General features: G+C 34.9%; 3 protein-coding genes, 1 long non-coding RNA gene and 1 pseudogene across 7 annotated transcripts; 2 read left to right on the top strand and 3 right to left on the bottom strand.

The window, feature by feature from the left end:
- Positions 1-12,915: 12,915 nt before the first annotated feature.
- LOC143590196 (protein TRAUCO-like) lies at positions 12,916-15,403 on the bottom strand. Its single transcript, XM_077070753.1, has 3 exons — positions 14,299-15,403; positions 13,579-13,818; positions 12,916-13,242 (listed from the first exon to the last, which is right to left on the bottom strand). Exons 1-3 carry the CDS (start codon positions 15,368-15,370, stop codon positions 13,178-13,180), a joined length of 1,377 nt encoding a protein of 458 aa, XP_076926868.1. The 5' UTR covers positions 15,371-15,403; the 3' UTR covers positions 12,916-13,177.
- A 1,482-nt stretch (positions 15,404-16,885) lies between these two features.
- On the bottom strand, positions 16,886-22,830 carry LOC143590195 (uncharacterized). Of its 3 annotated transcripts, XM_077070752.1 has the most exons (7): positions 22,638-22,830; positions 21,673-21,740; positions 20,518-21,085; positions 20,275-20,424; positions 17,363-19,141; positions 17,234-17,288; positions 16,886-17,122 (listed from the first exon to the last, which is right to left on the bottom strand). In XM_077070752.1, exons 1-7 carry the CDS (start codon positions 22,759-22,761, stop codon positions 16,984-16,986), a joined length of 2,883 nt encoding a protein of 960 aa, XP_076926867.1. In that variant the 5' UTR covers positions 22,762-22,830; the 3' UTR covers positions 16,886-16,983. The 3 variants fall into 3 exon arrangements, with proteins under 3 accessions (XP_076926867.1, XP_076926865.1, XP_076926866.1); XM_077070750.1 differs by having other exon boundaries at positions 20,275-21,085; XM_077070751.1 differs by having other exon boundaries at positions 17,369-19,141; positions 20,275-21,085.
- Positions 22,831-32,384: 9,554 nt separating this feature from the next.
- LOC143590194 (guanosine nucleotide diphosphate dissociation inhibitor 2-like) lies at positions 32,385-38,419 on the top strand. Its single transcript, XM_077070749.1, has 13 exons — positions 32,385-32,605; positions 35,203-35,265; positions 35,359-35,442; positions 35,539-35,646; positions 35,747-35,919; positions 36,299-36,410; positions 36,511-36,591; positions 36,693-36,755; positions 36,826-36,927; positions 37,007-37,131; positions 37,254-37,464; positions 37,548-37,622; positions 38,266-38,419. Exons 1-13 carry the CDS (start codon positions 32,519-32,521, stop codon positions 38,314-38,316), a joined length of 1,335 nt encoding a protein of 444 aa, XP_076926864.1. The 5' UTR covers positions 32,385-32,518; the 3' UTR covers positions 38,317-38,419.
- Positions 38,420-39,337: 918 nt separating this feature from the next.
- Positions 39,338-42,434, top strand: LOC143590193 (ankyrin repeat protein SKIP35-like; annotated as a pseudogene). Its single transcript, XR_013145426.1, has 3 exons — positions 39,338-40,033; positions 40,102-40,533; positions 41,335-42,434. The product of XR_013145426.1 is annotated as an ankyrin repeat protein SKIP35-like (transcript).
- Positions 42,435-43,638: 1,204 nt separating this feature from the next.
- On the bottom strand, positions 43,639-45,596 carry LOC143590203 (uncharacterized). Its single transcript, XR_013145429.1, has 2 exons — positions 45,492-45,596; positions 43,639-44,318 (listed from the first exon to the last, which is right to left on the bottom strand). It is a non-coding gene; the product is annotated as an uncharacterized LOC143590203 (long non-coding RNA).
- Positions 45,597-72,089: the final 26,493 nt, after the last annotated feature.

The following is a 72,089-nucleotide window of genomic DNA, read 5'->3' as shown; positions in this document are numbered from 1 at the left end:
ACAAAATGATGAGATACAAACTACAAATAAAAATAAAAAACATGAAGGGCTTCTCAAGTCTCCACGTCGACGTCAGCCTCTTCATAGTCCTCATCACCGCCCTCAGCATCTGGCGCAGCCCGCTCCTCGTCATCTCCAAACTGACCATAGTCAAGTTGTTCGTCCTGAATGGATTCTTCTATCACAATAGTGTCAGGAGCGGATCCTTTGGCCACGCCAGAGCCGCTAGCAGGGGCAGCATGCCCCGCGCCATCATCGCCGCCACCAGCCCCTTCGCACTCGTCAAGTAATTTCTTTAGCGCGCCGAGATCGGGCTGGTCAGCAAGCGCGGATATCTGCAAATCATAAGGAAAAATATGAGTACAAAAAGACTTGGAAAATAAGTCAAGGTTATCTCATTAAGGTTAAAATACCTGCGCAAGGATGGGAATGGGAGTATTCAAATACTTCTCCCCCATCGCGGCCATGTCCGCGCAGGCAACGTCGCTCTGATAAGGGTACTCGGATGGGTTCTTCTTCAACATGCCATATTCATAGCCATCCGTAAACCCTTCAGCTCGACCCACCAAGCGCGCGGCAGCGTTGCAATCCATCACAAGGGCCTGAACTTCGTCTGAGTATTTCATCGCGTAAGCGCAATGAGTCATACCCTGTGAGATTAGCCATTGGCGATCCTGCGCGAGGGAAGCAACAGACGTCTCAAGAGCAGGAATCTGAGAGTTTAACAACTCAACAGTTTCCTTAGTCTGTTTCAGCTCCTCTTTGTCGGACGCTGCTGCCGCCAGGACTTCTTCTTTTTCCGCTCGCGCAAGCTCGAGTGCTTCCTGGCTAGACGCTGCCGTCGCCAAGGCTTCATCTTTCTCGGCCTGCGCGGCCGCCAGCTCCTTCTTCAGGCGCGCAACCTCACTCTCCAGTGATGATTTGTCAGTTATAGACTGGACGAGAGCTTGGTCACGCGCCTCCGCATCAAGCTCCAAGTCGCGCACTCTACGCGCGTACTTGGCCGCGTCCGCCTCGGCCGCCTGCAGCTTCTCCCGCGCAGCCTGTAGCTCATGACCGCGCTTCACGAAGGCGGTGTTGGCACTTGCCCTGTTCTCACTGAGCTCTGCTTGGAGCTTCTCAGCTCTCTCTCGAGCATCAGAAAGATGCCAAGCAGATACTTTAGCCTCATGCTTGGCTTCCGCAAGAGCATCACGTACCTTTACGTAATCATAGCGAAGCTCTTGGGAGGCAGCAAAGAAAGCCGACCCAGCAAACAGATGATCTTTGAGCAAGTCATCGCGAGCGCGGCCCTCCTGAAACCTCCTTTCAGCTGGAGGCACAGAATGAGCCCAGAAGTCCTCACACACACCCATGGACTGAAATGAGCTGTCCTCAGTAACGTTCCATCTCGGGCGGTAAATGTGATCGGCTTCCTGCAAACACAAAGTAATGATCTAAGTCATCAAAACACTAATATGGAAGTCCGCGCAGCGGAGCAAAAACGAACTTATACCTGCGGGGATGAAGCAGAAAAGTCAGCGCCGGGCCCACTAGAAGACGGCGCCGCGAAACCTCGTGGCGCGACAGGGCTGGCGCGGCCGCTGTCGGGACCTTCAGCTTGAACCTCCTCATCCTCCTCTGAAACAGGCCTTTTCTCCTGCGACCGAGAACCAAAATCAGTCTCGCGGGGAGGGCTGCGCGCAGGAGGAGGTGTGGGAGGTCTCGACGCCGCCAGATCGGCGCGTAAAACGGCCTCCTGCTCCTTAGTAATCCCGATGAAGGGAGATTCAGCGCTTGCAGGAGCAGGAGCAGAACCAACGGCGCTGGCACCGGCGCCAGGAGTGCCGCCAGCAGCTTGTACGCCAGCTACGACTCCTATGAAAAAATCAACAAAAAGAAATGGTTCATGACTTGATCTAAAAGAAAAAAGTCAGAAAATATAAGCACAATACGTACCTTGGCGCAACTCCGTTCGCGAGGCGAACATCGCCATGAAGTCCATTCTACCCTTTTTCGAGGGTAAAACAGGGAACTTCGAAGCGACCTCCGGCGCAGCCTCGGCATCTTGTTGCGCTTGAGGTTGATCCATCAAGGTCGCCGGCTCTACAAACATTTGAGTGAGCAAAGATTCATTAGTAATTCTATCAGAATCGCGCTCATAGAACCATAAAAGATAACCAAAGGATAAGCAAAGTATACCTGTCGAAGGCGCAACGCCGCTTCCCTTTTCCGCCGCGCGAAGGGAGGAGGTAGCCGCACCATACCTCGTGTGGACAGGAGGTCTGCCCACTTTTTGAGGCAGGGAAGACAAGGAAAACTTGGTGGTAAACACCTGGGTGGTTTTCTCAAGTCCCTTCGCCTGAGTAGGAGGATCCTGAACAACAGGGGCATCATCTTTCTTCTGTTTCTTACTGGCCCCTGCGCCAGTTTTTCCTTTAGCCTTACGCTTTAGTTGGGGCGCCTCCTCCTCCTCCTCCTCTTCCGCGAGCTCCAGCTCGTAGTTCTCAAGCGCGTCTACAATACACGCAACAGAAAGGTTAGCCAAATCTGGTATTATAAAGGCATAAGCATAAGTACAAAGGCTTACCAGGCGCGTCGCTGTCAAAGAGAAATCCCAGATCAACAGGGATGAACATGTCATCGAAGCGATCGGGGAAGCCAACCTCCCCAGCGCCCAGCGCGACGGAGCCACCCTCCATATGCTCATCATAGGCGGCGTGGACATACTCCTTGCTGACTGCACAAAACAAGTCAAATGATATCAGCAAAACGAATTATATTCGCGCAGAAGTAAGGAAATGAGAATAACTTACACAAGCCGTCAACTTGGATAACGGGCTCAGTCGCGCTGTCGGCCCACCTCCTGCTCATACCAACCCCCACTAGCGCCTCCTCGCAAATGTTCTTGGCGGGGGATGGTTCGGCAGTCAACTTTTTAACCCAGGCGCCAGTTGGGTTCTTGAAGACACCCACATCCGCAGGCGCAGAAGAGATCGCGCGCATGGTCATGCGGATGGGGATCACACCAGCCTTAATGTAAAAAAATCTCTCAGACCAGTCATGAAGGCTCTTGAATGAAACAGTGCAGCACTTGACCTTCTGACTGCGAGGAATAAATGAGAACCAATAATCTTGGATCTTGGGCTTATAAAAAAACTGAAAGCGCCGAGGGGTGGGCTCCTCGCGCTGAGATTTGCACATGAACTCAAAATGAGTCATGCGCACGAGTCCAAACGGATGGACTTGGGATATATGAATCCCATAAAACCTAAGCACCGCACCCACAAACCTTGTCATCGGGAGACGAAGGTTGCAGTGGGTGAAAAAATGGCAGTAAAGGGATATATAGCCGGTAGGCGGGTCCGCCGCCGTTTGCCCGGCCGCCGGCAGCATGCAGCCATACTCAGGGAGAAAACCCTGAGAGGCGATAAGGCTGTCAAAATCGGCCTGCCTCAGTTTGCAGGGGATCTCATCCCACTTCTTCACTGCCTTAGTCCTCCCTACCTCCTCCGATGAGGCCTCAGCAGCCCTCTTCCCCTTGCCGGTCTTCTTCAACGTAGACATTACTAACGATTTAACACGGCGATGGATAAGGGAGATTGTGTTGTCTGAGCTATCAGACATACAACTGTAAAAACGGACAAAGGATGATCTGAAGAACAGAGATCTGGAAGCAGAAGACAGCTAATCGGAATAGAATGAAAGAAAGGAAAGCTTCGAATAAACAACAAAGAAGATGAAGAATAAAAACTCTAAGGGCTTGCTTTTATAGGCCCAGGAGAGAGAAAATTTGGTACTAATCGAACTTCACGCGCCCCCACTCGCAGGTGTAAACCAACGCGAGCGCGACACGTGTCCCTGACACTGTGTGAGGGGACACGAAAAGAAACTATACAGGTGCTGCCAGAGTTCACGCGCCACCACTCGCATGAACGGACCAACGCGAGCGCGACACGTGTCCCTGACACTATGTGAGGGGACACGAAAGGCAACTGTAGCACCTCGAGCACACGAAAGGTCTGACACGTCTCCATCACTGACGCATGTCAGCAACGACCAACCACGTACAGGGACGATTCGTTTTCAACCAAAAGGATAGAATTTCGCGCAACGATGATTAATAAGAAGAAAAAGACAAACCCCTACTAAAAGAGCAAACTATTAAGTCTAATATCTATCTTATCTCGCTCGCGCGAGACAAGACACACATTAGACTGGGGAGGCTTGAAGAGGTATGTACCCGCCTCAACACCGAGCGAGGCGGGTCAACCCACAAGATATAGACAAGAGGCTTGAAATCAAGACATTATGAAGGCACAAAGCCAAAACCTATGCGCATGGCGCATATCACATATGCTCATGCATCACATGCTCAGGCATCACATGCTCAGGCATCACATATGCTCAGGCATCACATGCTCAGGCACCATATGCTCACGCATCACATATGCTCACGCATCACATATGCTCACGCATATCACATATGCGCGTGGCGCATCCGCGCGTGGCGCATATCACATGCTCGTGCATATCACATTTGCGCATGAAACATCTGCGCGTGAGAATAAAGAGAAGACCTCGCGCATCCTCAGGATAGGCGCATATCACACATGCACATAATCAACCTCGTCCTTATCCAAATCAGGATTAGGGCAACCTTGATTGTGCACGTCAGACAACCTTCCAGAAGGTATCTTTTTAAGGAATAAGAATATGCTGATGTTGACAGCTGCCAATGAAAGGTGGACAACTCAGCAAAACCCATGTGCTACCACGTGATTATAACCAATGAAAAAGCACCAGGTGTCCCAAGGACACGTGGCGCAAAGCAATTGGAGGAGGCCAACAAGGCCCTAATTAGGTCTAAGCCCAATCATGGAAAACCCTAGCACTATAAATACCACATCAACTCCACAAGGAGAAAGACACACAATTACACAGTATTCAGCTATATTAAGCAATACACTCCAAATTCCTTACTCTCATATTATTATCTTCTCCTACAAACACTTATTCTCACACCGGAGGGTTACCCCAAAGAGGACCCCTCTGTCCCTTTCTGAGGGGTAAGTTTACGGTGCTGTTCATTTTGTAGGTGGAAGAATCCAGATCCCAGAGAACCATCGGTGAAATAGCATAATCACACCCGAGGAAAGTAGATCGTCTACCAGTGAGTCGATCCACGTTTCTTCAATATTAAAAGCTGAAGGATTTTAGAGCATCTCCATTCTCCAATAGGAGTACAGCAAGCCGTCCAATCTCACTTGGAGCCTCGCTCGAAGGAAGAGAGAGGGGTTTGGTAGTGGAATGGTCTAGCTATTTGAAAGATAAAAGTTCAAATAGTTATTTTAGTAATTCAAAATAGCAAAGGTAATTATTTATTTGATAATAACTTCAAGTAACTGTCTTGGTGAATCTCACAAAAATTAACAAATTATAACATATACGTCTTATTCTTGAGTTTTTTAACAAAGGAAAGGAGAGGGAATGATAACAAAGGGAAGAGAATTGAAGGAAATTTTTTTTAATTAGGTGTGTCCTTAAGTTGGAAGGAAATTAGATGAATGGAAATAATATCTATGTTATCCTTAGTAATCAGCCCATTTTTTGAAGGATCATTTATTAGGAAAAAACATCAATTTAATCACTCCTAACTCATCCTACTCCTTTCCTTTTCATCCTAAAAAAAACTCAAAAACACTCATTTTTTAACTATCCTTAATTTTTCTTGGTAACTTGGTTCACTGAACTAACTGTTTAAACCGGAAAACTATCAATTCTATTGGCCCGATATCCAACTCAAATGGACGATGCAATGTCACCCCTAAATTACATTTTTTTACAATCTTGCGACTTAAACTCCCAACATCTGGAAATGCCAAGTTTTATCTAACATCATGGTATCTAAATTACGTATTTAATACTTGAATAAATAAACTTATATTCGTTGTGTTTACTATCTGAACATATATCGAACCAGGGTTTATTTCTAAACATAAAATTTGAACTCCTTTCCAATCTTGTTGAAGTCAGTGGCGGATCTAGCATTGTTTTCCAGTGGGTTCACTATCAGGTCGGTTTGACGATTTGGGTAGATTTGACAGTTCGGGTCGGTTCTACGGTTCGGGTCAGTTAAGGTGTATCACCTAACAAAAATACAATACAATAACCAAGCGTCGTCATTAGAAACTAAATATGATGGTCGTTTTGAATTAAAAACAAATGCGGTTTGGATCGTTCCGATGGTTCGGTTCAGTTAAGATTTATCACATAAATATGGTGGTGTTCTTGAATTTAGAAAAACAGTATTAACTGTTCTGTACAATGACCCTCTAAAGACTACAAAGAAAACATAAGGCATTCCCTTGGTGATCTGCACCAATTTTCCCACACCATCGGATTGTAATGTCAAAACAGTATTAGCTGTTCTTCAACCTTGATCTCCTTTGAATCCATATGCAAGCTCTTGTAAAACATTTTGTCATCTTCAACCTTTTTAAATTGTTCAATGACCTCCTAAAAGCTAATTAGTTAAAAAATTGTTCAATGACCTAAAAGCTAATTGATTAAAAGAAATTTAAAAAACAAAGAAGAAAACAAAACCCTCAAAACACTGAGTTAAAAGAATTTAAAAAACAAAGAAAACAAAACCCTCAAACACTAAGAATCAAACCTGGGTAGTCACTTAGAAAGGTCCGGGAGTTTACCACTAAACCAACGTTTCACTTTGCTTATGGGTTCACTCACAATTTATATGTGGGTTCACTTTCATTTTTTATAAAGGCGTTTTACATAAAATCCGAAACTCAGTGGGTTCCCGTGAACCCACACTCGTATACATAGATCCCCCACTTGAAGATACAGGCTATTAAAAATAAACCATCTCCCACCCTCACTCGAACATCTGCACGCCACCTTTGTTACCGTAACATCAAAACACACACATAAAGGTCATTCGGTGGTGGATGGGTTTCGTGTTTCCAAAATGTAAACAAGCAGGAGAGGTTGATTTCTACCAGTCAATCATACATAAATTGCTTTAGATAAACATGTAGAACGGTCTGCTCAATATCACCCACCCTAACTGTTTGCTGCCATTACATATTGACATCGATATGATGTTTTCCACAAGTCAATCAACTTAAGGACAAGGGCAAGTGGAAGCACCAATGTCATCATATATGCACCACTTGCAATTAAAAAAATAGCAAAACATGAAAATTATATAAGGATCATTAATTTACTTGAAGCCATAAATTTAAGGGTATTAGTTGGGAGCCCGCACGATGCAGCAGGGCGTGAGCGCAACTTTTCATTGAATACATAGTCTGTGTTGATACATACGTCACCTGATGACAGTGTGCACGTAGCCTAAAATTGGACGCGTAACTCGTGCAAAGCCTCAAGTCCCGAATCGATAATCAAACTCGAGGTAAGCAAATAACTCTTGTTTATTAATCAGAAAATCCAACTCAAAAAACTGATTACAAACTATCAAACCCTAACTCGGTTTGACTCTAGATGAACCCTAACTCGGTTACATCTTGTTCACCCTATATAATGTCTAACCATAACTCTGTTTATGTAGACTAACCTAACTTGCTAGCCAAGACATTACCAAATATAATTACAATACAATTAGGAAACATAACGTAATTAGTAAACATAACCAACTATGACCGACTTGTCAACATTGGTCCCTCAAGTTCACCGACTTGTGACTTGGATTCTGAAATTACGTCCAACAAAGCCAGTTACGTGTAATCGAAGATTAAACACGCGTAACCAGACGGGAATGCACGTTACCGACATTAAAACATGCTTAACCAACGCGTGTAATTCATGCCAACCAACGGTGTAGGGCTCTGGGTTGAGCGCTTACCAAGATTGGGTTATGTGTGTTATGTGGTGTTGGACAAGTGTTTATCGGCCCCGGTACATGTAAATAACAGCATCTGCGTAACTTGTAACGAAAATCAAAAGGCAAACCTGAAATATACAGAATAAATCATTTTTTAAACCAACCTGTTCTGACTCGACAGTGTTCTGACCTGGCCCCATTCTACTCGAATACGAACCAAATTAACCATATTTTTGTATCTATTCATTTCGACCTTAATGTACTTTTACAAATGATCCAAGCTCGCCCGACTCGATCTGTTACCGGTTCAAAATGGTAAGCGCGTAATATGCTAACTTTTTAAAACTAAAAACTATAGCAATATCATACTCAAATTAAAGAGAATACAATGCTCGTTTTTATGATTTATTTATTTTTTAAAATATTAACATGTGAAAAGTTATGGCCATTAAAAAGTCGTGGGGTAGTTGGTTTTGAATAAGGAGGCATATGTGTAACTATTATTAAACTTTACAAAAAAGGTAATGAAGTTGAGGGACCAAAGTTGTAAGTATATTTTGAAAGAATGAAATTACGTAACATTTGTGAGTATAGACTTAATTACCCCTAATTTCTATATTTTTTATGCATTATGTGTTGTATATAAAGCAATGAGTTTGGTACCTCTTGAAATTTAAGAGGTCCCTAACTCATGCTTTATATATAGTATAGATATACAGGAAAATGAAAATTATATGATATATAGAATACGCTAGAAGGCTAAATTAAATTTACTAAGAGTAATTTTTTGTCGTCAAAAAACCGAACCAAAGCAAACTATTGTCAACGGTTAGATTCCGGTTTGGTTTGTTCTTCGATAATAAATTGAGTTTAAAATACTATTATTCCATCTATATATTCACTTCTAACTAAGCATCAACCGAACACATTAGTAACTTGAGAGGAACATAATAATGAAAATGATAAATTTGGTCACGTAATGATAAACCTTGATGGAAGAAATAGAAGAAATCATAAAGAAAGCAAAGACTAAAAAAAATCTTACTGAAACTTGGACTAGTTTAAAATGCACTCAACATTTACGATCCGGTTTCATATAGCCGATTTTCAGTATAAACTGCAAACCAAACCGTTCCAGTTCGGTTTGAAAGTTTGAAACTGAACGGCCAAAAGTTAAAAAAAAAAAAAGTAACCGTGAAACCAAACCAATGACGGGTTTGAATGTTTCACAGTTTCAAACAATGAATGCTTGTAAATTACCAAGATCAGCGTTTCCCGTCACATCACGCGAACACTCCTCTAGTTTAGTAGTTTAGTACTATACAAGCAAATACTGAGTGAAGAATCCACAAAGACTTGACCTTAAAATTCCACAGGTCAATAGAAAGTGGAAACACCAAACTAAAAAGCGAAGGAATGAAAAATCTAAATCCTCAATGGAAAGTGGAAGCACCAATATCCTAAACATAAAGTACATATATTGTATCAAATATTATTTATATATATAGATATACATAAACATACACATATTCATAGGGGTAGATATATCTAGTATATGTAGCATACAACAGTATCTATACTACATATATGCTTATATACCAAGTGTACACGCTACATATATGCAATATACTGCATACGTGCTAGTATAGTTTTTTTTTTCTCACGAAGAATGAGTTATATCATGATCATGTCTCTACATTTCATAAACATATAGATACATACATAAATGTACACGTTACACATATTTGCTCTGAGCACCCAAGGCATTCTAAAAGACGCGTTAGTCAAGATGATTTTTTTTCTCAAATAGACTGCTAACAGAAATATGTAATCATTCTAAAAAATTAGTGATCATTCCACCACGTTAAAATTAATCTGTTGTAGAAATATCAGCAGTAAATCTTAAACTCATATAGCACTAGAATACGTCATCTACTTATACTGGCTTATTCCATTTCAGGAGTGATGGATAGAATACAAAATTGAGCTAACTTGATTGTAACTATTTAGTTTAAAATATAATATCTTTCTAAGGTAAACTTCAAAGTGTCTTTGATATGGTGATGTGATAGGGGTACTAAAGGGCCAGCTTTGCAACTTGTATCAGTGAACAATTTTCACTCATGACTTTAAAAGGGTTCGACCGATCAGATGAGTGAACTAGCAGCTAGCGAGGGCTGTTCAATAACTTATTACAGAAGCAAACAGCTGTCGAGGGGTGTAGTATTTTCTGAGCAAGTACTATGCCATCTTGGAAGCTTAATTGTTTAGGTGCTTATGTTACAACTTGAGAAAGATGATAAAATGTAAGTGGGTATATTTCTAAAGCTAATTTGAGTTTGAGCATACCAAAATGAACTCAAATTAAAGCGGATCACTATTGTATGAATTAGAACATTCACCACCAAACAATTTTATGTTAATGTAACTAATCTGAATCGGTCAGCATTAAGTGTGTTTGGTTCACCGGAAAACCTCTGAATGAAAATTTTACCCCTTCGTCCCTTCACATGTGTTCATAACCCTCCACACACCTCCTCCTCGACCCACCACCACATCTGTGTACTCAACACTGACTCGGTACTTACCGGCTCAGAGTCTCGTAACCACCATTCATGTCTCTTACATTTAATGATGCAGAGGTTGCCAAACAGCCCCTTACATACAATAATAATCTAAGTTTAGAAAGTAAAAGGACTTAAGAGTTGGTGTACGCTGAAAGTGTAATTTAGACGACTCAGTTTGTTTAGACCTCATAAGTTTCACATAAACGAAAGTCAAATCGACTCGTTTATAAGTTAATAGATTGAAACACTAGCCTCTAGTATTCACACACTATTCTTTAAAAGTTGCCATAACCCGTCCCCAAACAAACTATCCATTTGTTTATGCGTAAACTTGATTATAAGAAACAAGATTATCCTTAATATATCTACATCCATTCATCCTTGGTACTAAAAAACAAGGAACAGTGGAACACACTGAGGATGCTGAGACGCTAGCCTCAAACCGCAAAAAGCACACCACTTTTACAAAATATACCACATACATGATATGTCCGAGCATAATACCTGTACGTATACGTATAGGTGGACACCCATATATATTGATGGCTATAGGTGCGTATATATACGGCTAAATTAATGTCTATGTACACATAACAAATAGGTATACTAATGTAGTGTGTACACAAATAGGAAATTGTTATACATATAAACAGATATATCTATGATAGCCTGATAGGTTCATATGCATCTACATGTGTCTGAATCAGGATCAATTAAATTATTAAAAATGGCAAGAGCAACCAAATTTTGTTACTTGACTCGTGCAAGTCATCAATTCACACTTTTATATCTTTATTGAAGCATTTGTAATATTTTAAGCATTCGAGACAAATAAATTCTCAGTATTGCTTTTGGGCATCAAGATGCACAAAAATGAAAATGTGAATTTGAGAAAGACTTCCAATGAACAAAGTTTCAAAAATATTGCAAACACTTCAATGAAGATGCATAATTGTGAATTGGTTTGATGTGTATGAGAATATCAAATTCCTGTTTACCAATATTTTAGTTCTTATCAGAACCCTTCCCTGTATAAATCTATATATACACACCTACATGTATACATAATTACATACATGGTTGTTGTATGTAGGGTATATATGTATATGTGTGCGCGCGTGTGTGTGAGCACGCGCATATTTGTGTGTGTTTATAGAAGTGCTTGTCTAGCTGTCTCTCTGTGTACAAGGTAATTATGTATATCTACATAGATAAACATGTGTAAACTGATACATGCACACATACTTTTTTTTCAAAAAAGCACAATAATATATATAAATATACACACACACACTTGTCTAGTTTTCTGTGTGTACAAGTTATACTTCAAGACCCCAGAACGAAACTAAGCAGATCTATACATTGCCCTAAAAGTACATAACCTTAATCTGGCATATCCAAGAGCTCCTATCACTTATCATGTTCTCACAAACGTTCAAGTGAAGATTAAAAAAAATAAAGTTACTAAATTAGCCAACTAACCTTTGATAGTTTACGAGTCTTTAGCATATACATGATACATGTTCGTGTGTGTGTTTGCAAATGTCTTATGCGCATACGTGTAAGTGCGTATACACATGTTAATGTTGAACTTCAAGCACGAGTTTGAGGTTTTCATGACTCCTGACGATGAGGTTCAATAATCCCATTCAGTGTTGTAGAACTCGCTAGTCAGGCGGTGGGGTGGGGACCAGCGATTAATCGAGATTTATTTTCAATTTTCTATATCAAGATTAGTAGGGATTAATAGGATTATAATTTTTTTTTATAATTTTCAATTTCTATATATACAAGATTTTTATATGTAATATATACACGCACACACTTTTATATGTAATTTTTATATATGACACACATTTTTATATTTAATTTATATACACACACACAATTTTATGCATATAGGTATATATGCAATCAACATAGATTGGCCGAAAACTGTTTAGGCCCGAAACTGCCATAAATTTCTGGAAATCGGCCTGAATTAAAGCCGAAGTTAAAGTCCGACAAGGTCCGACTACCGATCTTTTGGCCGATTACCCAAAAACTATTAAGTCACCGGCTAACCAGCAATTTATTGTCAACTTGGCGCTGACTAGTCCCAATTATTACAACACTTATCACATTGGCTATTTCCTAACCTCACACAGTTTAAAATGTTCTTCAAATAGCCCTTGCTTGTTCACTTGTTCAGTGAGTTAATATCATGTATTATCTAAGTAAAAATTTAACACATACCTTAACACCTCTTGGTTACCAAAAATCTCAAAGCCACACTAATGTTTGGGCAAAAGAGTTGCAAAACAAGTTGCTCGTTTCCTAAACCATAATAAGTCATTCCAAGATTTGTAAATCTTGCCATGTTGTGAATGGTTGATAAGTTAAGAGACAGGCAATCTCTCCTTCCAAACAAAGTCCTACAACTTGAAAGTCCCTCGGATTTCATCAACCCATTAACTAAAAACTAACCATTAACTCAATTTAACCAACCCAACATGCCACACACACAAAGGCAAACATATGGGCCTAATAAGATGACATATCTTAGAACATAGACTTAGATTTAATTATACAAGGGATAATACATACATAGAGCTAACATAGAGCTAGTTGCACCCCTTAAAAGTCCGTCACCAAGAGAAGGCGATAATGAAGGATACAAGATTGTGTACCTTTTTTTACAGATCTTTTTCATTGATTAAAGTAACCAACCTGAAACTCTTGCTTAAGGATCAATTGACACTTCATCTACTTCAGTTTAGATGTCTTGTCAAGATTCATTCTCTTGAACCACTTTCAGCATAGGGCACAATCTAGTCAGACCCGAAGGATTTCCTGCAATAAGAAAACGACCTTTATCACAAAAACTAATGCGAGAAGCCGTGCTGCCCAGTCAGATTACAATAAAAATGACACATATATAAAATAAATAAAGTTAAATTATCTAAATGAACATTGCACAAAAAGAGTTACGAACCAGCATTTAAAAAGTCAAAAACATGACAACAAATGAAAGGTCAATTAAATGAGTTATGTAAGTCTGCAGTTCAAAAATTTGCTAATCATACACCAACAAAAGAAACGACACTACAACTAAAAAGAAACTCAAATGAACCCCAATTGTAAACTTGGTGGTTATTGTTATTGCCTATTGCTTTTCACTGGACACACCATTTTGAACAGTGCCATCAAAGCCATGATATGGAACTTCAATCATCGGTTTGGGGATCGAGCGTTGACCAAAGTCTTGTGGAAAGGCTTCAAAATCAGGACCAAAGTTGAATTTTACAACACAGTTACTCTGATGAGGTAGCGTATACATTGAAGCAGCAGGGTAATAACGCCCACCATGGAGATCCTTAAAAGCAGACCCTTGACATAGTCCATTTTTGAAAAAACATATTTCACTTCCTGCACAACGATAATAATATATAAATCAGAATAATCGTAATAAAGAATAATACTTATTTGCTTTAAATTCAACTATTGTGGCAACTAGAGAAGCAACTAATTGTCTAATTTGCTGGTTCACATTTATAGAAATTCATATGTAAGCCATACAATGATCAAAATCGTACTAAACAAACAGTAGCTTACATGTGCGACTGTGCGTTTACATTAAGTTTCAATCATCATGAAAACATGAAAAAACCTAGTTGAATATACAATGTTAGTTCACATTCACAACCAAAGTAAAAAGCTTTAAACTTTATACATACATGGATTGGTTAAGTACTTAAGTAACACGTCTGCCTTTAAAATTATAATGATCCTAAGTCCTAACGTTCGCGAATCTTATTCGATAGTTTTGTATGTTACAAAATGTATCACAATAGTATCCATACACTAAACATGTATCATTAATAAACAAACAAATAAACAGCAACAAACCTGGAACAACTTTTGGCGGGTCTTCTTTCGCATCGGTAGCATACGCATACTTCTGCCCCTTATACAAAACCAACTGCGGCGCCTTCGGAGCATACAAATTCCCATCCGGCAGATTAATATAAAACCCGATAACATCACCTTCAACATACCCTTCTTCCCCATACTTCTCCCTTAAAGCCTTATGCACCTTACTCCCGTCAACATCCCGGTACCCATAACTATTCCCATCATACCCAACCGGCGCCTGCAAATCCCCTTTTTCCGTCGACCACCCGAGTCTCGTATGCCCCGTCTCCCCTAAATTCACAACCTTAATTTCGTAATACCAAGCTCCGTCCGTCACGCCTCGAGTCGCCCGAACCATTCTATACCCTTTACAACTTCCCGCACTCAACCGGTCCTCACTTAACTCAACTTTCTCCGCCTTGTACACCTTTGAAAGACAAATGGTCATATCGGGAGTATCGTCGATTTTTTCGGGGTATCGGTGAATGGGAGTGATTAAAACCGAGTCTTCGGGTTGGGCGGTGGCGGCGGTGGTGCTTTTCGTGCGTTTTTTGCCCTTTCGGGAAGTGGGTTTGGTCCACACATTGTTTCCTTTGGTTTTCTTCTTCTTCAAGCTGTTGGTTGACTTCTTGCCGCTCGGTTTTTCGGTCGGCGGTGGCATCGGTGTGACGGGTGTCGATTCGACGGCTTGAATTGGGGATTCTTCGATTGAGGTGATGTTTTTAAGCTTCTTGGATGGGGGTTGTGGGTTATCTTCCATCTCGATGTCTTCGTCTGAGGATATGACTTTGGTGAAATTGGGTGAGTTTTTAGGGTTTGGTTCGATGTCGTCTGAGAGTTCTTCGGAGGGAATAAGGTTGCCGGAGTCTGTGTCGGGAGTTGCCGAGGTTGTTGATGTCGTGGTGATGGTTGGGATGGTTAGGGTTTCGTCCATGGTGGTGGTGATGGGTTCGGGTTGTGGATCCGACATGTCGGGTTGAATGGGGGTTGTGATGTTATTATTAATATTATTATTATCTTCGTCTTGATCTTGATCTTCTTTGTAGGTTGCTTGAAGGTCGTCCATGGCGGATTTGGTGAGTAAAGAGGAAAAGGGTTTTTGGGGATAAAGTAGCAGTGGAGGAGATCAATAAATTTTCAAAATAGGACGCTAGTTAAAATTGGTTGAAACGAGGGTGGACCCGTGTCTTCTTGTTAGATTGTTGGCACGAGAGGGAACATTGGCGTCACTGGGATGTAACGGTGAATTAATTGAAGTGTGTTGAAATGACGTTGTCGTATTATGATAACTGTATGCTTCTAAAAATTCATGAAAGACTAAAAATATGAACTCTTTCTAATGCAAGCTTGACAACATCATGGCTCCAAAAAACCATATAGCTAAGAAGCCATTACGGTGAATTGATTGAAGTGTGTTGAGATAGCAGGTGAGTGACATTTGGTTAAACTAACTGGAATTATTTTTAAAGTGGGACTTGGTTAAACCAATTTTGTTTGATATTAGTGTCAAAATTCTTTTTAATGGACATTTCAACATGGTAATAGACCTATGTGCCATGGACTTGTAAGCGTCTTGTAATATCTTTGTGTACCCTGAGAGCCACTCTCCATACTTATGATAATGGATAATTGTTTCGCCTTCCATGAATCATAGGGAGTGGATCAAACTCTTGAAGAATGGGATAGAAGGAAGTGCAACTGTGCAAGCATTTCTTTGCGCACATTTTTAGTAGTTCAAAAGATATGAAGTATTGGTAGGAAATCACACATTTAAACACGTATTAATAGATATGATCTTAAAACACTTGATGTATCACGTCTTGCTCAAACAGAACATAAATGTCTTTTGTGTGTTGTTGCTCTTACATGGCAACACCCCCAAAAAATTGACGAGGGGTGCTTAACAAACATATGATCCAATGTGCAAGGTCCATTTTTTATGGATTTGTCCCTTGCTCTTCTCATCGATACCCCCATTGACCTTAGAATTCGATCGTGATTTGTGCCTTTTGTTGGTCAGAGAGTGATCTTGTGAATCTCCAACATTCATAACAAAGCAAGATCTAAGGTTTTGGATCATGTTAACATTCATAACAAAGCAAGATCTAAGGTTTCATGTTAACCTTAGTCCGTCTTTTTTTATATTTTTTGGATCATGGACTTCACATTCTCCATATATGGTTTATTACCTGACTTTTCATCTCTTAATATACACGTACTCAAGGAATTTTAGATTTAGGATCTTCATGAGTGGAGATTGACGACAAAATCCATTTTGCTGTGTGTTCAGAAAAATAGATGATTATCAAATCAGAAGTAGATTTGTACACTAAATATTTTGAAACGTTGATGATTCAAGAGAAAGCGTATGTGAAGAATTACCATTGTCTTTTGTAAGCATTGAAAACAAATGTAAATATTTTTTATGTTCTTAGGGAAAGTTATATAACTTACCGCAGAAAAACCATTGATATTACTTAAATAAGCCGAAACAAGATTGAAATTCAACATATCTCAAGATAGCATCCCTATGTAGGTGGGAGGATAACGAGCAAAAACCACACAACTCAAAATAACCCCCTAACGTTAACCGCAAAAATATATTTCAGTTTTAAGATATTATTTCCAGCACTTGAGGGGAGCAAAACTTTTAAACAGAATCATAGTTAAACTTATCCCTTAAAGTTGACTTTCTGGAACAACGTCAACGGGTTGGCTTTCAGAATCTTCCACTTGTGATGATGCAGTGACCTTAGCTTTCTTGAATGCACTTGAACTTCTTAAAAGGTTTCCGATTGATGTGTTCTTCAATTTGCTCCTATGAATAGTTGTGCAGTAAAGTCAAGAATTATAAGTCAAAACAGCAGCAAAAAAGTTTTATTTTCATATATTAAATTCACGATTAAAGCTTGTATATCACCAAACTTACTGTGAGTTTATATTGTTCTTTCCAGCGCCTTCATTACCTTTCTTTGCATAAGACCCTGAGACAATGAAATTAACGTTATTACGTTAAGATTATAATAAAACATTAAAAAATAAAACTAAGTGCAATTACTGTTACTTCTTGAGATTATTTCTCCTGATGATGATGATGACGACGATGACGGTGATTGTGTTGATGATGATGATTTTCTAGATGTAGCGTATTTATTCAAATATGCATTTATATCATCACTATCATTGCCAAAGATTGTTCCCGATAACCTCTTCCTCTTTTTCTGTGAACGGGGTGAACTTCTCTTCTCCACAGTATTAGCAAGAGTCTGAACTAAATTCGGTTGTTGTTTGTTGGTCTTTTGAGCATAAATCTTTCTGGTCCTTTTTGGAGTTTTCATTTTATCAATATTAGTCATATTTGGATCTTTGAACACATTAACAGAAACTTGTGTTTTCTTCATGTCTTTCTTATTGTCAATAGAGGCAATTTTCTTCAGTTGAGGGCTAGGGGCAAGATTGTCCTTGGACTCAAGCTTATGAGATCCATCTTCTGGGATATCAACTTCGTTATTAACCTTAGAAACTTCAGACTCAGTCGCAATTTTTTCAGGAAGATGATGGTGGTCAACACTTTGACTTTTCTTTGACTCCAGCTCCACTTCAGTAGATTGATGTTTACTTGGCAGATCTCGAAGTTCAATGTGTGCCTCTTTTTCTTTCTCTTTATCACCATCTTTTATGTCAGCATTTTCAATAATATCACCATCGACACGCTTTGTTATTAACTCGTCCTCGTTTCTTCCAGAAGATTTTTTGGTTTTCCTTTTCTTTTTCCTCTTCGTTGTATCATCCGTCTTCTCTTTCGATTTTGCTAAGTCATCTAGTACACCTTGTGCATTTACCGGACTTGTGTTTTTCTCAGTTATGGACACATCAGCATCATTGTTCATCAGACTTGCAGAATGAGGGATACGGTTATCCTCATTTGTTACAGTTATAGCTACAACATCACTAGTGTCTGTGAATTCTTTCCTTGATTTTTCTTCCACGTTTTCTACTGAAACTTCCACCTCTTTCATAATCACATCATCACCTTTCTTAGCTTCTATTAATGTGTTCTCTGACACTTCATTTATTTCTCCTTCTACAACCGAAGCAATGACTGTTGAAAGAATATCACCCACGAGATTCTCAGCATGTTTAAATACTTTCTTGGTTCTCCTTTTTTTACCTTCACTAATATTCTCAGAACCCTTAGCTCCCTTTTTCCTCTCGGGAAGCTTCAGTTCAGGTTTTTGCTTCAGTGAGGTTTCTGAATCATCTTTGTGTTTATCAATCTGATCACCTGCACGTTCTTGACCGTTGGATCCTACATCTTGTTGTGCAGAAGATTCAGTAACTGTTTTTAGGACGAGTTCATTGTCTTTCTCCTTCTGAGGCATCCCAACAGACTTATCTTCCTGCATGTTTTCAACTACCATTGCTACATCACCAACAGTTTCACTTCCAACACCTTCAGTAATGACATCAGTGGCTGCTTGATCAATAGCAGAACAATTTTCACCTTTGCTTATCCTGTTATTTTCATTCCAAGAATCTTTACCCTCTGTTCTGTCTTTAAAGGTATTCTCATTGTTTGCCATATCACTATCATGTGTTAAAGCTAACTTTTCTTCTAAAGGCTTTACATTGTTTTTTACCCTTTGACTCTTACGTCTCTTTTTCACAGACGGTCCGGGCCCAAGACCGTCTTTTGGTGAACTCTCATTTGAGTTATGAAGCTTTTCGATGACAGATGTAGAAGACACTTCCTTTTCTGCGACTTTGGGTTCCGTTAAATGTTTCATATGGCCCGCGACAGTCACTTCAGCAGCATCATGTTCACAATCAGGAGTCCCTAAACAAGTTTCAAATCAATGTTTGAAAACCATTCAGTAATATAGATATGAGTAGGAGAAAACAAGAAAGACATGTATAAAGACTCAACGAAGAGGCTTTTGGCTTAAAAGAACACCAACCATATGTTGAAATGAATGGTCATAGAAAAAAGGTATCATGTAATGCCCTTGAAACATTTACACATTAAGAAATTTACTAGGGGTGTAAACAAGCCAAGCTGCTTGTGAGCTAGTCAAGACCGTCTCACTAGAAGCTCGAATTGAGCCAAGCTTAAACGAGCTCTAATCCCGACCATAAAGATAAGTGAAGCTGAGCACGAAAATTAACTTGTTTGGCTAAATAAATTCAACCATGAACCGATCCAAACCCGCAAAGTTTGTGTTTGGTTTGTGTTGTGTTTTCGTGCGGTGTCAAATATTCACACCCCTAATTATTGAGCTCAAGTCGGCTGGCAAGCCTAAACGAGCCTCTTATTTATATAATTTTTATTTAATATATTACACATATATTATATAATAAAATGACAAAAAAATGCTAAAAAATATATATTATGCTGTATATAGAAATTATAATCAAAATAAATAAATAAATAAATAAATAAATATAATTATTTAATAAAAAAATAAACCAAACTCAAGCTTGAAGAACTAGTCACAAGCCTAGATCAAGCCTAATAGAGCTCAGGCTTGGCCCATTTCGTTTACACCCCTAAGTTTACTAGCAAACCCATCCTTTACGATAAATAATCCCTTTAGTACTAATGATATCAACTAATGTACCCATATTTCTAAACTTATTGTACCCATATTTCTAAACTTATTTTCCAGATGTAATGTAAACAGGTCCAAAAATAGCATCAAATTTGCAACTCCTAGTATTCATCATGTAATTACATAGATAGTAAAGCCCTATCATAAAAAAACTAGCTTAATTGTATATATCTTTGTATTTTCTTGAGTAGTTACAAACGAATCCAGTCTTCTCAAGGTTGTATTTTATTATGAAATGGTTATTAGTTTAATAAAAAAACAAGTAAACTATGTATATAACACATTTGTTTAACTTGGTGAATATATAGAAACATATAATTAAAAAAAATTAACTCTGCACAAAGGTATTCTATGTACTTACTCATCAATGAAGAATGCATTTCATCCTCCATAGCTGGTTTTCGGACGAGTTCATTGTCTTTCTCCTTCTGAGACATCCCAGCAGACATCTCTTGCTGGATGTTCTTTCCAACTACCATTGCCACATCACCAACAGTTTCACTTCCAGCACCTTCAGTAGTAACAACATTAGTGGCTACTTGATCATTAGGAGAACAACTTTCACCTTTGTTTATTATGGTATTTTCATCCCTCAAATCTTTACCTTCTGTTTTGTTTTCAAAGGTACTCTCATGGTTAACCTTATCATTAACATGTGTTAAAGCTAAGTTTTCTTCTAAAGCTTTTACATCACTTTTTCCCCGAGTCTTGCGTTTCTTTTTCGCAGATGATCCAGGCGCAATACCATCTTTTGGTGAACTCTCATTGTGCACATCACGTGTTCTTTTCTTCAATTTTTTATCTGCATTCACAGTATCCAGCTTCGGTTGTAGTTCAGAATCCAACTGCTTATCACTGCATATTCTATCTTCTTCGACATTCTTTGAGACGTCTTTACAAGAATCGCCAGATGTCAGTTGATCAACATTAAGAGCCTTTTGGTTCACCAATGGTGCCATTTTAGAATGATCTGATGATGACCCGTGACTATGTGTCACCCACGGTAAGGCTAGTTGATCCCCAGCCTTGTGGTTAGCCGTATGTTGAACACCATCATTTTGCTCTACACGAGAAGCATCTACTGACACAAACCAGTTTCTTTTTGCAGCATTAAATGCACTCTTAACAAGCATAGAGTCTGACAAGTGATAGAAGATTCCTCTTTGTTTTACCTGTCACATTAATAAAAGTTGGATTAAAAGAAAAAAAAGAGTTGTTTGGTTCATTCAGATCTGAATGAGCCTCTATCCCATTCAGCAACAACAACAAGTCTGACTGATTCAGACATAATTTTAACCATTCAGATGTTTTTCTGTTTGGAACCAAACAGTCTGAAGTAATGAATCAGATGTTTACATCTGACTGGTTCCATTCAGATGTAAACAAACAGCCCCAACCATTCAGATGTTTTTCTGTTTGGAACCAAACAGTCTGAAGTCTGAATGAATCAGATGTTTACATTCAGATCTGAATGAGCCTCTATCCCATTCAGCAACAACAACAAGTCTGACTGATTCAGACATAATTTTAACCATTCAGATGTTTTTCTGTTTGGAACCAAACAGTCTGAAGTAATGAATCAGATGTTTACATCTGACTGGTTCCATTCAGATGTAAACAAACAGCCCCAACCATTCAGATGTTTTTCTGTTTGGAACCAAACAGTCTGAAGTCTGAATGAATCAGATGTTTACATCTAACTGGTTCCATTCAGATGTAAACAAACAGCCCCTTACATTTTTAACCAAGAAAAAAGTACCTTCAAGGATTCGACTGTAATATCTCCAATAGCAGGAAATAACTGACTATGCTCCAACATTACTTTCCCTGCATAAAAAATAAATAGATAAAAAACATGATGATATATTTTTTTTAAAATGTACTTGTGGATGCATATCAGAACACAATTACTTCAAATCCACTCAAGACAGCTGAAATTGTTCCATGAATATGATGTTGGAAAACAAAACCGCTACAACAAATACATTTCGCGCTAGATATACATTTGCTTTTAAGAAAAAGTATCTTCCGTAAAGAGATAGGTTCCAACACATCAACAGATATCATACACAACGAGCTTAGATCTACTATGCTTGATTATAAAATGTGTGCACTAGGAGCGCATAATTCGCGATGCGCATGATCACCCATGATGCACTGATAAGATCGCATCAAGTGGAGCAATGCGCTCTAAAATGTCTGCATTTGTGAATTAAAGTGAGTTTCTGCATAGATTACGTGTGCCTTATGCATAGACATAAATTACTTGTACGCGTAGAGTTAAAAAACTTAATGGTTATACAATAAAACTTATTTGGTGGTACTATAGGATTTTATAACTATTCACATTAATCTCTTATTTGCTTTATCGTTTAAAAGTTAAGTTAAAATATTATCTAAAAACAATTTTGTAGTTCTTTCTAATAACAAACGTCTCGCATACTTAACCTCGCATACTCTTTGAATCAAAACGCATCCGCGCATTTTAAAACCAAGCTATGAACTAAAACACATAAGCAAGTCTAATATGAAGTTTCGCATTTACGCACGTATAATTTCCTGATAGAATATAACAAAAGCCCTATGGTTGCAGGCTTAATGTTTGATGTGAAATTTAGGCATTATAAACTCATTCGAATCGCAGAATATTAAGCGTAAGGCACGTTAAAGCTAAAATCGGTAATAGAGCTATTATAAAAGGTGTGTTAGGATTGAGAGTATTACTTTTGAAATCGAATACAGTGTCAGAGTGTGAGACGATCATAGCCAGATGAGTGTCGAGGCTCGTGGTGATGAATATCATGTTATTATTGGTTAATCCGTCATCATCTGCAGTCGCCGGAGCCATTTCCGGCTGGAATTTAGGGTTTGGGAATAGGAAGGTGGAGATGGAGGGTTTGTGGTTTAGTGAGGTGAAATCACCATGTTTGTTTGTTCCAAGGGTTTAAGTTTCTTTTTTTTTTTCTAAATAAATTAATGTGGGATATTTTCCATGTAATAAGATTTGCATTTCATGAATTTGAGTTTTTTTTATCGTTTACAATGTGGTGTATGTGGTTTAATGATAGAAAGTATACCCGTAATAATTTGAAGGGCTTGGGTGGCTTAATGTAAGAAAACTGAGATTTGTGATTCATGGTTTAATATTGCGGGCGTTCGGGTTTTACTTCTAGTTAGGGGTGAGCATAAAACTGAATTAACCGAAAAACCAAACCGAAAAAAATCGAACCGAAGCATCAACCTGCGGTTAAATTTTTAGTTTTTCGAAAAACCGATTTTTGGGTTTAGGTTAGGTTATCCATTTTAAAAAAACCGAAAAAAACCGAACCGAACCAAATCGAACATATGTTTTCTACGTGTTTTTTAAAGATGTTATGACCAGAAACATAACACCAAAAGAATCTACCATTGATGGTGATGAAGATGATCAAGATTGGGTCTAAACTTTGAAGATAAATAAGACAATGAATGAAGATTCGGGAAACCTTTAATTTTTTTTATTAAGAACGTTATTGAATTTTAAACTCTACTACTCAAACAACTTTGTATTTGTTTGGTTCTACATAACACGTGCCTATTTTTGTATTTTGAATTCAATATGTATGAGGTACTCTATATTTTTTTTTAATTCATTTTTTTATTGTAATGTCTACTCACAATAAAAAAACTGAAAATAACCTAAACCGAAAATAACGGAAAACCGAATAACTAAATAATCGAATAACTGAAAACCGATTGGTTGGTATTCTAAAATAACCGATAGCTTAGGTTTAGGTTTGGGTTTTACCCAATAACCGAACCGAACCGTGCTCACCCCTACTTCCGGTGGGTCTTCGGGCGAGTGAGTTTTCTTAAGAACTGGAGATAACTTGGAGACGCTTAAAGGCTCCGTTCGGCTAGGCAGGACTAGCTAGCGGTGACACTTTGCCTTTGAGTCACCCCTTACGGACTACCTAGTTAATTCTCTGTTTATTGATCGTTAAAAAATTAATTGAGTTTTTGACCCGTCTACAACTGGAGTTAATTTTCTATTTGTTGATCATTTAAAAATAAATATATAAAAATAACCAAAGATAAAAATAAAAATGATAATCTCTCACTTGTGGCCTGGTGGTTCTCCATTGGAGACTCAAGGTCGAATCCTACTTGTCCCTTTTGGTGGATATTGGCAATGAAGGATTTTAGCTAAACCTTGTGCAAAGGTTGTCAGTTCAAACTCTGAGCCCACCCGGGTTTTCGTCCCACTGTATGCTACGCCAGAGAGTTATGCTCTTGTAGTGGCACAACGACTGTCAACTGGCAGTCGGCGGTATGGTTACCCGGGGGAACGCCCAAGCCAAACTCTAAAGCAAGCGTGGGCCCGGTTAAGATAACATAGTCTGGCCAGAGTGGGTCATCGGGGCTCTCCAAATTTGAAGAGTGAGATAACCTAAATACATAAAAGTCGACGTTCTAAATAAATGATAACTCCAATAACTTTCTAACAAAATATATAAGTCAAATAAATATATTTTTATACAACTTTTGCAAATCAAACTTATGAGTTGAATTTATGAATTCCAATAAATACAACTTATAGCTTGGTATAGTAATAAAGATATACGATCTTCAACCAAATCATTGCAAGTTTTAATATAACTTGAGACATCGAGTAAAATAGAAATAACAAAAATGATATTACTTGTAAAAAAATACTTTTATAAGTTCAACTCAAACCATTACATGTTACCATCTTTCATGATTGAACTCGTAAAACAATTTTATTATACACTTAATTGGGTCCGACCCAAAATGGTGACACATGAAAAATCTAGCCTATTTATTCCTTACGTGAGAGGACTTCATCTTCATTGTAGGGGGAGTATTCGAGTACTTGATGGAAGAATAGTGTGGCCGCGCTAGTTTGTCAAAGTCGGCTACCAAAACTGGAGTTATACTACCTGTTGTACAATAATCGTTGAGTTTGGAAAAAGTTTCAGGAAAAAAAGAAATAAAAAAATCCTATTTAAACCTTTTTTTTATCATTTTACACACAAATAAAAAGCAACACAACATACAATCTGTTAGGCCCCGGTTCTGGTGCCATACATTGGTGTTGAATTTACCCATAAACATAATTCTAAATATCAGAATGAATTAAATTTTTCACAAATAAATAAAGTCAACCATTCAATACAAAAGTCTTAAAAGTTAAACAAACATTCAAACATGTCTTTAAGTTCAACATCACAAAATATCATAATTTCCATTATTCAGACGACAGCTTCTTTATTCTTTTGTCATGTATCCTTCTTCAAGCCAAATGTTTCATCTTACTCACATACGTGCATATTATAAGTCAGCTATGTTGAATGAGTTATAGATAATCAGACAACATACATAACATTCACATACTTATATATATACATACCCGAAGGTAATATTACGTACTTAACATGTTTACATTTTATTCATACATACATATATACATTCGTTCTTTCATACTTTCCTACTTTAACTTTCATAATTCATACATAACTAACCATACGTTTTAAAGGTCTTTCGCCCTGTTAAGGTCTACAACCATTAAACCTTCGCATATATTATTAGGGTATGCGACCCTTCAATCTTCGCATATATTATTAGAGTGTGCGACCCTTCAACCTTCGCATACGTTATTAGGGTCCGTGACCCTTCAACATTCGCAAATATTATTAGGGTCTGCAATCCCTTTAACCTTCGCATATATTATTATGGTCTGCAACCCTTCATAACCATAAAACCATACATACATTTAGTTATATATACTCCTATTCGTCTAAACACATACCGAAAATCATTTCCATATCATTCATATGTCATCATTAAACACACATATAGCATACACATACCACTTATGATAAGTGTGTTAACTAATCACATTGAGTATGCACATAACCCCGAAAACATAACAAAAAATTGGGCTAGAAACTCGCATATGTCATGTTCCTCTCTGAGTTAACTGTAACACCCATCATTAGTTGTGTACGGCTAGCTGTGTAATAATTATAAGTATCAATAAACTATCTCTAACTAGTTACATTCTAAGTAAGTGAAACCCCTAACGAACATAAGTCTTGGGGCAGCGCCTCTGGCATTGGGGTTCTGTGGGCAGCCTCTGGTTGGGAAATTTTATCTTTATTACCAAGGCTTCATTAAAAGTTCATTAGAAAAATGCATCTTTAAACGAATCGAATTGAGTTTTCAAATGAATCGAATCAAATTTTCAAACGAAACGAATCGAGTTCTGAAACAAATCAAATCGAGTTCTGAAACGAATCGAATCAAGTTTCTTCAAACGAATCGAATTCTCAGGAATTCGTTCAAAAACTGGTTTTTCATATCTTTCCATTTTAATCATTTTATTACATAAAACGAGTTTTGGGCCATAACAAATTCATTTTCATACTTTAACTTGCTCCAAACGTCACCCGTTTTCCCCGAATCACATCCGCTAACTCGTTTATCATAATTTTATGTTTTTCTAACATCCTGATTTGCCTTAGTATCAAATCCTATCGCAAACCAACCTCAAAAACTTAACCTTTTACCTAAAACGCACATTTGTGGTTCGGAGTTGCTTCGGCTCATATTCAACACATGAATCTATGTGTTTCTCTAGTTGTTTGATGACTATTCAAGCCGAAATCTACCCCATCTCACTTCAGATATGGTCTGAACGGTAGGAGAGTGTTTGCGTGAGTTTTTAAGTGTGCTATGGAGGCTGGATGAAGAGAAATTAGGGTTTTAGGAATGTTTAAAGGTGTTTAAATACCCCCAAGCCCATGAATTTAAGGCCGATTATCATCCTTTATTGTCCAAGCCACTCTATTAATTTTACTAGTTTGAGGCTAGTGTATTACATGGGTAATTGATAACAATTTAAACTTTAACCATTAAGTGAAACACATTTAACAAATTGATCATATATTGTTAATACAATTACAATTAACATTAAAATTACAGAAATTAGATAACTAAGATTACACAAATATATTACAAATATGTAAAAACTTCCTTTTACACTACATTTGTAATTGTATTAGTAGGTATACATTGTTTATCAAAAATCAAAATCTTTAATCGATGTTTGTTTGCAACTCTTAATAAGGTAACATATATGCAGTGGCGAATCCAGGAATTTTTGCTACGGTGGGCATAAAATGGATTAATAAAAAATGGGTCGGGTCAAAGAGAACAAGGCCGACCAACCATCCTAAAACGATACATTGGTCTTTTTATACACCACCCTCTGAAAAATTTTGATATAAATTTGTTCAACTTTAAAAATAATTAATAGTAAAATTATAGGTTAAGGTAATATTGGACATTAAGAATTATTTAATGTAATACGAAGAGAAAAAAAAAGTTTTAACCAGCTAATGTGGTACAAACACGAGTCAAACTGTATAACACTTATTTTTCCAATTTCAAAATACAATAAATATAAAAATACATGATTAAACCCTAAATAAAATATTTTAATATGCAAATAAAACTATTAAATAGAATTAATAATTCTTACATATTTTAATTTAAATCAATTTTTTTATGAAAGTAAACAATATTAAAATAAAAAAAAGCGTAAGAAGTAAGTTAATTATTTTAGAGTTGTACTATAATAGATTTTAATATTATTAGTGTAAACTGGTTGTTCCTATTAGTCAACCTACTTCATTGAAAATTGTACACTATAAAATAAAAGGTAATTAAATATTCTCAATACTTCATCTTCTTCGTTAACAATATAACTCCGTTCGTACTTACCGGTAGCCGGAAAATCAAATAACCACTTTTAAGCAATTTTTTGCTCTTTAACTTTTCTACCTATTAGCAAAGTAAATATCGGTGGTAACCGACGATGGGCACACACTCATTGTTGACTAATCATGTACTAATATATACCTGCAAACACGGTACTCTGGCAGGTGGATGGTGGGCATCGGCCCACCCTAGCAAAGCTCTAAATCCGCCCCTGCATATAGGTCTACTTATAATACTTGATATAGTCACGTATAGCTGTTCGTGTGACAAAAAAGATTCTCCAAATACATATACCAACTTTAGATAAATGATAATATATCCATGAAATTATTAAAAAAAATATTCACACACATAAAATATCATAGATTTTAATCAATTAATAAGATGTCATTTAAGAGCATATGCTCATGTTTATCCAAAAAAAACATTATCCCAAAAATCATATACATACACTTTGATGTTATAATCATCTTTAGAATCTTAGAATTTGAAATTGATTGAACATGATAAATTTGTTGTCATTAATATTCCGTGTATGAAAATTTTTAATTGATTTTATATTTAAAAATTCTATAATCAAGCAACATAAATACCGAAAATTAAACTATAACAAAATGATTTGTTTCATTTCATATGAATGTAATTGCCAGAAAAATGACAAATACATGCTAACCTTATAACCATGTTCAAATAATAGTGATTGTTTTGAGTTAGAAGAATTTTAAAAGATTTAAAGTTGCATAAAGTGAAGGTAGTAATTCTTATATATAATAGTTGGAAGTATGACTGTCACTTTTATTCGTAACCTGAAACCCGTACCCGAACCCAAACTAACTCAACCCGAGAAACTCAAACCCAAGAAAATACTAACCCGAACCTGAACCGAAGTAATTAGGGTTGGTTCTTGGGTCATAATTCTAGGTTTCGGGTTAACAAAAATAAACTTTTAGTTTTTAAATCATATATATTTTTATATATTAAAAGCTAAGCCTTAGTCGCTGGCGTTGCCAGGATATAGTCCGAGTCGATTGTTTTCATGCCACATATAATGAATCGATTTTTTATTTTTTTATTATTTTGAACATAAACCATAATAAACACTTTAAATATGTATTAACCAACATGTAACACTAACATAACCTCAATTCGTTGTATTTGTATAAATATAAAATTAATAAGTTAATATAATATAGGAATTATGTAAATAACTGATGAAAACGATATTATATGTTTCAATATCCTAAATGATTTTTGGAAAACGAGAATAATGAAATGGGATTGAAACCAATTTTTTGGTTTAAAATAACAAATGCTTTTAATTAAGTAATTTATCTTATAAGGTATATTAAATTAAATATATTTGAATGCATAGAAAAAGTATAAATCAAGTCACAAAACATATGTTTCTGAAGCATTTTGGTTTAAGTTATATAAGAAAATATTGAAAACTAAATATTGATCTTGTTATTGCTAAAACCCTTTATACTACACAAAAAAGTCATATAAATAGATGATAGATTGTTCATAGAGTTAATCGTTATGCATATAGATTATAATTATAATATTCAACTTCAATGATTTAATGCTAAACACCAAGATATATATATATATATATATATATAATAGGTATTCTCCATGTTTGTAATATTTATACAAAATGTTTGAAGAAAAATAAGAAAATACACATTTCATGAGTTCAAGTGCATATGAGAAAATTTTAAATCCAAATTTGAAACCAATCTTATATAAAAAGTTACACACTGCTGTTTGAATCCCTGCTTAAAAACAATTTATAGTTTACCATACAAATCCAAATTCTTAAACAGTAATGTCACTTTATTTTTTTTAATTTGCAATTACTTGTGATTTTCAAATTTTATTATAACAGGTTTGCAACTTCAATTTTGATATTTTCTTATTTCACCTTTAATGTTAATGAATGAATCAGCTAGTATTTATATTTAATAAACATAAACTTGAATTCATATATTGAAATAACTTAAAAGATAAGGACCATATATGAAATTTGTTGTAAAAAGGTGAGGGGGGCTATAAGCTTGACAAGTGGCAAAAGTTATATTATTTATTAGAATAGATAGAAGATAGATTCAACTTAACTAAATAATAGCACACCATTAAGTAAACGAAATTCTTTATTTATTATTATCAAAGTAAGATGTTACACAGTTTTTATGGAAAGTTTAAAAAGTCAAGTAATAAAAAATCCTCTAAAACTCAATGAGGCGGTTCGACCGGCCTAGGAATCGGTTCAGGTGCTAGTAGAGGTGGTTCGAACATGAGATTAGGTGTTTCGACCATGAGAGGAGGCATTGCGATGTTTTAAACCTTTTTAATTGTTTGTTTTTTTATTTTATCGTAATTGAATGAAATGTTTTAAGGTTTACTTTAACGTGATTGTTTTTTTATCTATATTTTAAACTAAAAAATTGATACTTGGATACTTAAGTGTTGTCTATAATTAAGGGGTTTTATTGTTTTAAGTCTTACACCCCCTTGACTAATTGAGCTACACATCAGAGGCTAATAGGTGTGGATGTCAACGACGAGTTTAAAAGAGTTTATAGTGTGAATATCATGGCATGATACACGACTGGTGGAAGTTAGGATACTTGAGAGAACCCCCTTCGTCCCTAAGACTACTAGGTGTTGATGTCATTTTGCTTCCCAATTTGATGTGTCGCGTCAACGCCACATCATACCATACTCTCTTACACTACATTTCACAATTATATAGAAATGGTCACCAAATCATCACTTTCCTAACTTTTTAAATAAAATAATAATATTTATATTACAATAATTTCATATAACAAAAATTAATTCAATACAACTAAAATTAAAACATGAATAAAAATAAAAATAAAAATAAAGTTACATTCGAGAAAATTAAATAGAAGTAAAAAATTACTTAATTAAAAACGTAAAATAAGAAAAAGAAAAAAACAACTAAACATATTTGTTGACGATTTGAGCTTGCAATGCCTCCAATGTTCGTTTACGCTTTTCGTCCTTGACGTCAATGTTAGTTTGGAGGATTTTAAAGCAGTTCTTCCCGTTTTTATTGTCGAATTTCCGCCCTCGTCGGTTACTGTAGCGGCTGCAGCAGACACGATCGTGTGAATAAAAGGCGGAACGACCGAACTCGACTCATCATCGATGAAAAATCCATCTTAGTTGAAAGAGATTCATAAGTTTTTGATATGGAAAAAAGGAGAAAGAATGGGTTTATTTGTATGGTTTTAGTAGGTTTTGCGATTATATCTTATTAAAAAAAACACACTATGCGTTAGACAACGATTATATGAAATAAAAAAAACCTTTATTTGTCCTTTTGGAAATGGTCAAATGCATGCAGTTAGGATATGAGAATAAATAATTAATATTTCTTTTGGAATTCTCAAATGTGAATAGCATTTTCAGCGGCAATTTAAGCTTTAAAACTCCACTGACATCGGTGCTGATTTGAGTGGCGTGGTGTTCACCGCCGGCACTACTTGCCACTCAGCATATTGGTTTCCATACCTTACAGCCTAAAGGGTCTCCCTCTTTTAGTCTTACCAATCATATCAAATACTCATATTCTCTCATATTTATGGCAATTGCTTGTATTTGACTAGAGCATTAGAGCGTGGTCCATAAGGCTTCAGCTTGGGCCCTTGTAATGAGTTGATTTTACATATTTGGCATGAGAATAATAAGACGAGGTGTGGTTGTCTTCTTATTTACTCGGTACTCATGGAACATCTGCCCCAGGACCCGCCTAATGAAAATTTACTTCAACAATCATGAACACCGAATATAGTTACTATAGACAGGTGATGTCTTAATTCCTATAAACTCACCAACCAATATTGTTGACGTTTTTAAGTATGTTTTTTAGACAACTAATCAAGAGTCCCGTTCCACAATATGTCTATGTTTACATTCAACCGGCCTGTTTTGTTGTGGAGTGTAAGGGCATGAAATACGGTGAAACGTTCCATTATCTTCAAGTAATTTCCGAACCTTATAATTCAAGAATTCAGTGCCACCATCACTTTGGAATACCGTTATCTTACATGAAATTGTGTTTGAACAAACGCATAAAAACTTAAACACATCATAGAAACCATATTTAGCTCATAAAGGATAAAACCACATAAATCTGGAATAATCATCAACAAATGTGACATAATAACGATAACCATCAACAGAGCAAATAAGTGACGGTCTTCGCAATTCACAACGGATTAAATCAATGAAAAATCAAACAATCTCCTTACCAAATAGGCATGAGAAAGATTCTACAAACAATGAAAAAGTTACAAACTAAACCCCATAAAGAATTAACATATACAAATACATAACACAATTAAATTTAAAATACACGAGAAAGCTCAAGTTGATCTAATAAATGATCATATGACCGTTGTGAGATCAGGAGAAGCGACAAACATACCTAATCAGGATTTCTTTTTTTTTTCCCCGAAACCGAGCCCTACAAAGCGGTGTTCCTTCCAAGACTGAGTAGCATCGCTGCCCATCCCGTAAACGCACCGTCGCCTTACGTAATACGTATTCAGTGTCACTCAACTTGAAGGACTAACTTTGTAATTAAACAAAAATAGAAGCCAAATGTGTTGGTCTTCTTATATTCCCCCACGAAGCAAAGCATCTATGTGTTTCTTCGGTGATATATATATAAATAAATCCAATCCCATAAGACACGCATTTGACTCCATTTTGAACAAATAAACAAACCCTACCTGTACTGCATCTCATCCAGTTTACTTTCTTTCTTTCAATCGCCGATTCGATCCGCCATGGATGAAGAGTATGACGTCATCGTCCTCGGTACTGGCCTCAAGGAATGCATCCTCAGCGGTCTTCTCTCCGTTGACGGTCTCAAGGTATTATCATCATCATCATTTCTGTATTTGAATTCATAAATCGGACATCTGTAACTTATTTTTTAAACTTACATCTCGTTGATTTGTAGTTACGAATCTGTTATGTGAAGAATTGTAGTTGATTCGTTGTTTTAGGTCAACATTTGCGGTCGATAGTTTGTACGGATGATCAGATCTGAAATGATTGATTAGGTGTGTATGTTATGTTAAAGAATGATCTGATTGCGTGTTGTAACGATCCGAGGCTTTTGTGATATGAGTGCTTTGGAGTAATTTTATGCTTTGTGAGTTTTTGTGTTAATTGAGATTTGGTTAGTGAAAAGTTGTGATTAGAGTTGAGAAGTATAAGGTGGGTTGTGAATCTGTTGTTTTGCTAATTATGATTTTGTGCTAGTTAAATGTCGGTTGATGCTAAAGTTGACGGTGTGTGAAATTGTTAGACGTACGTCAGTTGGATTTGAACTGCCTGTTATTTTGTTAATTATAATTTTGTGCTAGTTGAATGTCTGTTGATACAAAAGTCGGCAGTGTGTGAAGTTAGTTAATGTATGCGTCAATTTGGATTTGGATTGTTAACTGTCTGCTATTTTGCTAGTTATAATTTTGTGCTCATTAAATGCTGTTGATACAAAAGTCGGCAGTGTGTGAAATTAGTTTATGTATGCGTCAGTTTTGGATTTGAACCGTGAACCGTCTGCTATTTTGCTAATTATAATTGTGTGCTCATTAAATGTCTGCTAGTATGTGATGATTTTGTTATTAATTGACGGTGATGGAGTTTATTAGAGCTGCTGATCTAGTGAGATTTGATTTTTGGAATTCATTTTTGCAACTAGATGACACTACTATTAAGGTTAAAAAATGATTTATATGCATTTTTGAGTTCTGAGATTATATAATAAAACAGAATGATAAATATTTTAGTTGAGTTTGTAGTTTTGTTGTTTAAAAGAAGACAATTTTACAGATAAACATATTTTTATATCACTATTTAATACGTTAAGGTGAATTTTAAGTAAACAGCAGTACAGTACATCAAAACATCATCTAAAGCCAATCTTTTATCTCGATTAATTTTCACGTATGCTAGTGTTTTAACCTTTTTAGTACTTATACGGCTAATAATCAACGAAGGTACCCACAATCTTTGTATAATTTGTCTAAATACAATAATTACTGCAGCTTTTTATGAGTTTTCAAATAAATTATTATGTGAATAAAGTATGCCTTCATCTTTTACAATGGTTATCATAAATATTTATATGCATGTAATCACTTTTAGATGTGTTATATGTTATTTGGTTAAAGTTCTTTTTTACGTCAAAAAAAGTTCTATTTGACTTGTAATCTGATAAGATGTTTTTAGATCATGAAAAAACGTTGTTACGCATGCACGTGTGCGTGCATGTGTATACACGTACATATCATAAAGATATTTTTACGTTAACTTTCTTTCTAATTGCTAAACATAGTAAATAGTTGTATCGGTTATTTTTATTCTGTTATGCTGTGTAAGGCTAAGAATTATGTTTATTTTGATGGATGCAAATATAGAAATATATATTCAAGCTATATTGAGACTTTTGAATAACAAATACCTTTTTTGAACAAATGCATTCAATAAGGGTTTCGTATTTAATGGCTACAGTATGTTAAGTTTATGGAACTTTATATCAAATGTAGTGCATATGTTTTCTTTTTATGTTTTGAAGGCTAATTTTTAACTTCAACTATTAGTTAAAACTTAAGTTTTTTTTTAAAAGAAATTCTGATTGTTTTTTCCATGGTTGTCACTATCTACATTTTCTACAATCTTTTGACTTGGTAAATCGTGGTTTTTGGACTTTTCTACCTTCATTTATGTGTTAGGTTTCTTTTGTATTTTATTATGTAGTTGGTGGAACCGTTGAGTTGGTATTATTTTGGTTAAAGTTGATTTTATAGAATATAAATTTGCTGAACTGAAAATATGTTACTTGCCAACGGTATTATTTTGGTTAAATTTGATTTCATAGAATATAAATTTATATATTTGAAAATCTGTAACTTGTCTAATGCATCATGGTTAATACATGTATCGCTACGATATTTAAGGTATCAGCGACTATAAATATATTGAATGTAAGAATAAGAAGGAAACGAATACAAACAGAGACTGTAATATACTTGTTCACTTTAATATTGCATATTAAATCATCCACACACAAACATTGAAGCAATGACTTTAGGTTTGCCGAATGATGTTTAGTAGTATGATCTGAGATTTTGGCATTGTTTAAATTTAATTGCTGTGTTCTTAATCTATTAATCTGTAGGCTGTCTTACAATTTGTATTATATTAGTTCCGTAGAAGATATTTTTTATTGAAATCTTGGATTTTATCTGCTTATAAAGAAGTATACAATCTCAATGTGTTCTTCATTTGACATGAATTTAGATGTACACTGTAGTTTTTTTGCACACTTGTTACACATGTTTTTTGATGTGGTGCACATGTTAGTGAGTTTGAACTGTTATTTATTTTCAGTACAAAGTGACAATTTTCATGTTATCGGCCAAATAGATTAATGGCCTCTTACACTTTGTCTGTAAATCAGGTTTTGCACATGGACAGGAATGATTATTATGGGGGAGAATCAACCTCGCTCAACCTTATTCAGGTTTTGTTTATTAAATCTTGTTTAATATGATGTCTAAACTCTAAACACTGTTTGGTATAGATTTTAGTAACATAACCGATTCAACAATTACAGCTGTGGAAGAAATTTAGAGGAAGTGATAAGCCTCCAGCTCACTTAGGTTCTAGCAGAGATTACAATGTGGACATGATCCCGAAGGTATCTATATCTTGTTAACTTTTCTTTTTCTGGCTCTAATTCTTTTTCTTTTTTAACATTTTTATATCAGCTTATGATGTTTTTTTATTTTGCAAGTTTATAATGGCAAATGGGGCTCTGGTACGTGTCCTCATTCACACCGATGTCACAAAATATCTGTACTTCAAAGCAGTGGATGGCAGTTTTGTTTACAATAAAGGAAAGGTATGTTGTTTGTGTCAAATAGTTGTGATTTCTACCTGCTTTTTTAACAACTGTCAATTTCCTGATATTTAAGTCTTACATGATAATTTTAACTGCATAGGTGCACAAGTTTCCTGCTACTGACATGGAGGCCCTCAAGTCCCCTCTGATGGGTATCTTTGAGAAGCGTCGGGCCCGCAAGTTCTTCATTTATGTTCAGGACTACAACGAGAATGATCCCAAAACACACGAGGGGATGGATTTGACGCGAGTGACAACTAGAGAGCTTATTGCGTATGCTTCTTGTTTTTTAAGATTAACTTCTTATAGTTACTTCTGATTTATCCTGCATTATACTATGCGAGATTTGGTTAATTGAGTTATATGGTGCTTTCACATAGATGCAAAAACGATAGAATATCTATAGAGCCTCTAGACTCTTTAACAAATAAATAAATAAGTCATCAATCATTGGCTTAGCATACAGCTTGACATTGCATTATATTACTGGGAGATGCATGTTTGATTTCTGTATTTTATGTTTTTAGTGTGGCATAATTTACACGTGTGTTAGATTAGTAAAGTAATTTTTTCTAATTAAATAGAGTTATATTGATGTAGGTGCTAATTAATGGCTTTTGTAAACATTACTAATAATATATTATTTTTTCAGTAAGTACGGTCTTGATGACAACACTGTGGATTTCATTGGCCATGCTTTAGCTTTGCACAGAGACGATCGCTACTTAAACGAACCTGCTCTGGATACAGTGAAAAGAATGAAGGTATTAACATTTTATCAATTATCAATTTCCGTCATTTGTCTTATAACGTGTTATAAATTTGGTTATAACGAATTGATTTTCAATGTTACTTTCGCACTAGCTCTATGCTGAGTCACTTGCGCGTTTTCAAGGAGGGTCACCTTACATCTATCCTTTGTATGGATTAGGCGAGCTTCCTCAGGTGCAACTTTCATGCTACATTTTTTATAATGCTAATTTATTTACTTGTAAAATAATATTACTAATTTCAACCCAATGTTTCATTCTATTATATTTTTGTAGGCCTTTGCTCGACTTAGTGCTGTTTATGGTGGAACCTATATGTTGAATAAACCTGAGTGCAAGGTATCCCATATCAATATATTCTAGATTTTAATGATTTTGGTCACTAAGTTATCATTTAAAAATATATTAGGTTGAGTTTGATGAAGAAGGCAAGGTTTGTGGTGTCACTTCAGAGGGTGAAACCGCCAAGTGCAAGAAAGTCGTTTGTGATCCTTCCTATTTGCCTAACAAGGTATTATAAAATCATGTTAACTTTATATATTTTTTATAATAATTCTTATTCAAATTTATTTAAGCATGATTGATGACAGGTGAGAAAGGTGGGCAAGGTGGCCAGAGCAATTTGTATTATGAGCCACCCAATTCCAAACACAAATGACTCTCACTCAGTTCAGGTTATTCTGCCACAAAAGCAGCTGGGTCGCCGATCAGACATGTGAGTTTAAACACAATATCTGAATAGTTAATAACTTAATATTTTTACATTTATCTTGCTTCATAAAAAAATATCAACTAAAAAAAAATAAAAATATATGATTTGAAATTTGAATTCTGCAGGTATCTCTTTTGCTGTTCATACTCTCACAATGTTGCTCCAAAAGGGAAATTTATCGCGTTTGTATCTACAGAGGCAGAAACTGATCAACCTGAAATCGAGTTGAAGCCGGGGCTTGACCTTCTCGGTCATGTTGATGAAATCTTTTATGATGTTTATGATAGATACGGACCAGTCAACGAGCCATCTTTGGATAATTGCTTTATATCCACAGTAAGATTTTATAACAACTCATTACCTATACTTAATTTTGTTAAATAGTATCTGGTTGTAATTCTTTTTCTTATGTTCAATAGAGCTATGATGCTACAACTCACTTTGAGTCAACCGTGATTGATGTGCTCAACATGTATTCAATGATCACAGGAAAGGTATGTAAATACTTCTGTTAAATAAAGTTTCATTCTTCTGAATTGTTAACAATTTTAAAGGGTATACATGGTTATGGCTATGGGCTACTTTTAACTTGATCAACCTGTTTCTTTTTCAACCATTTATTATACTGTTATTAAGATGAAGTTTCAATTTTTTTTATGATAGAACAATTTAAAAAACTGTAAACATTTGGTTATGGCTATGGGCCACTTTCAACCTGATCAACCTGTTTCTTTTTCAGCCAAGTGAATGTTATTATTATACTTGCTTTAAAGTTGAGATTCTATCTTTTTTAATAAAATATTTAAAAGGCCATAAAACATTTAGTTATGTCTATGGGCTACTTTTAATTTGATCTATCCGTTTCCTTTTCAGCCAAGTTAATATATTATTATACTTGCTTTAAAATAAATTTCAATTTATTTTTATATAAATCAATTTAGAAGGCTGTAAACACTTGGCCATGGCGTACTTTCAACCCGAATCAGACTGGTTCTTTTTCAGCTATGTTTTAAAGTTTACTTGTTTAACCTGTTTCACCATAAAAAAATACCCAATTCAAACACTTATTACATAATCAGGTCCAACATTGAGACCCTTGATTTTCATAGTTGGTGCTAACACGTGCGTGTTTTATAGGTTCTTGACCTGAATGTTGACCTAAGTGCTGCAAGTGCTGCTGAAGAGTAGAAAATCGAGAAGTATGTTGTTTCTCTATATCTACAAAGACTGGTGGAAAAAAAGCTTCACTTTCAGTTTTAAGTTTTTTACTTTCAGGATATTATCTGTACTTTTGTAAAATGTGACTTGTGGTGTGCAAATCCGTTCTTATTTGTTTTTCACAATTCTTGATGAAACTTATAGCTATTGACCCATGATATCGAGCTATTTAATCTGAATAGCTCGATCATGGTTTATGATTAATCAATCGGGTGGGCTTTGGTTTAGAGTGGAATTTGGGTTTAAATCATGAAGAAATGTTTAATGGGGCTTGTATTATCGGTGAGAATCTCTGTAAAAGTGGGACCCAAGGTGTAAGCAATCTGCACTCGTGACCCCAGATGGCCATAACTTTATGGTGTGACGAGTCATTGTAGAATTGAATCGAGGCCAAACATGTCACTGTTTACATTTTAATGCGTTTATAATATTATATTATATTTTTATGATAGAAAAATCCAACAATTTGGGCTCGAAAACAACAAGAGGAGAGAGAGAGAGAGAGAGAGAGAGAGAGAGAGGAGTTGGGAAAGGAAAGGAAAGGTAAAGGTGAGGCAAGAAACTCATTTCCAGAATAACCAAACCAAGCCCTCTCTCACACACGCACTCTCCTTCCTTCCTCAACCCTAGCTGCTAGCTAATCATATTATTATTTTTCATTCATTCCATCAATCAATCAGGTTCACTTTTTTTTCGTATTCCGGTTGCCTTATTCCTAACCCCAACAATCTCTCTCTCTCTTTCTTCCCGATATTATTATTATTATTATTATTATTATTATTGCTTTTTAATTATCAAAGTTTGTGGTTAGTTTATTTTTCCGGTTTTATATTTTTATATTTTACGTTTTGTTTGTTGCTTCTTCTCGCAGATTATGTTAACCTAGATCTGGTTTTGGTTGGTGGAGAGATATGAATCAAGGTTTTCTCTAATATTGTTATTATTATTATTATTATTATTAACGGATTCGATCGAAGCCGAGGAATCGGAGGATTTGGATATCGTGATGCATTCCGCTGCTGCTGCTTCAAGTGATTGATTTGTTGATATCAAATTAACGAATCTGTACTTGTTAATTGGAACTAGAAATGGATAAGAAGAAAGTTGTGGCGGCTGTGGGAGACGAGGACGCCTTGTTCGTGTTAGGGATTCATGGAACCCATGACGAAATGGAACCCGATCATCCGAATAATGATGAAAGTTTAACATGTAAGTCCGACGAAATGGATGAAAATGAAAAGGTTGATGTTGTTAAAGAGCATGGCGGTTGTACTTGTAACGATGGGAGTAAGCTAAAATCCAGCTTGTTGACTACCGGTTCGGGAGTTACTAATGTTGAGAAATGTGGTCAAGAGAAGAAGCTTAGTAGGCAAGATCGGATTGAGCTGGGGCGGTTGTATCAGGGTGCTGTGAGTTCACATGATTGGGAGCTTGCTGAGAGCTTGATATCGTTAGCGGATCCGCAAACGCTTAATGATGCTTTGTGTATTTCACTTGATTCGATTTGGTTCTTGACCACCCATCAGGAGCTTGATGGGATCACTGGGTTGATTAAGACGATAATCTCCAACGATGCTTCTGACTTCACGAGAGCGGCTCTTAGGACTTCGTTCTTAGCATCATGTGTTTCAGCATGTCAAAGCCGAACGATGAGCCTTGCAGACACTGTTTCTGTTATGGCACAACGGTAATATTTATCACGTCATTTTTAAATTGATAATCTTTATTAAATTAACAGTTGTGTTTTGTTATCAGTTTACATGAGCGATTACAAGAGTGTAACGGAGATGAGGTTTTGAAGGCGGAAGCTGGTGCTAAGGTCCAGAAGTTCACGGAATGGGCTTTGAAATGTATAGGGTTTCATTCCCGTTGTCAAGGGAACAAAGATAGGGTTAACCACAACTCTGCTGTTCAAGTTCAGTTGCAGCTGTCGGCTTTCAAGACTTTCTTGGATCTAGCTGGCAATCATCTAACCGGAAAGGACTTCACGGAGGCGTTTGATGCAGCTTGCTTTCCGCTTACTCTTTTCTCAAGCTCATTTGATCCTGGTTGGGCTTCAGGCATGTCTGCAACTGCTGTTCAAGGGCTGCTAGCTATGTTGGTAGAAGGTGGTGCAGATATGTTAATCAATGCTTTCTTGAAGCCTCACGGTTCGGAAGCACAGAACTTGTTCGCATATTGTTACAGGTAACCAGAAATATATAGGCTCGTAATTGAGCAGAACAAACACGAATGAGGCATGTTCGTGTTCGTTTATTTTTAATCGAAAGAACGATCGAAAACGAACAGTACGTTGAACAGGGGGCTTTTGTTCGTGTTCAGTTGTTAATAATTTGAGTGTGTTTGTGTTTGTTTAGTTTGTTCATTACTAGTATAAACGAACATAAACGACTCAACGTAACTGAACATAGATTAACAAACATAACTGAGCAAACACCAATTAAGAAGTAAACGTGAACATCAGTCTGTTGGGCCTAGAAACTTAATAAAACTGATCTAAATTATGATGGGGATGTTTTAATTACATAAAACTTGACTAAATTGTAATGGGCCTAAATATTAATGAATATTTGAACAAATGTAAACTAACGAATCTACACAAACGTAAACTAACGGAAATACACAAAAAGTTTCGAACCTAAACTAATGTTGACGAGCATTAATGAACGAACAAGACATGTGTTCATGTTTGTTCATTAAACTAAATGAACAAAAAGTTTCGTTCATGTTCATTTGTTTAATAAATTAATGAACATAAACAAACTTTTCACCTAACGCTTAATGAATGGTTCACTGACTTATTGGTTCGATTTCAGGCTTAATCACTTACAAATATAAGAGCATTATTGTTTGTTTATAACAGTCATAATTGGACTTTTACTTCCAATAATGTATTTGTATACATAGGGTTTTGTTTATCATCTCATTCTTTTGCTTACTTGTATTTTCATTTTTGTCTTTGTGCCAAATTGGGAGTTGACTTTTTAGATTGCTCAAAGGAACAGGTTGGATGTAGATGTTGACCTGGCATTGGGGTTTGCTTCCCACTACGGAAAAATAGGCACCATGGAATGCTTAGTGGAAGAAGGAAACGCGATGGCCTTTTTAGGCCTGTTAATGAGAGCCGCTGAACGGGGCTGCATGCAAGCGGTCCAATGGTTTGTGAAACGAGGCTGCAGAGACATGGAACTTTGTCTAGCTTTAACAGCCGCCACATCCAGCAGCCAAGTCGACATCGCCGCCTATCTCCTCCCACACGTCCCACAACACGTTCTGGCGGCACTCAGCATTGAAATCCTCAAAGCCGCCGGCGAACGAAGCGGCGGGTCCCTCGATGGTGTCGCCTTTCTCCTACAATCCAACTTCCTTGGCGACCCAGTCGCCACATATGCAGTGCCCGACACCATTTCCAGGTCAGACGACGACTCAGTCGCCCCTGAGCTGCGTGACTTCTTGCATGAACAGTGGTCGGAGGCGGCTTTCTTAGACGGGTTGAAACAAGGTCAGGTCCATTACTATAACCTGGTTAGCATCTTGAAATACGGCGGGTCGCCCATATGTTTAATGGATCTGCCTGGCCCGTTAAGGGTTGCAATGGCGTACCTGCCACTGTACGGGGAGTGTGTGAAGGCGGGTGGGTGTTTGTTGTCCCAACAACTAAGGGGGCAGTTGGTGGAAGCGGCTAAACGGTTGGGTGGTGTAGTGTTGGAGGGGGCGGGCCAGGGGCAAGAGCACTTGGCTGTTGTAGAGCAGCATCTTCCTCCATTTTTGCTTCATGCATGAATGATGATGAATGAAACATGTTGTTTAAGAAGAAGAAATTTTGGATCTTTGTGGGTCCTGTTTTTAATGAATCTATGTCAAATGATCATGTACAAGTGATATGGCAATAGAGATTTGTGAAGAAGCTTCATGGAATCAGTCAGTCTTTTCTTAATAATCATATATCATGGTAGGCGGTCATAAATTATAATCCGTTGAAACCCTCTGAACCGAAAAGGCTGACCGGCTTGGCCTGTTTAAAATATATATTGTCTGGTTCACAGTTCGGTTTTATCGGTTTAGTGGTTTATGATTCGGTTTAAAGTTTGGAACTTGGAACTGCCTGTGTAGATCGAATCAGCCGTTTTAACATTCATGATTTAATATGTTTTTCTTTTAAAAATACAAAGTTATGTATGACCGTGGTTAACTATCAGGCACAAAATTTTCGTCAAAACCAAGCGAATTGGATCAACAAATGCGTGCAACACAACTTAAGGTCCGACACCTAAATATTAAGGGATCGGTTCTAACGGTTAATTGTGACCTTAGACAAGTTTTTGGGTCGACCCGCCACCAATTTCATGGAAAACTCACTTAATGCACTCTTTGAATTTCAGTCCCCTTTCTCTAAGGTCACAAATTAACCTAGTTTTGTTTTCGTTTCTATATTTTCCTTTTTTTCCCTGGTAATTGCTTTTCCGTTAGATAAATGAGCAGTGTAAGCAGATTAGGGCGTTCATGTAAACATCGAAATCTATTGAATGTTTAAAACATCTAAGTTGAAGCAAGTTAGTCAGTTTAGCCGGTTTAAGACTTATATTGTTAGGTTTTGACGTTTTGGTGGCATACAATTTGGCAGACTTTAATGTTTTGAACTAGAGTTGCAAGACGTGTAATAGTTTGGTGATTTGAGATTTAGTTTGATTTTTTTATTTTTTTTTTCTTAAGTTAGAGGGGGTAAAATAGACTTTTTGCATCAGTTTAACAAAAAATATAACGGTAACCACTCGAAGGACCAAAGTGTATTGAGTTAAATGGAAAGTAGGTACTATAGTCATAATTTATCATACTTGATGAAAGTTAAAATTTTTTACATGCCACATGGACTAAATAGTTTTGGAAAGGGGCGCGATGAAATATACTATTGTGGTAGCAGAAACGGCGGATTCCCAAACTAACTAATTTTATCTTTATTTCTATAATTATACTAAAAAATACTATACTTTTTATTTTCTATCAATTAAATAATATTCTTTATACTTTTATCATTACATTTTTTCTTTAATTCACTCATAAGTCATAACCACTTTTAAAAAACATTAAAATAAAACTAGGTGTACAATATTAGTTCAAATTTAAATCTCTTTATCTCATCTATTCACAATCACTTACCACCGCTCTATATAATATAACTCACAATAATATGGATCCACCGCTCTATATAATATAACTCACAATAATATGGATCGACAAGATATGAAGTACTTGTCGAGAATGCTCTAATCACAGATCGTCAACAAATAAATCTAATGTATAAAAGCTGTTTATTTTCAATCAAAAAGCTTATCTCAGGCACAAAATTAACCGAAACAAGTTTTATTACACGTTTACTAAATTACAAATCTCAGAAATAAAATAATGATGAACATTTTTAGCAAGTAACTAAAAGTATATATGATCCTTCTTTACATCTCTTAATAAAACTAACACAAACCATTTTAACCAGAAAAAATGGCCATTCACACCTTCACTTTGTGTCGACTCGTCGCGGGCATGAAGGCGAACGCAGTCAGAACCGCCATTATGAAGATCGGAAGCAGCAACAGCATAAGCGGTGGCGGTGGAAGAGGCGGAAGTATCAGTGGCAGCAGCAGTAATGAAGCTGTCAGTCCTAGTAGCACCAACATTGACTCCATGCTGAAAGAGCTCTTGGATTTTGATTTTGGTTTCGGTTTCGATATCATCATTATTTTATTTCCTCCAAAGTTATTATTGTTTGATGATGATCGGTTATCGTACTGTGCGGGTGTGTTTAGCCCTTGCTGCACCACCATTGTACCGCCAGCGGCTGGTTTATGAGAGTTCATATTCATATTCATTCTTCTGGCTTCCATAAAAGTTATTGATCTACTTAAAGTTTTATTGGTCAGAGTTGTTGACTGATGTTCAAAAGCATGTCAAATTGATTTGATCTGTAGATTTTCAACCTGTAATTCACATATGATATAAGTTAGATCATAAACCTTCATTAATGAAACGGCGGTATAATAATTTAAGATCATTAATTCACTATCACCAAATTCTAAACCTAAAATTGACAGGAATATGCCCATCATTCAGCCGTCAACAGTATACTTAGATGGCCGTTTTGACCAAAAAAAGTCAAACTTTAAAAATTATTGGTTAAAACGATCTTTTAAAAAAAATCTGGACTGACTGTTCTGACTATACGAAAGCCAAACTTTGAAAATTAATGGTCAGTGACTGTTTGAACATTATCCAAATGGTTGTTCTGACCATACACAGGTTTTGTGACTGTGAAAATTATTGGTTAGAACGGTCATCTAACTTTATCCAAACGGCTGCTCGGACCATTGGGGAGCCAAACTTTGAAAAATATTGGTCAGAATGGCTGTTTGAACTATTAGGGGTGTGCAAGAAACCGAAAAAACCGAACCGAAACAAAAACCAACGGTTTGGTTTTATGGTTTTGTAAAAATCGAACCTAACCTAATATCAAGATTTTACGTTTTTAGTTTTTATTTTAAGTAGTTTATAAGAATTTAATATACATGTAACTCAAATACTTTTGACCTAAATGTATAACAATCTATTAGTTAACAATTAACAGAATTATTTCTACCTATATTCATTATTTTCGACAAACTTTCTTTCGGGCCTAAAATTTGCAAGACTCAAATGCAAAAAATCAAAAAAACAAAAGCGAACCAAAACCAAAACGAAACTGAAAAACCAAAACTAAATGGTTTTAAAACTCCAAAAACCGAAGTTTTAGTTTTAGCCCAAAAGCGCACCGAACCACACCACACACCCCCTCGTTTGAACATCATCTTAACGGCTTTCTGACAGCCCGTTCTGACCATAGTGGAGTCCGAAAGACCGTTTAAACTGTTAACTAATATTTAAACGGTCGTTCTGATCAAAGACAGTCAAACTTTAAAAACTTTTAGTGAAAGACGTCGTTGTAACTATAGACGGTCAAACTTTAAAATTTTTTGATCAATGCGGTTTGAATCTAGAAGGAAGAGATTTAAATATCAAAAGTTTAAATCCATAGATATGATTTGAAACACATGAATGCATGACAACTATCTGAATCTAAACAATCACACAATGAGATTCAATTAATGACACATTACCTGGCAAAAGTTGGATAACGGAAATTGTGAGAGATGGGTTGAATGAGAAGAGAAATGAGTCGATGTGAATAATAATAATAATAATAATAAGACGGGTATGAAATGATAATCCATAGTTAGGCGTGGAGTATGGGGGTGGTCGGGTTCAGTGAATATAGCAAGTGGGATGGTAGAAATGAAACTGTGGGTGGTTTTCTAGACCGGTTCGTCGTAACTGGACCATATCTTTCTTCGGTACTGGTCAATACTCTTTACCGCCTTTTTCACGCAACGTTAACAGTTTTTCAACCATTAATTTATATTATTATGTAATTTCTTAATTTAGTTGTATCATTCTTGATACGTATATTAATTTATTCTTTGAGTTAAGACTGTGTGAAATGGATAACAGTCCACGACGCCATTATCATAGACGTTGGATCACTTTTGCATGTTTTGGGTGTGAAGGAGCGCTTTATGACGTGCAGGAGGGGCGCATTGGGATAGGCGTGAGCACGACAATGGCAAAACGGGCAAAGAGAGGTGGTACAATGGGGGCATGTACTTCTGCTCCGTCGTGGATTCGACGTGAGTGATGGCACTATGGACAACCGGGCGTTAATCCACCACACCCGGACTAATAGAAGTCACAAATTAACCTATAGGATGTAATGAAATGAAATTGGCTCATTGGTCAGTCAACTCAAGGCTTATTTATCGGGTTATTATAAGTCTAAGCACGCTGGTTGAAGTTGAACATCAAGATTAAAGAAAAGAATCACATCATTGCAAGAGGGAAAAAAAGTGAAAACTACACGTCAACAACATAGGACTTAAAAAATGTCATTAACATTTATAAGATTTAAGTCTTTCAATGTTATTATAACAGATTTGTGTACATCACTAAGTCTTGAACAAAGTTGTATCTTTGTATCAAGACTCGTCTATATGCAACTAAACTAAACCTTAGAATAATAACTTATGTTACTAAAGATTGAGAACTTTTTATATAAAATAAATCTCTATTACATATATTTGTGGGAAAGTTCAAAATATAGCCTACGTTGTATAAGGTTCTAAAGAGTTCGTAACCAAATTTGATGCCTAGTAAGTTCTAGGGAAGTTTTTAGTTGATTTTGCTTTGTTACATAGTTAATTTATTGTTTTCAATCTGTTTACTTGTTTCGAAAAAGAATTCATTATTTTTGTTGATTAGTCAAAGATATTATAATTGAAATTGGCTTGAGGTTGAAATCATATTCATCACTTCACAGGATAAATTAAAACGCGTAATCATCTTGATTCTAACATGTTTTTTAGTTAATATGTATAAGAGGATACTTTTCTCTAAATAATTACACAGCTTCAATTACGTACGATTTATTAAAGAATAGATGTCCTTTTTTGAACGCTCATAGCATACTCTAATAAACCATATATACATGCGTTTAAGTGGATTTGAACCCCAAAATTTTAAAATTTTAAATTTTATTGTCTTTTTTTTTGTAAGTCATGAAATTTGAAATTGATAACTCTTGTATATATATTTTTTTAAATGACTTATCAAGTAAGAAATTGATTCAATCTGTCATTATATCTGAATTAAATATACTTACAACTCATTTATATAAAAAATGTGAATTGTATTAAGATTTAAACTTGAGACCTGCTTCTACCTACGTAAATCTTAAAGACCTTACCGACTGTTTTAAGATAATACCTTTGTTATTTTTCTATATGGGAAATTGGTTTTAAATAACCTCAACTATGCCATATTGGCAAATAACAGTCTCAACTTTAAAATTTGGCTAGTGGCGGTCTCAACTAAAGGGGTATTTGTTTTTAACAAACCACGACTAACGGATGTTAACTATGTTAGTGATTTGTTGACGTGGACCATCTTCTTTGGCAACATCACGCCAAAAACCTGCCGGAAACATGCAACTCTCCTCCATTCTCCCTAATATCGTTACATCATCTCCCTCCCTCTTCAAAACACATCAGAAATTAGTAAATGAAGTAGATTTCATCTTCTTCCATGGCCAATCCCTAGATACCAAACCCGATCTTATTTTCAAAAATTCGAAGTCATTGTTACACGATTTACAAAAAAACATAGGGCTTTTGTTAGGGGGGTCAAAACGAGTCGAATGATGTGTCAATTACCTTGAGTGGTGCACGGTTGACGAGGGTGTACTTCGCCGGAGACAAGACGGCGGCAAGTTGGTTAGGTTTCGAATGAGGAGAGAGAGAGAGAGAGTCGCTGTGATATTAGGAAGAATGGAGGCGAGAACGTGATTTGCTGAATGTCCTTTCTAACACTTTAGCCTATAGAACGTGATTTGCTGAATGTTTTTATTGACTCATTGTATTGAACTTAAAGCTAATTTATTTGACGGGTTATCTGAAGTTACATGTTAGGCCATGTGATATACTCTAACTCTAACATAGATTAAAATGACATAGCACTTTAAAGATGGATTAAATCACTCCCCAATTGTGTTAAATTTGTTAAAAAGGGGTATTGGATTATGCTTTTAACGGGTTAAAATGCAAATGATAATATATTAAATTAACAATTAATAGGAGTGAGATGAAGTTAAAAGGATTAAACCATTTCATTTAGGCGAGATGGAGTAAAAGAGATAAATAAGTGATGTTGTGCTTATGTGGAGTTAAGATGAGTTAAAGTATACCCCATGACCTATGTTTAAGTATGTGACAATTGCAAATTTCAGGTTAACCCTGTTAACTAAACCCAGTTAAATCCTGTTGACTGTGTCAGTAAACTCAGTTAGTTCTGTTAACTATGAGTATGAACTCTTGTACATGTGATGTCATGTATGCGTATATTTAAGTCAACGTGTCATTGGTAACTTAAACAAGGATAAGTGACTAATTATAACTAGGATAATAAACTCGTCTTGCATGTTATAATAAACATGTCATATAACATGTATGATAAGTATAATGTGCTATGTGATTAATATGTTATATTATGGTTATTACATGATGATGTGATTGTAAGTAAGCTAAATGATTAAATAGGTTTGTATGTCATGTAACATGTTTATTATTTAAATGGAACCTTAGTTTATGTTACATAGGAAATGTTTATTAAATTATGTATCATGTCACAAATAAATAAATAAAAGATAACCTAAGTAATTTTATTCATTAAATCAATCATAAAGGGTTGTTAATAACAAGGAGGTTACAACTATTGGATGCCAACACCTTTTTCTTTCCCTTTTCCTCTCTCTTTGGCCGTGATACTCACACACACACACACACACATACTCTCATTTTCTTTCATACAAACAATCATCTTCAAAACAAACAAGTTGGTGATTATTAGTAAACAAGGGTTTAAGCATTTGATCAAGCAAAGTGAGTAGATTATTATGTTTATATGTTTCTTTTTCTTTTAATTCATATGAACCTTGTATCCAAATGGTTGGATCATGAAAGGGGATGATCAAAGTTTGACAAATAAAAAGGATTTTTGTATGAGTCTTGATTAATATTTTGAGTCCTTTATAAATACTTGTGTTCTTATTATGAAATCAAATGGATAAAAATAAGACATGAAATTTGATTTAGCAAGAATATTTCTTGATGATTGTTGAATCAAAGGATAGAAAAGTTGTGATTTGTAGTTGATTGTGGTTAAAACTGTTTATTGGCAGATTAGATGTTACGGATTTGGATTGTTGATAACTTGATGATATGTTTGATTTTTTGATCGATTTTGATTCTATGAACATGTACTTTGAATTTAGTTTTCAGAAAGTCCAAAATCTTAATTTTTGGACATTGTTTGAATACTTTTTATTAATTTACAAAATCAGGATGCAAATCTAAATTAGAGAAAATAATTCTGAGTTGAGTTGTAAATTTCATAACTTGATGATAAAAATAGATATGGATATAATTCTACTTCTAGGATGTTGTAAATTGAATTAGGAATCTAGTCCAATTGGTCTTGCATCAATTGGACAAATATGGAATTTTTGACAAATTTTTGATTACTGCTGTGTTGTTGTAGAAATATAAATCATGTTGTTGTAGTATATGAATATTCTGGACGAATTGGTAAATCCAAAAATTGTGAGAAAAATATATGTTGAACCTAATACTGATGTGTACATGTGTGATTTATTTGGTAATTTAATTATGAGTTTTGATTGATGAGAAAAATCGGTTTATGTGGTATAAATTGTTAAAGGTGATAAAGGTGTTGGTTGAATTGAGATAATTGCAAATTGTGATATGTTAGTCGTGGTAAATTAGAACTTTGACTTTTTAAGTCAGCTTAGAACTAGTTGACTAAATAGTTAGTCTTGCTTGTGATGTTGTGAAAGTGTATTGATCATAGAATTGCAAGGAATATGGCTAAGTGTGTATACTTGATGATTGATTAAGTGTGACTAGAATTATAAGGTAAACATTCTAAGTCCAACCTTTTAGTCAAAGGTCAATATTTTAGTCAAAGGTCAAAACTTTAGTCAAAGTCAACTTTAGTCAAAGTCAACAAAAGTCAAACTTTGGTCAAAAGTTTTTTTAAAAACAATGGGAGATTGTTGGATACTAGTGGTTCTAGGAACCATCCCACAAGTTACTTACGTACTTGCATTTTTAGGGTCTTAGCACGTGACGCATTTACTTCGGTCGGATTTGTGTAATACCCGAAGCACCAACAAGGTGAGTTTACGACCCCACTTTTATACCTTTCCTTTGGGGGATGAAACATGCAAAACTGTTTTACTTTACTTGCTCTAAATCTTTACACAACCGTTTGGTTGCTTATAACGTAGTGTTTCTTTGCCATGGAAAGTCCTCACGAACATCGGACCGTTAACTAAGGTTAACTGGCGTGGTAAATTTAAATAGTACTATTGGGTTTGACAAACCCCACCCTGCATTATTCTCGACTGGAGGTCGAACGGGGTGTAAATTTGACCAAACATTGTTAAGTTTTGGCAATACTTGACTTGAGGCAATAACTAGTCAGCTTCGGTCGTGATGGAAACATAACACTATGCGGCAACGAGTTAACTAAGTGTAGTTAACCATGGGCCACTTTTATTTATAAATGTTTATGAACTGATAGAGCATAACTTACTTTGAAAACCTGTGAACTCACCAACCATATGTGTTGACTCTTTTTAGCATGTTTTCCTCAGGTCACTAGCAAGCACTTGGATTAGGATAACATTGCATGCATGGACTCGCATTGGTTTAAGTTGAAAACAATTATTTGATATTGGTTTTGCGCTTGTAGCGCCATGAATTATTTAAACTTGTTTGGGAGATGGCTCCCGCACTTTGTTTAGCTTCCGCACTAGCACTTAAGTACTCTGAACATTTTATTTTGATTTGTTAAAACTTTTAAGACCATGTAGATGTCGTTTGGTGTGATTAATGTGTTCGGATCCTGGTTTGTCACCCGTCTTACTGTAAATCTCCGTTAGTGGAAATTTGGGGGTGTGACAAAGTCGAATATGATGATTAAAATAAAAAAAATCAGAGAAAAGAAAAATGTGAAAACCAAGAGTGTTTTCTTATTTAAAAAATGTCACAAACATTTATAAAATTTAAATACCTTCAACATAACGGCAGTGGAGTGACGAGTGAGATTTTTTTTAACCCATAATCGTTACATGACAAACTAAATTGATTTCATACGTGAAGTATAAAATGCCACCTTAGTTTACTATTTTGATGTATAAACATTTCCATTTATTATTGAGGTAGTGCAAGCTAACTTTTCATCTAAAGTAACATTATTGTTCGATGCAGTTGATTTATTATATGAGTAGTGAGCACAGCACGATTTTATGAGAAAAATAAATAATAATCCATCTAATTTGCATAATATTCTAAAATTGGATTGAAGTTAAAATCATATTCATTACTTCATAGTTCATAGCATGATCTAAAACGCATAGTCATTTAGGAATTAGGAGTGCAGCATGCAATATTCAATAATAAATGTATTTGTAAATCGTAAGAGACTTCTCTCTAAATAATGACAATTGGTGGTCCAATGACAAAGACAAAGTCTCTTAAATACCCGAAGGTTCTGATTTTGAGTCCCACGGAGTACAAAGACGTTTGTCTTTAAAAAAAGAAAAATTGGTTTTTATTGGTCCCAAGTATCGTCTTTTGGTCAATACCGGTCCCAACTAACGAATTAGCTGTTGACGGTCTCAACTTTTAACGTATTTGTTCCTAACGGTCCGCGACTAACAGAATTCTAATGTCGTTAGTTTCAGGTCGCCGGAAAAACGTTTTTGGCCGGAAAACACATATTTTTTCCCGAAAACTCAACAATTTTGTCCCAAACATCATGGTAACTTTGTATTGTACCTTTAGGAACCTTTTTCTAGTAAAAGCCCCAATTATTGAGGTCGTTGGAACCCTAGAACCATCGTCGGAATCAGTTGATGGTGCTTAAGTGATGGTGGTTGGTTGGCGGTGAGTCAATTGGTGGTGGTGGCGGTATTTAGGTGAGGTTTTCCGGCAAAAAAATATTGACTTTCCTGGCCAAAAACGTTTTTTCCAGCCACATGAAATTAACGGCGTTAGGATTCCATTAGCCGCGAACCATTAGGAACAAATACATTAAAAGTTGGGACCATCAACAACTAATTCGTTAGTTGAGACCGACAATGACCAAAAGACAATGGTTTGAACAAATAAAAACTAATTTTCCTTGAAAAAAATAGTAAAGAAAAGCAACTATTAGTATCCTATGTGGAACTGTCGCATAATTTACATGTCTAGCGAGCCCTAAATTAATTAAAAAATTATACATATGGGCATAGTGGTGCACATAATCGGTTTTGGGCCAAATCAAACTGAGTTGAAAAACGAAAAATGGCTTAGAACGAGTCAAAAAATGTCAAAACCACCTCTGCTGAAACCATGTACGTTTAGAAACTATTTTTTTGTACTAGAAAACCATAATTGGTTTAAAAACCAAATTCCTAGTATATACATCCAAACTAGTCTGGCTTAGTTGTGTACTATATAGGCCTAATAGTTGGAGTCCTAACTTTTAAGTTTTCAGAGATCTAAATTTTTAATTTTTTTATGTTTTAAAGTTGACTTCGAAAAATGTTAATTTGAGTTACATTTTACTTAACAACTTGTAAAATGAGAACGGGTCAAAACATACTAAATATTGTGTACCACTTTATTATTACTTGCTACATCTTTCTTTTCAAAATGCGTTAGTAAATTACTACGTTATTGTTCCGTGGGCGTCACGGGTGGAAATATAGAAATCGTCTAATAAACACATTTAATTTCAAACGAAAATATTTCTCGTCCTCAAAAGTAAGTTAATAGAACTTGTCTAAATTCGAAGGATAGACAAAGAAACAAAGTCTATTAAATCAGATTTTGGATAAAATGAATTGTTAATTAGAAAATCATCGGAATTTGTACATTCATATGTTGTCATTTGAACCCCCCCCCCCCCCAACATTCCCTTCACCTATATCCAATAGTCAATTCGCAAATTATTTTATCTCTTCAACATGTAAGGATTGACATCTAACTGTGAGCCTCGTGTTTTTTTAATAGTTTAAGTACCTTGTGCTTTTACAAGGTGTATGAAGAACTACTTAAAGTGTAATTTAAAATAAACATGAAGAAAATTCTATACAATTTAACTATTTATTTAACAAAAGTATCATAAATTTAGTATCTAGAACTCCCTAAATACTTCCTTGTATAATTAATATGTTATAAACAAAATGGATTCATATGTTATAAACAATTACAAAAGTTTAAATAAACATATATGTTATTATAATAACATATAAAACGATTCATAAGATTTTATTTCTGATCCCAACATGAACTATAACATCTTTTGTTTTAGATTTAGTAACTATTTTTAAAACTACACCGTCAACACTGTCATAAAGATCCTTGATGTTCCTCTTTAGATTTGTTAACAAAGTTTGCCTCAACAATTTTCATATGAGTAGCACTATTCTTATCAAAGGATATCCTCTCCTTCATAACAAAAGAGAAGTTAAAAATACAAAAGTAACAGTCCCATATCATAGATATTAAACATACAAATTAAAAGTTTCCAATATTGTATTGACGGTGTCTTAGGATTGGATATCACAATTGCTAATCTGGTTTAATTCAGACATTTCAACCATTTAAGTAACAAAAAATAAGCAAGTATTTTAATCTATAAAACAAATAATATGATAACATTTATAATATTAATAATACCACTTCATTGTTAAATCTCTGTTCCAAACACTCCAGAAACAATATATCATTAGCAAACTTATCAATATTAAAACACGTTACTCTTTAAAAATTGTTGTCGACCAAGAGGAGTAAGTATTCATTTCAAAACATAGCATTCCCAAACTGATTTAATTTCATATAATTTAAAAAACGTGTGAGTTATTTTTGAAACAATATTACGTAACATTAATAAAAGAATCTAATTTATAAATTATGGAAATGTCAGAAGTCATTTACTTAAAAATCTCTTACAAAAATTAAATTTAAGAAAATGTTTAATTATGGATTATATATTAAGTTAATATATAATAAATAATTCTTTGTTTATTATATATTAAAATTTATATCGTTAGATAGTTTTACAAAATTAATACACCTTTATTTTAAATTTTAAAATGTCGTTAATTTGGATGCATATTTTGATAAATATTATTGATTAACATTTAATAGTATTAAATGTGGGTGATGTGTATTATAGAAAGTTTTTGAAAATATCATTATGTATTTGGAAAACTGTAATCTATATTATAGAAATTATAGAGACTTGGTCAACATATTAAAGTTTGAGAAAACAGTCTATATTAAACTTGAATAAAAACTTAAACGAATAATGCAAAAAAAAAATCTATATTAATATTGAATAATAATAATCTTGTGAACAATATATGTAAAGTAAATAATATGAATGTAAAAAAAACATTGTAATGTTTTTCGTTACAAATATTCCATTAAAATGGATTTAATTTGAACTTAAGTTATTTAAGTTATTCAAATTCGATTTTTCTAACAAATAAGGAAAGTCAAACTATATAATTGTAATAATGAGATTTTTAGACTAAGATAAATGTATATATATATATATATATATTAAATTGTACATGTTCATACTAAGATATAATAATAAATTTTTGTAAACTAAGTATATATATGAGTAATAATCGGTTTCTATAATACCATATTAAATGTGTATAAAAATATAAAATGTAAAACTAATATAATATTGGAAAGTATAATGATGTTTTAACTTGGACGGAATATTTTTGACTTATTTGGACATTGACAAAAATAATAGAGTAATGATTATGCTACTATATATAATTTAATGTACATTATAATCTTACTTGAATATGTTATAGAATAATCAATTAAAATTCATTTCCGGAATATAATATAATCATTTAACTTACATAGATTGTGAAAAGAAATATACATCAATATTAAAAAAGAAATATACATGAATATTAAAAAATAAAAAATTTTCATCTTATCAAGTAATACTTAATCCATAAAATCTTCTTTTCTCATCAAAAAATTTCTAAAAATAAAAAAACAAATCCAATCTATGAATGTATAGATTTGACATATATTAAGACAACCTAAATCTTGTTGATCATCTGTATAAAAAATATATAAAAACACAATAAAATTAAATGTATAATATTAATCAAGGGGAACTTGTGTTCACAACTTACAAATGTATATTAGAAAAACAAAATGAGAATATGCTTTGAGTCATCCTCATTTCAAGCAAAAAATCATGTTCATGGGATCTTTTACTTCTTTCATAAAATTTAAAAAAAAATCCTAAAACTAAAACACAAATCAAAACTATGAATGTACAGATTTAGTTTTCCCTTGATCATGACCATAATACCAAAGATGCCACTTAACAAACTGTGACAATCGTCAATTTCAGGTTAACTCCGTTAACTCAACTCCGTCAATTCAAACTTAAGATCACTGAATCTATAACGCACACCTCATTACATTTAAACTAGGGTTTAAATGACGCTTAACACTTACTACATGTGTAGTCTTTCGGGAATTGCACCGAAACGCAAACGAGTTGACGCAAACGATTGGTGAATAAACGAAAAACGTCAAAACAATAATTATGTGATAATTAGGTGTTAGACTTACGTGTTATGTGATAATATTGGTTAAAACACTAACTCAAGATGTAAACAAGTTAGTTTAAGCTAGATAAATAATACTTAGAAGTGGAGGGGCCAAGGTGTAACATATTATTATTTATAATATGTTAACCCTGACTCTTTCTTCCTCCCCACACAATCCGATCGCCCCCCCCCCCCCCCCCTTGGCTCCCTTGGCTGCCGTCGACATACACACACATACATACAATCAATTTCAAGCTTTTGATTGAAGATTAAGGTGCTAGGAAGGTATAAACGACTATCCTATGCATCCTTTATACTTAATCTTGACTTTTATTGGGTTAATTACAAACCCTAGATTCCGATTTTTACATGTTATTGTGTTCATATGAGTTTGTTTGATTTGATGATGTATTGATGATGAATTGATAACTAGAATTGATATTGCTACATGTTAATTGTTGTGTCTTTGATTTGAGTTCAAACAAAAACCCTAATCATGTATGTAATGTGTAATTGATGTGCATGGATAGTGATTATGGAGTCTAGAGTGTTATATGAATGAATTATGGTTCATAGATAGTTAATATGTTGAGTTTGGATGCAAACAGTTTCTGGACAGATTGTGTTATTGATGTTTAATTGACTGTAACAGGGTGTAAATGTGAAAATTGGTTGAGATTATTGATACTACAGTAAACTAGGTTGAGTCTAGTTTCTAAAGAATATAAATTTGCAATTTTGGACGTGTAAAAGTTAACTTTTATGATTTTACAAAAACGTTGTGCAAAGCTGAGTTGTTAGACCTGCTGTTAGGTTATTTTGTAAATATTACATCTCATGAACTACGAGACCAATTGGGTTGGTTTCACTTCTGGAAGTTGACTTATTGAGTTAGGAACCTAACCCAAGTGGTCTTGCATTTATTGGATTTTTTGTTTAACGGGAATTTCAAATAACATTCTGTTGCGCATGAATTTGACTGTTATGAGTTTGCTGTAATGTTTTGATCATTATGAGAAATCTATGTGGAATAAAAATAAAATAAAATATGTTCTGGAAACCTAACACATATATGCTTTTGTGATGATTTTTTCTAAATTAATTGAGATGCTATGATCGGTGGAATAGTACAATCTTTCAAGTAGAATTTCTGTCTCGGTGAAACTAGCTGCTGAATTTTGTGAAAATGCATGAAACATGATACTTGCTATATAATTGTTATATTTTGACCAAATTGCCCTTACGGGGAGTAATTGCTAGTGATGTACATTATAAATACATGACACGTAAATAATTGCTCACACATGTAACGTATCACAAATACACTTGTTCAAGTCACACACGATTCACAAGAGTAAACACGAAACATGTTGTGTGCATAGGTATTATGTGCCGGGTCTAGAGACTCGATAAATTTCCGACACTTAGAAAAAGCTCTTTGTTGTTTTAGAACGCTAGAGAGAGTTTTTCTGTGACGCGCAGCTTGGTGAATTATTTTGGGAATACTTCGCAAAGAGTGAGTTTCGTTTTCCCCTTTTTAAACTGTTTTCAAACGCTTTTCAATTGGGGGGGATAACATACTCCGAAAACGCATTTAAGATTTTGTTAATATAGATTATATATCACTTGTAAAGACTAAGTGGCAAACGCAATAACTAAAGTCCTTCATTCACATCGAACCGTTTAATATTGGATAATAGCGAGTCATTGTTGAGTAGTACTACTGGGTTTGACAAACCCCACCCAACGCTAAACTCGACTGGAGGTCGAGTGGGTGTAATCTTGGCTAAACACATACCATGGTCGGGATAGACCTGGTGGCAAGGCAAATGATAAACAGTCAGCTTCGGTGTCGAACACTTAGTGATACTTGTTTTATAGGCTAGCTACCTATAGATATATAATTGACATAACACTATCTGGTAACGCAAAACGCTGTAACGCAAAACGCTGTAACGCAAAACGCTTAACGCAAAACGCTGAACGCAAACGCTAAACGCTTTATTTTATATAAACTTGTGAACTCACCAACCTTGTGTTGACACTTTTAGTATGTTATTCTCAGGTAGCCGAGGCGGGCGCGCGGTTTAGGATAATGCATTGCTTGAAACACTTTTAATAATGCAAACTTATTTTAAACTGTTATCATTGGGTTTTAAGTCGTCACGCGTGACGCAACATTGGTTTCTATGGTTTTTACGCTTCCGCATTTAATTACTCGTAAACGTTTTCATGGTTTTGAAACTTTGTTTTATGGTTTGATTATAACTAATGAATCTGATCCTGTTAGTTCACACCCTCCGACGGTAAAACTCCGTTAGTGGATTTTGAGGGTGTGACACAAACTTCTTCAACCCGGTCGCCAATTCCGTCATCGGCTTATACCCAAGTTCCCGTCTAGCCAAACTTTTATTCGCGTGCGTAAATAGAACATCAATATAACAATCAACAACCTATTCTCACCTAGCCACACATCATGCTTGGAGATGCAAGGCTTCCTTACATAAGCTTGAATTCTGTTACCCTGATACATTATTATTAACATTAGTACAAAATTGTATGAATAATATAGTTAAATTAATGAATGTGTAACAATACCATTTCGTCTTGCAAAATCATTTTTTTCGACCAATCTTCTCTGGGCTTTGAATTGTCCTAGAGACGCCATAGTTTTAAAATACGCACCTTTAGGACATGGTCACTGTTTAGCACATCCAATTGGTTCAACATTGTGATGTTTGTCGGCTCCATCTTCCTAGTGGTGACAAATTAAAAATAAACAAATTATTAATTTTGGAACAATAACACTTTTAACCAAAAAACTAAAAAACATAATGAATTATATAAGCATGACAAAAAACATAAACCTTACAAACAAGCAAATTTGATTTTTTGCTAACTATGGTGTGATAGTGCAAAAATTCTTGTGTCAAAGTCATAGTATTTATATATAAGAAGTAAAAAAAGTGAATTTTTGGAGAGTTGAATAAATAAGGAAGATATAAATGTATTTAATTAAAAACATAAAATTAGGGACTTTGAATTTGCATGAATTATGGACGAAAATTAGGAGATGTTAATTAGGGGATTTTCAAAATTTGAAATACTTGAATGTAATGTACCTAAATTATATTATAAATACAAAATAATTAAAATTGATATCATTAAATCTACACCATAATTACCTACAACATTAAATTATTAATGTAGAAAAATAACTTACTCATTTATTTATTAACATTAATACAATTAATCATCAATTCAATAATTCTGTATATGTAAAATTGATTATCAATTACCATATATCTAAAATTATAATAAATTATGATATATTTAAAACCTTAATCATATGGTTGAAATTTATAAAAGTAATCAACATAATATAACTAATAAGCAAATCAACATAAATAACTTACTAACTTTTTTTATTTGTTACCATTAATATAGTTTCAATTTAATCAAAATACAAAAAATAAAACCTGATGATTTAATTAAGAACGTTAAATCTCTAATTTGTATTATAATTGTTACCATTATGGATTTGTAACTCAATTGTTATTGTTAAACAATAATAAGTCAATGGATTTGCATTATAATTGTTAAAACTTAATGACCGTAATTAATTAATTTGTCAATGGGTCAACATCCGTAAATATGGTAAAACTTAATGATTGTTAATTAATTCAAATTTACATTCAAATTTACACCATAATTTATACAATAATTAATTCATATTTACAAATTAATTACATTCAAAGAATATACAATAATTAATTCAAATTTACAAATTCCGTAATTAAACCATCTAACTATACTATTAAAGCAATAGGCTTTAAGTCCATTTCCCCTCTTCCTATTGGTTGTTGATTAAACCTTCCATGTATATCAATCACTTCTCTAATTTCCATCTTAATAAAATAAATCAATAATATATTAAATAAGATACAATCAATTCTCTTTAATTATTCTCTTTCATATGTAATTTAATTTTAATCTTGAATCTTTTATAATTATCTTTCAAGTCAATGATTATAATTCATACTTTTGACTCCGGCTAATTATATTCATTTTCGGGAATTTCTAGGCAATTAATGATACTTACGAAATTATCACTACTAAATTATATCATATTAAAAATAACAGGTCAAATACTTATTCATTTTGGTGAGGTAATTACTATTTAACATTTCTCTTAAAATAGTGTATTGCCAGAAAAATTACAGTCATGTCACATAAACAATTCAATTTTAATGTATTTTAGATAATAGATAATTTTGATAATTAATTTATATTTCATCAATAGGATTCAATATACATATATTGCGGATTTAAGTTTAGTATAATTGGTTCTAATATTATATTTCTGAAAATTTATGAAATTCACCGATTGACTCACACAAATATAAAATTTTACTTATATAAAAAACTATACTATGCATAATTATTAAGCAAACCTTTAGGAATAAAATAATAAGAATCATCCACAAATGTCAATTTCATCATATATACCGTTCTGAAAATTTAAATTTAAAACCTTTTAAGAACCTAACAACAGGAAATATTTAATTATGGAATTTCTATATTCTAATTAATTATTAATTATTATTTGATTAATTATTTGACTAAGCATCCATAAGGCTTACTATAAATACTTATGTTGACCGATTGACTTATTCTAAATTTAGCAATTAATGATTTAAATATATGAGGTTGATTTTAAATTTAAATTTTGTCATTGGAGTATTATAAAATGTAATTGATGTAATTGATGTATATGAGGCTGATATTTGTTTAAATATATATAGTCTAGATTTAAAGATATGAATTTAATTAATTTGTATTTATAATATAATTTAACAACATTACATTTTAGTATTCAAATTTTGAAAAATAATTAATTCTCATCCCCTAATTTTTGTCCATACTTTAAGGTAATTAAAATTCCCTAATTTTTGGTTCTTAATTAATTTCGTATATACATTCCTTATTTATTCAAGTCTCCCAAAATTCAAATACTTTACTATTTATGTATAAATACTTCACTTTCACACAATAATTCTTACACTATCACACCACCACCAAGCAAAAACGATTATCTTTGGTTCTAAGGTTTATATTTTTTCTTGTGTTTATATCGTCCATTTTGTTATTTAGTTTTTTGGGTTAAAAGTGTTATTGTTTTCATATGGTTTTCTAGGAAAGAGGAAAAACAAAGATTATTTCTAAATCATGTAGGTTGAATTGTATCAAGGCAACGGACAATAAGGTTAGTTATGATAACTTAAATGGAAGATTTCAACTCTATTTAGGTTATAATAATATGGAATTTTGGTGTTTCACTGTCAGATGATATTATTAAAATTAGTTTTAGATTTATGTAAAATATATTATTAAAATTAGTATGAATATTTAACATGATATCATTTTTTTATGTAGACAATCTTTCAAAAGTACCCATGACTCGAGAAGGAGCATCAATGATTTTGTCTTTGGATTTGGTAAGCACTATAAATTAAATCATATTCCACATTTATATGTCTCTAATAAATATATGCTTTAATATTTTGGTTGTTTATTCAAACTGGTGTTTAAGCTATTTCGGATGCTCTTTTTATTGTGCCAATGACACCGGCTGAAAACTCCAAACTTAACACTTAAGTCGCTATAACTTCTTTGACTGTAAGTTTTTGTACCTTTGACTTATTTTGAATCAAGTGGTTAAAAGATTTATATTTCATACTCTATTTGATACTCTTATCATATTATTCCGGTAAAGTTTTATATCAATTACAATTATTTTGTTTTCCGTTTTTGTTTGTATTTATATTAATAATTATATGATTTTTTTATAATCTCTTTAGGTTATATATCAAAATCGAATATTCAATGGAGATCTTCACTATTTCGTTTTTCCGGTAACGTGATTCAAATTTTCCGGTTGCAAATTTTAACATCAATTTTACAGTTTTTCACATGATTCAAATCTTCAATAATTTGTTATTTATTTATTATGTGATATTAATATTAATATTTAATTTTATCATTTCAGGTTGTTGTTCCCAACTTGATATAGCTAATTTCAAGGATTGAAGATTGCTTGATAAGATGTCTTTTATTTTGTTTAATATTGATGTATATTTCTGTTAGTTTCATGTATTTATTTATTTTTCATAATTTATGTATTTCAATTGATTATTATATAATTCAGAAATGAAATTTAGTTGATTATTCTTTATATGCTTTGTTATTGCTAATTATTATTATCAAAACAAAATGAAAATAATGTTTATTAATTATCAACATTAATATTAATGGCAAATTAGAAATTGATTCACTGTTTTCAAAAATATTTTCATTTCAAATTCAAATTTTAACTTAATAAATAATGTTACTTTGATGACTCTTCCAAATTTAAATTATATTCAAAGGCTCTTTCTGAATATAATTAAATCATTTAATAGTTTTCTAACTTTTCTTATTTACATTATGATAGTCATTTATCAAAATTAATTACTTCATATAATAAAATTGGTGAGATGAACTTTTCTAATTTCATCAAATATCTCAAAAATTATAATCATTTGAATGACGGATTAAAATCACATTCAATTACCAAAATTGCATATCATTCAATTTACCATATTTATGCAAAAATCACCGGTTTATGAATTAATTGTAATTAAAAATTTTAATTATTACATATATAAATAGGAAAATGTGTTGACTTTTTTTATTTTCAAGAGATTAAGAGATCCAGTTTCATAACATTTGGTACTAAGCTTAATAACATCTTTTCATATTGATTTATTTATTATGTCTACTTAAATTTATATCATCGACTGTTGTAAGAATTATCAAAAGCAGTTTTAAATTCGAGTTCGAATTCAAAACAGTTTTTAAAATATACATGATTTTCAAATTCGAATTCAAAACGGTTTTAAATTTAAATGATTGACTATTAATGTTTTCTACAACACCTAGGTTATTTGAACTATGAAATAATAAAAGTCACATTTAATCATACATTATGAATTATGTTTAATGTCTAATATTATTTCTTTAATGTTTAATACAATTTGATATTACTATTCACGTAATGTGGGATATAATTTATCAGGTTGCAACCAACTATTTTGAAGAACATGAGGTTTTCAAATGCATCAATGTAATATGTAATTCACATGCTATATTGGCATTGCCAAAGTAAACAATTTTAAAGTATATGGAAACTATGAATGATTATATTGTAGTATTGTTTAAAAATGTTTGTCAAAACAGACTCGGGTCACATATCAAAAACATGTTTGGGAAAATGTGAGTTCCGAGTAAAATGATTTTAGTTCAAACGCGCATTTAAGTTAACAAATAAATTATTATTAATTAATCAATGTATTTACGTTTTTATAAAGATTCTTATAATACGTGTTTTAATTACGTTAACCAAAAATTAATTATTAATTAATGTATTATTGTTTGAAATTTATATAATTTTCATGTTTTTATTAAGGTAAACAAAAATTAATTATTAGTTAATGTATTTTCTTTTTTTATACAATCCTATAAATTCATATTTTAAACTTTTAATTAAGGTTACAAAACATTTTTAAAGTTATTGAACAATAAGTATGTTCTATAAGTTTATGAGGTTAAGAAAGGATATGTAGTTATAAGTGAAGCAAATAACATTTTGTCTTTTAAAATTTTGATGATTGTCTGTAGATTAAAGAATGGGCAAAGACACATAGTATCAATGATCCTAAAGTCAGACACTTTAATTCTTATTCACTAAGAGGTTATTTTAAATGTTTGTTTTTTTTAGTTTAACACTTTTTGACGTTTGTATCTTGATTTTTTCTTAATATTCATAACACATTTAAACATGATTAAATATAGAATTTGACCAATTAGCAACAAACTTTTAAATCTTTCTATACCCTTCAACCTCAACATACCTTTTCATTTTCTTATATTTGACCATTTTTTTAATTATGCCTATATTTCAAAATTAATGTTTAAAATAAACACACCATTTTATTATTTCAAAAATAATAAAACTTTTCATATGTTTTGGAAGTTGACTAATTAATCAATTTGATTTTAAAATTTTTATAATTATGTCGAAATTATCTATTACAATACAACTATACTAAATATTTTTTTTTTCCAGAAATTTACTAATTTTTTTATTCATAAAAATGAACCATAGCTTTAGATTTAATAGATCTAACCACAAAGTCATTGAATGTCTCTTATACAAAATTTAAAATAAAAATTCGTTTATAATAATTTGTATATTTATTGATTATAGTTTTATATAATTATATGTTTTTGTTCATATACAAGGCATGTGTGTATGTTTTAACTTCATTCAAAAGTTTATTAACAAATGCTATAATTATGATCTGTCAAATTCTAACAATATAATCTAATTGTAGTAGTATCCCAATATCAACAAACATTATTTGACCAATTCTCAATGACATCTAAAAGATTTTGATGATTTCCAATAACAGAAAAAAATTTATTTTTTTATTTGTCCAATTTATAATTATGTTTAAATGTCAAGATGCATGCATAAAATAAACCACACATATTTTCGATAACCATTTTATAATCATTGCTCATTGTCTCTTGAAACTAACAAAATTCAAATACGAACCAGTCATGAGCAATACGAAAAACTAGCTCAAAAGAAAGTGTATGGAATTAATATGTATAATTTACCGAAACAAATATGACATCTTAAAGTTAAAAGTTAGACATTTTAATTAAAAAAATGATTTTTTCTTAATTGTAAGTTACTAAATATATATTTTTTCAAGTTTGACATTTGTTAGAAGTAATTCGAATTTGCAGCAGCCAAGTCCAAGAGATTCGCAATACAAACTTTATCATTCATTTCAAAGTTTATACCGTTTGGATAAATGAGACGAATGTGTGGGTTATTAGTTTACTTGTAATCGTCTTTGCATTTACACATATAAACGATTTATAATATATTTATTATTAACTACATTATACCTTTTTCATAAACAAATTTTAAATAACATTGAATATATACTTACACTTTTCTTTTTTCTACTTTCTTTTTTAAAATGATACGAAGCATAATTTTCAGTTAACCAATACTATTTTATTTTCTTAAAACCAATTAAAATATATGTTTTAATAAAGATGTGTTATCTAATATTTTCAAGTATTAGATATAAGATCATCAAATCTTGTGGTACTCTGCTAACTAACTCAGAGTAATAAATAGTTTCTGAATAATGGCAAACATGTTAGTATGTCCTTTTCATCTTTTTGGCATTAAAATTCCTTATCTAATACTTTCAACTATTTGATATGTTGCTTGATTATTTGATATTTAATTGTAAATATATTTTAAAAAATGTAAATCATTCCTATACATTTCGGTTGGTGATAAGAAATTTATCATGCTTAATCAACTTTCAATTTCTAAGGACTGGATGACTCTATTATCGGAGTTTATGTAATCCGATTTTGGCTTAATCATGTTTGTGATAACTTGATCATATCATCTCAAAGGATATGATATTAATAGAAAACCGTGGTATGATATTAAAGATTTTGATTTGTAGGTTCCCTGGACGGATCACACGAGATATCCCGATATACACAGGTGCGGAATCCCTGTGTAGATCGTTACGGACGTAGAATATAAGCTCACGAACACACGAACACGATACGAACAACCACACGTTATATTGATAACTCGAACCGTGTTACTTACAGACTCTCGACCTCACGTCAATAGACTTACTGAATTACACGTAAATAACCAACTCGATCAACCACTAACTCTAACCCGTAAACAGTATATAAATACACGACAACTTCGCCTCAGGCGAAGTTGTCTATAACTTCGCTCGTTCAACAAGTTCGCCTAGGCGAACTTGTCAACAACTTCGCTTGGTTAACAAGTTCGCCTAAGCGAACTTGTCAACAACTTCGCTTATACAAACAAATACACAAACAATATTACAGACTCGATTACAGACATTAGACATATGAACTACTGACATCTATGCACCAACAGACTCCCCCTTGGCAGTAGCTTCATATCTTGATCTTTCAGCTCTTGTCTCGTAATCCTGTATCTTTACGCGTGCACTCATTCTCTAACACACACCGTCACAACTCGTTGATACTTTCTTGCTTCATCCTTCCAAGCTGGAATATAAAAGATCTTTTTCTCGTTGAGCATCTTCAGATCAGCTTGCGATAAGTTTACAAGATGCATCGGATCGTAAACTCTAAGAATCTCTTGTTCATCCTCATCTTCCATCACAGCTTCAGCAGTCTGGCAATCAACGTACCACCATTTTAGATTCTTCAACACATCTTGAGGCATATTCTTCATCGGAACCTCCTTGATGCATCGGATCGGCTTGTACTTCATCACCATCCATGGCTTGCCATCTACTCTCAATCCCCTCTCTGTATCCTCCACGAGCTTTCCCTTCTGTGGCTTTAATAGTTCAAACTTCTTTTCCTTTACGCTTTCTTTCCACACAATCTTCTCAATCATTCTTGCCATATTGTTGTCACTTCTATTTATCAGGCCCAACCTGGCCAAATCCTTCACCTCACATTCCGGCAACGTATTGAGAGATCTCAACATTCTCTTGAAGTATTGAATACCATCATAACGCTTCACCACAAACAGTTTTATCTGTTCATCATAAATCCAACAGATAATTCCCTTCTTCGACTCAGCATAGCCTTTGATGTTATAGCTCTTCTTGAACATGGCTGGAACAGCAGGCTTCTTGGTCTTGATAAACCAATGAGCACAGCCTTCCTTCCACCTAGGCTGCTCCTCCCACTCAGTCTCATCCATCTCAGCACCCATGTCGGCTTTCTCAACATCAGGGATCTCGTGTTCAACGTTTTCTTCTACTATCTCCCCCTCTTCTATTCCATCTTCAATCTCAATCTACTCACCGATCTTCTCAATCACATCACTCGGCAGCACATCTTCATCAAACAACACCTCATCACTGAACATGTCATCGTCAAGCTCTTTCAGCGCATCAATCACGTCATCCTCAACTAACACCACATCATCACCAGAACCACCAGCCACGTCGGTAGACTCCCCCTCAGCTGTGGAAGTACCAAGAGCTTGAGAAGTTCTTGGCAGCTCACCACCTGCATCTTTCGATGCATTGGGATCATCGTCACGGTCGTTTCTCTTCTTCGTTCTGAGCTCGTCGCCCTTACAGCTCATCTCCCCCTGAGATGCCAAGAACTCCTTCAAGGCATCTATAACTTTCCCATGCTCAACCAGGAGGGATGCCTGTAGTTGATTTGCTTCCACTAGGCTTTGAATAGTCTTCGATTGCTCTGCCACGATCCGCTCTAGTGAAGCTATTCTCTCTGAATCTGAAGTAGGCGAAGGCGAGACACCAGAAGCAGGCGTAACCGCAGGTGGTACCATACCTGATAACCCTGCAGCAGTAATGACCGTTGACTCTACAAATCGTGCTGCTACCACCGACTGAGTAAGCGTTGAAGGCGGTAGAGACACGATTTCCGGAGTCGACGTCTGGATAGCAATGATGGATGGAGTGCCAGCCGTTGATGTAGCCACCACGGGAACATCCGCAGCGCTTGTACTTGTCACCTGTACAGAAGAAGGAACAATGGACATACCAGACAGTGCGGCCGGAGCAAAACGTACAGTCCTTGAAGTCTCTCCAGCTCCCATGCCAGCACCTGTCCTCTCCCGTCTTGATCTTCTTATCAGCTTATGTATGTCTTCTTCCTCTTCCGACTCATCATCATCTTCCGTTATCTTCCTCTTCCCAATCGTTCTCTCTCTCGACACCATCAACCGTCTCCCCTCATTCATAATCTCATCCAAATCGGAGTCAGCCATCGACGTAGCTGCTCTAGTCATACTCACACCTATACTCTGTGCAGCCGAGACCTGCACCTCTTCAACGTGATCCATATCAAAGTAGCCTTGACCTCCAAAAACAGCGTCAAGGTCTATATCCTCAGCAGTTGATACAACAGGCACAGCAGGAGCAGGAACAGCTTGAGTTGCTCTTGCCTGTCGTGGTTGAGGATCTCTGAACTCGTCCCCACCAGCAGGAACATACTCTGGGTTGATTAAAAACCCAAATAGTGGAGTATGCCTGGGACGACGTTCAGGGTTGCTCCTCGCACTCGACGTGCGGCATTGAGCAAAGATACGTTTGCTCACCGACTCCACGTATCTGATCGGGCGTCTCTGAGGTAGAGTCGGAGCCACATGGTTCAATATCATTTGGATAAACCGTGGGTACATAATGAACCGCTCCCGAGACATCGCCCTTCTTTGTCTGTCTATCTCGTAAATGACCATTTGACTGAAGCTATAACGTTTGTTATAGGTCAGTGCAGTCATTGCAGACTGCATGGTCGCACCCATGCCGTCAGTGCCCGTCTTCCTCCCAGACATGCACACAATCATAATGTGCATGAGGAAGCGCCACTGATCTAGAAGGAAACCCTTCATCCTCTGGGTATCTCCTAATGGACCAGAGTAGCCCATTCGAAGAAACGCTCCATCACGGAACGGAGCTACGAACTCAGTAGGGTCATCCCTAGTCTCTTCACCGAAGCGTAATGCCACCCGGATCTGTTCAGAGTTGAACTGAACCTGTTGATTGTTCACCGTTGCTCGCATCACCGGGGGCTCAATACGACAGTCGTATTCGACCGTCTGCCAGAAGTCTTCGATATTCGGCAGAGATATCGGCAGTGTGTTTGTTATCGCATGAAAAATCCTCGAGCGCAGGAGAAAAGTGATAATCTCGCGATAGTCGTCAACGCCGGTCGCTTCCGGGTCAAGTGTAATGTACATGTTGTGACCCGGGAAGAATTGACGTTGGTTATCCCCATCGTCTCCTCCTGCACCACCAGCACCAGCTATCGCAGCCATATCTGCAACAAACTAACCAAGTTAGAACGACACAAAGACATAGCACAAGTTTGCTTTGTTACCATGAGCGAAGTTGTGATAAACTCTGTATAGGCGAAGTTAAAGTTGAGGCGAAGTTGGGAACAACTTCGCTTCAGCTTTAAGTTCGTCTAATTTATATTAAGTAAAAATGATCCAGGCGAAGTTAATGTTAACTTCGCCTCATCACAACATCGCCTCAGGCGAATTTAAGTTTCAGGCGAAGTTACGGATAACTTCGCCTCAGGCGAACTTAAGCTTCGGGCGAAGTTACGGATAACTTCGCCTCAGGCGAACTTAAGCTCCAGGCGAAGTTACGGATAACTTCTCCTAAACCCTAACTTCGCCTGAATCTGAAACGGCGACAGTAAGATTCTGCAAACATCGAAATCTGATGTTTCGGCTAGTGTAGACGACTAAGGATCCTTAAAACAAGCTTTTTAAGGACATGTTGACGATCAGAATGGTGATTAACACGTGACAACAAGTTTTGGAAATCGGTTTGAAGGTCCGACGGTTCGAGGGTATTAACCGGGTCGAAACGACCCTTGATTAGCATGAAAGAACTTGTAATATATGATAAAACAATATCTCGAACCTTTGATAGGTGTGAAAATCGGAAAAAATAACACGTAATCGAGGTTAATAACAAGTTCGCCGGAGAATAAGTTTGACAGTGGATATAAGTTCGCTGATATTAATGAACAGATTGACTGTTGATTATCCTTTTATATGGGCGGAGTTATACAGGCGAAGTTACGGATAACTTCGCCTAGGCGAAGTTATCCACAACTTCGCCTGTTCAACAACATCGCCTATATATTTACAAAATTTAACCTTATAGTTTGAACATTTTTCAATTAAGTTATAAAACTTTCCTTGAAGAGATAAATGACATGATCAAGTCTAAGTAACCAGTTAAAAAATCATAAAACTATCTAAGTACAAAAACTTAAAAAATTTAAAGTATAAGGGATCAAATTTCAGTCTCGATAGGGACTGCTACGCTTTAGAAAAGATCCGAACAGGAATCATACTAAATACGTGACTGTCACATAGATCCGTGTTTAGCTGTATTATGACATATAGAGACAGGTTGTAAGCAGGTATAACTTAAGATGGTTTTCATCGTTTCTGTGATACGAGTTAGGTTCAATTATGCCTCATAATTTAAGTGGGCAACAACTCAGAAATATTGATGCCTCCTATCTATCCTCAAAGCGTATTTGGCTTTCCCCAAGTCACCCCGAATTGACTTCGACCTATAGTGTCTGATTAAACATGTAAGTACTCTTTTTCTGGTTCCCGTTCTTCTTCTTACTCTAAGATTGAGAAGTCTTGATATTTCGTCATCTCTAAAATGTTTCAATAACTCCAAAAAATATTTTTTTTATTATTTTTTTTATTTTATTTTTATTTTTTTTTTCGAACAACCACACGTTATATTGATAACTCGAACCGTGTTACTTACAGACTCTCGACCTCACGTCAATAGCTCTGATACCAATTATAGTGTAAGGCCCCGAACCCGGTAGCCCTACTTTAGCGTCGGATTTACTCATAAACACAGTCCTTCAAATCAGAGTTTATTAAAACTTTTTGCGGAATATAAAAATCAATCATTTGTTACAAAACATTGAATCTTTTCTTTGATACCATGACACAAAACTTTATATTTAAAACATCTTTACTTCTTTCTTCAGATGCCAGCCGTTCAATCCATGCCGTGTGTCATCCTCATGCTAACTCTGTAATCAGCTCACCTGCGTGCATACTAAAAGTCAGCTACGCTGAGTGAGTTCTAGTTAATCAAGCAACTCATCATACAACCACTACATACATCATATGCGTATCCGAAGACACGTAGTCCACTATCTGACCCGCTACTGTTTAACCACTTAATTACCCCTACAGCTTAGCCACTTAATTACAAAGGCACGTATAGGCTTTCCCTATCACGCACTCACGCTATGCCACTTAATAACGAAAGCACGTATAGGCTTTCCCTATCACGCACTCACGCTATGCCACTTAATAACGAAGGCACGTATAGGCTTTCCCTATCACGCACTCACGCTATGCCACATAATAACGAAGGCACGTATAGGCTTTCCCTATCACGCACTCACGCTATGCCACTTAATAACGAAGGCACGTATAGGCTTTCCCTATCACGCACTCACGCTATGCCACTAACGCTCTTACTAGACTCTTGCCACTTCTAACACGCTCTACCTCTACTTGTCTACAACATGCTTCATATCATTTACATAATAAGCAAGTCACATCAACAATCATACACACATAATAACGATGGCACGTACAGGCTTTCCCTATCACGCGCTCACGTTATGCCACTAACACCCTTACTAGACTCTTGCCACTTCTAACACACTCTACCTCTACCTGCCTATATCACACTTCATATCAGTTCGGTATTTACGAAATAAACATGTTACATCATAACATTCATACACACTATCAACCACTTGGAATTTACTATCCTTGGCGATACGTGCAATATCCGAAGATCGTTCACGTACCGACAAGCATTACAAAATATATACCTCGTATAACATCTATAGCATACACTTACCACTTAAGGTAAGTGTATTCACACTTCACATCGAGTATGCACACAGCCCCGAAAACATAACAAGGAAATGGGGCTAGAAACTCACCTGAACACGGTTACGTTCTCCGTTGATCGTAATCTCTTTCTTCAGTTGTGCACGGCTGACTATATAACAAGTATACATATCAATTTAACTATCACTACTTATAACATCTTTCTAGTCTTAATTACTACCCACAACGAACGGGGGTCCGGGGGCAGCGCCCCTGGCAGCGGGGTTCTAGGGGCGGCAGCCCCTAGCGGGGTCCAAGGGGCAGAGCCCCTGGCTGGGGTTAAGCTGCCAGGTCAGCTTGGAAAAATTTTATTTTCGATAACTGCCTTAACACATTTTCCATTAGGTTTTTAATTTATTTTCTAAACGAACTTCACTTCAGGCGAAGTTAAACCTTAGGCGAACTTGGCTTCAGGCGAAGTTAAACCTTAGGCGAACTTGGCTTCAGGCGAAGTTAAACCTTAGGCGAACTTGGCTTCAGGCGAAGTTAAACCTTAGGCGAACTTGGCTTCAGGCGAAGTTATCCTTAGGCGAACTTGGCTTCAGGCGAAGTTAAACCTTAGGCGAACTTGGCTTCAGGCGAAGTTAAACCTTAGGCGAACTTGGCTTCAGGCGAAGTTATGCTTGAAGGCGAAGTTACGCTTGAAGGCGAAGTTCATCAGGCGAACTTAATCTTGCAGGCGAAGTTATCGCGCTGCAGATCTGTTTGCCCATAAATCCTTCGTTTCTTAGCCAAATAACTCGATTTTGGTACCCACGGAATCGTATGATCGGCGCCTTCAAATCCCAACCATCAAATCGGCCTAACATCGACGTTTTAGGGGTCCGATTTGGGCAG

This window comes from Bidens hawaiensis, unplaced genomic scaffold (genome assembly GCF_021521415.1).
Source record: "Bidens hawaiensis isolate Kalapana, Puna unplaced genomic scaffold, B.hawaiensis_p1.1 tig00038207_1, whole genome shotgun sequence".
NCBI lineage: Eukaryota > Viridiplantae > Streptophyta > Magnoliopsida > Asterales > Asteraceae > Bidens > Bidens hawaiensis.
Note: the sequence above shows the minus strand (reverse complement) of the source record. Positions and strands in the feature narration are given on the sequence as shown.

Excerpts from the sequence above, each read along its gene's own strand:
- LOC143590194 (XM_077070749.1), top strand. The coding sequence starts at position 32,519 with ATGGATGAAGAGTATGACGTCATCGTCCTCGGTACTGGCCTCAAGGAA. Across the intron at positions 35,266-35,358 it reads CCTCGCTCAACCTTATTCAG|CTGTGGAAGAAATTTAGAGG; the intron begins GTTTTGTTTATT and ends CAACAATTACAG. Across the intron at positions 35,647-35,746 it reads TTGTTTACAATAAAGGAAAG|GTGCACAAGTTTCCTGCTAC; the intron begins GTATGTTGTTTG and ends TTAACTGCATAG.
- LOC143590195 (XM_077070750.1), bottom strand. The coding sequence starts at position 22,761 with ATGGCTCCGGCGACTGCAGATGATGACGGATTAACCAATAATAACATG. Across the intron at positions 21,741-22,637 it reads CACTGTATTCGATTTCAAAA|GGAAAGTAATGTTGGAGCAT; the intron begins GTAATACTCTCA and ends TTTTTTATGCAG. Across the intron at positions 17,289-17,362 it reads AATAATCTCAAGAAGTAACA|GGTCTTATGCAAAGAAAGGT; the intron begins GTAATTGCACTT and ends TCATTGTCTCAG.
- LOC143590196 (XM_077070753.1), bottom strand. The coding sequence starts at position 15,370 with ATGGACGACCTTCAAGCAACCTACAAAGAAGATCAAGATCAAGACGAA. Across the intron at positions 13,819-14,298 it reads CCCGCCAAAAGTTGTTCCAG|GAAGTGAAATATGTTTTTTC; the intron begins GTTTGTTGCTGT and ends ATCGTTGTGCAG. Across the intron at positions 13,243-13,578 it reads TGATGGCACTGTTCAAAATG|GAAATCCTTCGGGTCTGACT; the intron begins GTGTGTCCAGTG and ends TTCTTATTGCAG.